General features: G+C 44.6%; 3 protein-coding genes, 1 long non-coding RNA gene and 1 pseudogene across 5 annotated transcripts; 3 read left to right on the top strand and 2 right to left on the bottom strand.

Annotated features, from left to right (window-relative positions):
* Nucleotides 1–15,148: 15,148 nt before the first annotated feature.
* Nucleotides 15,149–21,236, top strand: LOC136511657 (leucine-rich repeat receptor protein kinase HPCA1-like; annotated as a pseudogene).
* A 431-nt stretch (nucleotides 21,237–21,667) lies between these two features.
* LOC136510071 (uncharacterized) lies at nucleotides 21,668–22,456 on the top strand. Its single transcript, XR_010772608.1, has 2 exons — nucleotides 21,668–22,065; nucleotides 22,161–22,456. It is a non-coding gene; the product is annotated as an uncharacterized lncRNA (long non-coding RNA).
* Nucleotides 22,457–26,484: 4,028 nt separating this feature from the next.
* LOC136511059 (non-specific lipid-transfer protein 2-like) lies at nucleotides 26,485–27,114 on the bottom strand. Its single transcript, XM_066505287.1, has one exon. The coding sequence runs from the start codon at nucleotides 27,112–27,114 to the stop codon at nucleotides 26,485–26,487; it is 630 nt and encodes a 209-aa protein (XP_066361384.1).
* A 1,127-nt stretch (nucleotides 27,115–28,241) lies between these two features.
* Nucleotides 28,242–35,403, top strand: LOC136513138 (probable galacturonosyltransferase 7). Of its 2 annotated transcripts, XM_066507128.1 has the most exons (10): nucleotides 28,242–28,597; nucleotides 28,784–28,812; nucleotides 28,896–28,952; nucleotides 29,276–29,335; nucleotides 31,863–31,956; nucleotides 32,037–32,086; nucleotides 32,239–32,534; nucleotides 33,220–33,574; nucleotides 33,651–34,196; nucleotides 34,677–35,403. In XM_066507128.1, exons 1-10 carry the CDS (start codon nucleotides 28,441–28,443, stop codon nucleotides 34,956–34,958), a joined length of 1,926 nt encoding a protein of 641 aa, XP_066363225.1. In that variant the 5' UTR covers nucleotides 28,242–28,440; the 3' UTR covers nucleotides 34,959–35,403. The 2 variants fall into 2 exon arrangements, with proteins under 2 accessions (XP_066363225.1, XP_066363226.1); XM_066507129.1 differs by lacking the exon at nucleotides 29,276–29,335.
* A 1,802-nt stretch (nucleotides 35,404–37,205) lies between these two features.
* LOC136509864 (scarecrow-like protein 23) lies at nucleotides 37,206–39,019 on the bottom strand. Its single transcript, XM_066504445.1, has one exon. It carries the CDS (start codon nucleotides 38,909–38,911, stop codon nucleotides 37,403–37,405), a length of 1,509 nt encoding a protein of 502 aa, XP_066360542.1. The 5' UTR covers nucleotides 38,912–39,019; the 3' UTR covers nucleotides 37,206–37,402.
* Between the last annotated feature and the right edge of the window lie 16,013 nt (nucleotides 39,020–55,032).

The raw sequence follows: 55,032 nt of genomic DNA, 5'->3' as shown, positions 1-55,032 counted from the left end.
AGATTTTATGACAACGCCCCGGAGATTGAACCCCCTCCGGGGAGACGTCATAACGGAGAACACGTGTACAAAATGGTGAAAAACATACGCGTCATCTATGGAAAGAAGAATCCGGATGGGACGAACAGAGATAGAAGCACACCTCCTGTCGAAGGCGTACCTTTGAAGAAACAATCGATCTTCTTTCAGTATCTGCCTTATTGGCCAGACTTGGAGGTCCCCCATGCCATTGATGCTATGCACGTGCAGAAGAATGCATTTGAGAGTCTCATTGCTACCTTGATGGACACATGCAAGTCAAAGAATGGTCTGAAAGCACGAAAAGACATGGTGCAATTAAACGTGATGCCACAACTTCACCCGGTACCTGAGGCTAATGGAAAATATACTCTCCCCGCGGTGTGCTTTAACCTAACACCAGACGAGAAGAGAGCTATATGCACTTTCCTGAGGGGGATCAAAGTCCCGACTGGGTTTTCAGCAAATGTTAAGAAGCTAGTGTCGATGAAAGACTTGTCAATAACACACTGCAAGGCTCACGATTGCCATGTGATGCTGACAGTGTTACTACCTATTGCAATCAGGGTTATTAAGCCAGAGTTCTTGAAAATGGCCATCATCCGCATGTGCTACTTCTTTTCGAAGATCTCACAGAAGACGATTGGCAAGCAAGAGCTGAGTGACCTACATGAATTTGTGGTGGAGACACAAAACCAACTGAAGATGTGTTTATCTCCTGCTTTTTTTGATATAATGCCACATCTCATGATTCACATGGTTCATCAGATATAGGCGTTGGGCCCTTGCTACTTGCATGAAATATGATCCTACGAGCGGTTCATGTCAGTTCTAAGTCGATACGTGCATAATCGAGCATACCCAGAGGGCTCCATGATAGAGGGTTACAGTACTGAAGAAGTCGTTGAGTGCTGTCAAGAGTACCTAAAAGTATAGAAAGGGATTAGTAAACCCGATTCTCGTCACAAGGGTAGGCTGGCTGGGAAGAGCACCAGTGGTAGAAAAGTGTTCATCGACCATGATTACAAAGAGGTGAGTCAGCCGCATTACAGTGTCTTGCAGAGTACACAACTGATGCAACCGTACATTTTTGAACACCTGGCTATCATTATGGCAGAGAGAAATGACCGTTCGGATGATTGGGTCATGAAACAACATAAGCAACGACTAACTACATGGTTGAAGGGCCAAAACATACCGCCTGGAGAAACCACAAACTCTATTACCATCAGTAGGTTGGCAGAGGGGCCATCGAGACATGTGACATCTTGGAATGCTTATGACATCAATGGGTATACGTACTATACCCACGCAAAGGATAGTAAATATGTGAACCAAAACAACAGCGTTCGAATAGAGGCTCTCGATGGATTGGGGCGAAAGATCAAATACTTTGGCATCATTGAAGAGATATGAGAACTTGACTATAGAAGGGATATAACGGTGGCCCTGTTTCGATGCCGCTGGATCAAACAACACCAACTGAACGAGATCGGATTGATAGTCCTCGACCTTGAGAATCTAGGCTACCAAGATGACCCTTGGGTGCTCGCTTCACGTGTCGCACAAATTTTCTATATGTTTGACCCACAAAGTAACCTCCCCCCGAAGAAGAAGACAAAGCACGTGGTTGTCTCTGGGAAACAGCACATTATCGGAGTTGATGGCGTGGACGATGTTGAAGCTTACAATAACTATGATGAGATGCCGCTATTCACAGACTTTCCTAAGAAGATCAGTGTTGTGGAAAATAACCTCCCTAAAGACATATTGCCATGGGAACGAAAAGATTTGGATAAGGATTTTGACCCGAACGAGGAGGTAGGGAAAAAGCCTTAGCTTGTAAATTTTGCTAAATCTTTGGCTGTGTTACCTCTGCTAACACTTTGACCTGTCGTATATATAGGTCTCTCTTGAAACTCAGAAAAGACGATGTCGACGTCCGTGACATCTCGCTGGACAAGATGGAGTAGAGGAAAGGAGAGCAGAGGCAACAACCACAGAGACGGATCACGATGCCTCTGCTCCACAAACTCAAGACACAACCACGACTACCAAGCCTAAGAGGAAACGAGGGGATAGAAAAGGAAATCTATATCTAGATAAGGCATGCTATGTGATAACAGAGGTCGGGCCAGCAGGAGAGATCCTTGAGCCAAAGGAATTAAGAGGAAAATTCTGTAATGCGATCGGGGCCCTAGTAAGAGATAAATTGAACCCAGCAATCCCTAACTGGAAAGAGGTAGCAGAGAACACAAAGAATGCACTATGGGATAGGCAGCTGAAGGTCAATTTTAGATTTCCGGAGGGTAAGCATGAATTGGTAAAAAAATACTATCAGGATGATGGGAGAGTGGATGATGGGAGAGTCATTCCGACATTGGAGATTGGAGCTCAACATGAAGTATATCCAAAAGGGGTTAACTTCGTTCAACGAGTTCGATAAAATAACTCCTAGTCAATGGGAGGAGCTCGTGGCTCAGAAGACTTCACCGGAGGCATTGGAGCTCAGTGCCCGTAATACCGAGCTAGCGAAGAGGAACAAACACCACCATCATCTAGGCCCTGGTGGCTACTATGCCAAGGAAGAGCAGTTTAGGAAGATGGACAAAGAGGCCGTAGCTACTGGGAATATCGATGTAATGAATTTGAAGTTACGCTCAAGGAACTGGATATATGCGCGGAGTACAGAATCATCCGGCAGTAATCTTAAGTTTGATAAGCCAGAGACCTAAGAGGCGGTATCAAGGATACTGAAATGTGCTGAAGACAAGGAGAAGGGCTCATTCAATCCTTCTAGAGAGAGGGACGAGCTTAGCCTTGCCTTGGGAAACAAGGAGCACACAGGCCGCACCAGGGGGCTAGGAAAAAGGATGACCTGGAAGCAAGGATTCAAAGAGAACAGACATATGTACAAGAAACATGGCCGAGACCGGGAGACTAGTCTTGAGCTCGAAGTGAAGGCTCTAGTTGCGAAGGCGCTGGAGGAGCAAGGACTGTCTACGGAGCCACGGATATTAGTGACGCCGCCGGGAGAACTAGCATTAGTTGGCAGCCCTCCGAAAGTTCCTAGCAGCCAAGGTTCCACTACAGCCACAACCCCAGTCGATCGCATACGAGAACCAACTAGTTGCACCTTGGTGTTTCTCAACGGCCAGCAGAACACTGTGATGGAGGTGGCAACAGGTGTGGCACATCCTTCCGGTGGCTTACACCACAATAATAAGATACCGCCGTACTACACTAGGGTCGAGGTGCATACAGTGAAGCCCGAGTTCATGCAGTGGAGGATATACTACGCAACTCCCGAGGGGCTGGTGTTACTCGGAGACGTTATGGGGCAGTTCATCCTCTGACACAAACAGGACATTATATTGACTGCTTCTTCGCCGTCTCCCCCTCTCCCAAATTTGGAGCGAGTTGTTGAGGTCGGGGAGATATTTTCACCGTCTTGTGATCCCCACATTCTTGAGATGCCATATTCTTCCTCGCCTCCTAGCGAGCATGTGCCTGATGAGATGCCACAACCTTCTCTAGCTCGTACCAAGCAAGTGCATGATGAGATGCCACAGTCTTCTCAACACGCACAACCGATACATGAACAACGAGTGCCTCCTGAAGGTGATGCACAAGGAGACGAGGACGTGCCTGAATGGGAACTTCGAAAGAAGATTCCAATCAACATAAGGCCAATTTATGTTTCGATCAAAGACGTCTCGTCGGTGTCCAAGTGGTATTCCCATGACCAGTTCAAGCCTGAGAACCAAGTTAAAAAAAGTCCCATCACGGGGTTCTGAGGAGGCCGTAACTAGCAAACTCCACCAAATTGCAAAGTAGTATCCAAGTGTTGATGACATCAAATGGTCAAAGGATTGCCCGAAAACATATAAAAGAGGCAAGCCCTTCCTACCAAACCGAGACATCCAGCGCCTACCACTTGGAATGAGAAGGTTCCATGATTGATACTTGCGTGTTCTCCCAACGAGCATAGATATCATACAAGCATGCTTTCCCACCGGCACATTTGAAAGCCCAGCCAGGAAAATTGTATTTGACTTCAATGACATTCACACATGCTTTCACCTAGGAGAAATGGAGATGAATCTAATTCGCACGTGGGGCCTGTAAGTCCTTGTCCTCCTGATAGGATATGATCGTAATCTTTGAATTTTGTTGTAACTAACCCACGCCGTGATTTGTAGAATGCAAGTGCACATTGTCAAATAAATGCTAAGTGTGAAAGCCAAGTATGTAGACCCTCAAGCTATAGCCCAAACAAATTTTAATTACCCTAAACGGTGGACACTGGATGTCAAAGAGCTAGCTGCTGCAAAGACTCTTTGAGAGAAAGAGCGCATCCGTACGGTGAAACTAAGGGAAGAGTCCCTTAAGGTTGCGGCATACATTACCCTAGCTTTCAAAAATCTACAACAACACTACTATATGCCTACCATACAACTTCGAGTAAGTTCAACTCTATACTTAAAGCTTTGTTTGATATATTTTATTCGATGCAAAAGAGCTTATCTAGTTCTATGATTAAATCCATGCAGCAACCACTGGATTTGTATAGCCATCGATATCGGGAGGAGCATGGCATGGGTCTTTGATTCATTAGATAAGAACCCGACGACATACAAAGACTTCATATCGATTCTCAAGACGTATATATATCGACAATCCTCATTAGCTTATATGTTTGTATACATACTTGTAACGTTCACTTTTGGATACTAACAAGTTGTATTTGCTAAAATAATTCGAACAGGGCATTTAGGTTCTATGTTACTAATCATCATGGAAGGCATGATCCAGCAAGGAAGAAAAAGCTGGCTATAAAAACACTATGTGCGATAAGTGTAACTTACTTCTTTAGTACTCCGTTACATGGCTGTCAAAAGCATTACTTAATATTTTTATATGCAAAACACACAGTGCCCCAAGCAGAGGCCTAGGAGTGTACATTGTGGATACTATATATGTTCTATGATGAGTAGCACCGGTGCCTACAGGAGACACCCCTTAAGGGTAAGTTTGAACCTCTTCACCCGTAGTATAAAAACTTCGTACATGGTATGAAATACTAAACCGAAACTTATTCTCTTGTAGTGGAGAGAAGAGAAAGGAATGAAAAAAGACCCATACAAGGATGACCAACTCTTAGAGCTCGTCGACGACCTTTGCAACTTCATATTGGACCAGATTGTACACGTCAGAGGAGCCTACCATGACCGAGAGTCTGAGTTAGGTACAAATCCTCAGTACCAATACATTTGTGAGACTCAAAGGCTAGCTCTAGGATGTTAATAACAATATGTATGAAATTTGTATATTTAATGATGGATTGTATATATTCTTATGAATTGGACTTATAATTGTAGTTTAATAGTTTATAGAATACTCTTGTGCTTGTAGTCGCGGTCGCGGGGCATTCGGCAACGCGAACGCGGTTCGGAATGTTGGTCGCGGGGCGTTCGGCAACGCGAACGCGGTTCAGAACGTTGGTCGCGGGACGTTCGGCAACGCGAACGCGGTTCGGAACGTCGGTCGTGGGACGTTCGGCAACGCGATTTTGAATTGTAAATTTGAATTTTTTATGGCGGGAACCGCCCCTACAAATACTTGTTTGTAGGGGTGGCTGGTACTACAGCCACCCCTACAAATCGATTTGTATGGGCGGCTGGTGTTTCCAGCCGTCCCTACAAATCGATTTGTAGAGGCGGCTGGGATTTGTAGGGGCGGCCTGGGAACCGCCCCTACAAATACATGATTTGTAGAGACCCTTGCGTAAGGGCGGCTGGGCAAACCGCCCCTACAAAGAGTTACCGGCCACCCCTAGAAATGTTTTTTTATAGTGTCGGACTTATGACATTGGTGCCTGGCCTCTCCATTACTTAATCATGTCTAGATGAAAGAGATAACAGCATCAACAGATGTACTCTATAGAATACATGCAAGCAAGCGTCAGGAAGCAGGTTTTCCACAGCAAGGATGACATCGATGAGCCGATGTTTCTCGAAGAAGTGCGACCCATGAAGTTCAGAATTGTCTACATGAGGATAAACAAGGAGTCCAGACGCCACATGATTATCAAGTAATGATTATTTATTGGATCTAATTGTTATCGGCTAGGTGCATTAAATAATGTTCGGCATATCAGGTGATTCATAACCAAGCTGATACACAATTGCGTCATGTGAAAGTAGACGATAAGCAGAGGAGATATTTTTTCTAATTACCTCATCATCGGCTGAATAATTTTGATGGCGGTAAATATCACATTCCCTAGACTCATGGCGAAGGAATTGAGTCGATAAAAGATGATAGCTGATCACTTGCTGAAATGAAATCGGCTGCGAAGCTAGCAAATCTCTTCATGTAAGCTGAAAGGAAAGAGCTAGCACGTTACAGTACCATACATGCATAAATACATGTCGACATACAAAGGAAGAAGCTAGCAAGTATGTGTATGCTCATACATGGTATATGCCTCTCAAAGCTCGGAAGAGATCATGTACAGCAAAACAACTCGCTATTCTGCTCAAAGGCCAAGGACGTGGCTTACAGCCAGTTCAGCAACGTCGATGTGTACATGACAAAATCACGAGAAAAGTCAAGCCTACAAGATCTAACTACATGAGCTTGGCTGTTGAACCAGTCAGAGATAATGGAGAGCCAACGTACGTCCATCTGCTCCTCATACTAGTACATCCACACATCGGTTCTTCATGAAGAATAGGAGAGCCGATCACCGAACAGGAGAGCCGATCGTCCTATAGCATCATAACTAAGGCCTCGTTTAGATTGCAAGTTTTTTCACTCTCTCTTTATCACATCAAATCTCTGGACACATACATGGAGTATTAACTTTTGAGCCTAGTTAAACCATGATTGGATAATAATTGTCAAATACAAACAAAAATACTACAATGTCAAATACTGATTCATAATCCCAATCTAAACAAGGCCTAACAAAAAAAAAAAAAGTGACCCGCCTCGCTCGTCGTGTTCGGCTCCGACGACAACGCCTTCAATGATGTCTCCAACGAGGTGGAGATCTGCCCTGCTGATAGCTTGATGAAGTCATCATGACGTCATGGCTATGTCATATCTCATCATCATCACCACAGCCGAGAAGACGCGTGCAAAGAAGCTTGGTAACAAGTTCGATTGTATTACTACGGAGCAGTAGCGCTAATGGAGAAGAAGTAGCCGTGGTCGAGATCATGCAGCTGGAGCTCAGTCAGTTTGGCCTCATCATCTACAACACTAACGTAAAACAGTTGGAGGATATACCAGGACTCAGTGCTTCTCCCATCTAAATCAAAAAGACGCAGCAGGAGGTATACAGAGATCGGTTCACAAAGATACTCATCGGGCTCACAAGATAATCAAAATGTCAAGCCAATGATATAAGAAGCAAGAATTATCAGACTTATAATAATAGCTGATCGATCAAGGCCAAAGTTCTAGAATAATATTCAGTATGAAAAATATCGGGAATCCAAGAGGTCACAAGTCGGAACATCTGTGCGTAATCCGAAGGCGTCGCGGTGATAAATGGAGCAGCGCTGTACATCAAGAAGGGTACAGGATTCATGGGTGTGCAGATAGAAATCCTTATGGGCATGGCTCTTTGGTACCGCTCCCGCGGCTCCGGCTCCGCCTGACAGACACTGCACATGGACACTGTAGCAACGATGTACATTGGAGCCGATTTTCTCTTTCTACCTTTTTCTCTCACCGTAGCGCGCACACTGTTCCTAAAGCCGGCGAAGCTCAAATATCTTGCTCCCGTGGCTCCGGCTACAGTATAGTTACAGTGTCTAGAGAGCCGGAGCACGTGGAGCCGTACCAAAGAGGCCTTCATCGGCTCCTCCGGGGTGGACGTCAGATTGAATTGACTGGTTTGGTCTCACCGGTAACTACATCACATTGATGCTCGGCTGCTTTATTGCCGGCGCTGGCGTGGTTACGATCGGGGAGCCTGTTACTCCTCATGTGGTCTGTCAACATCCTGCAAATACTTGTCCAGGTTGAACGCAGAGGTGTGAATGCATGCAAGAATGACACAGCAGCTTCCGACTTCTCCAGTGACAACCAGGGATGTCACGAGCTGTTAGAATTCGCCGAGAAGGTCGTAGAGTACGCAGGGTAATCAGGCTCGGAACGGGAAGCGTACATGCAAATATGAGGTACATACTCGGATATTATTCTTTATTCCTCACTTTTACTATTACTTATGAACAATCTATTATAGAAAAAATATGCTATCTAAATAGTTGATGAATGATATATGGTGTGATGAAAGAAACATTGCTTCTTTTTATAAAGTACTTGGGGAATTTTCTTACAAAAATTCAAAATCAATAGCTTGTCTCCTCAATGATGTTGAAATTCCTACCAAGGCCATATGTTAGTTTCATTAAAAACCTTCCGCATAAGCTGCTTACTTTGTATTGAGTTTTGTCAAGTCTTGTTGACTCTTGTTGAGAGATTTATCATGCTCCCAAGATCAAGATCACGTACACACCACATATATGTGCTGCTTCTGGACTAGAAGTACGCAAAAACATACTTTTCGTCCACCCCAAAATATTCTGCTCCTACACTGGGAGGAGGCAAAAAAATATATTTGTTAGGATTTATCAAAATAAACGCTCCAAATTCTTGACGATATTTCTCTCAAAAGTTTATCACAAAAAGAGGCATGTGTTATGCGGAAGTAAACAAAAAGGTCCGAAGTAAAAAAAAAAGAGGAAAAGAAAAAGAAAAAAATAGATGAAAATAAAGATAGCCCATGTTCTCATAAAAATATTTCACAAGAGAGAAATATGTTTCAAAAGTGCATAGTAGAGTTAGGTTAGCCACCAAATATTTCATACACACGCACATCTTGATCTAAGAGTACGACACTTTCCTCCTTAGATCCGGGGTTTGACCTTACAATATATGCAAGATAAGTATGTTACATATTTTGTCCCTACCCGAACTTCATGTAAGCTTTTTAGAAGTAGGGTGAACAAAGGCGAAACAATGTCTTGGTGAGGAACTATATATATTGAGCGATCTGAGAGTATCATTTGAGGAGCAAAGCTATGTTTTAATTTAAAAATCTTTAAAAAAACCCAAGTTTTCTGAACAGGAGAAGTGAGGATGACTGAATTTTAATCCGTTTTATTTTTCAACCACCCAAGATGGTACGATAGACACTTAAAAGTTCACATGTGAAGGTAGGATTTAGGATAAGGTAATATTGCTGCCAACGAATTTCTCGGCTCTCTGAAAGAAGACCATCGGTTAAAGAGTTGTTGGATTATATTGATATATAACATTGATCGGTCAACAACTTTTCTAAAGACAAGAATTCCAATTATCTGATGGTCAATAGCAAGGAAGGGGCCGATGTTTTTTATTAATTTCCTCTAGATAGCCGATTATATAATTATGGATTCGGGGGCCGGCTCCTAATCGGCTAAAGCATAACGAACGATTGAAATCACAGGAAGATGGAATCCAAGCAAGTCATCAGAAGTATCGGCTCATAGAAACCGATTACAAAATGCACAAGAGGATTAATTTTGAAATTATCAAGACCAAGAAAGAGGTCGATGCAGCCCTCAGTATTGCAGTCAGATGTCATCGGCTCAGGAAAAGAAGACCATCGGGCCAAAATAGTTCGAAGCATGAAAATTCATGCTCTAAACTAGGGGGCCTGTGTTGACACCAAAATTTGGTAAGCTGCCTCTGGAACGGGAGGAATCGGCCAATGGTGTCAAAGTAAAAAAAATCTCCTAATTGAGATATATTTACAAGCCAGCCGAGGAGATGACCTTTGACGTGAAAAAAAGAGAAAAGTAAGGAAGGCCACAAGAGGAGATTTGTTTTGAAGCTTTCGTCATCTTGAATCTCGATTAAGGAATATTAAAATATTTGCTAGATGACAAGTTGGACACACATGCATGCAAGATGTTCGGGTTCCCTTGATTAACGCGACGCGAGGCAGGTTCAAGAAGAGCTCAACAACACAGGCGTGCATCACGTGAATATGAGAGAATATCAAGAGGTGCCAGCAAGATTAAAACCAAAGAGATATACATGCATACATGATCAGTAGACTTTCATGTTTGGCCATTATGGGTACTCATGCAAGTATGGCCAATTAATATATTTGGCCGCATCTGTTCGGTTTAGTTAATATATGAGAAGATTCACGTAAGAAAAAGGAAGACAACCAGGATTGGATAATTCGATTGGACTGCAGAAGAGTCTTGGCCGCTGGGATGTGCGCATGGAGAACTATGCAAGATATACATCATATACGTACAAGAAAAGGAAAGGAAAATACTATTTTTAAGGAGCAAGGATAGGTATCATGCATGTACGTACATATCCGTGGCATGCTAAGTTGTATATTCATATATGTGCTCGGCAAAGTAATGTATACTACATCTTTTGCCGGTTGAACCGAACAAGAAAGGGAACATATCGAGCAAATTCGACGAGGATTCTACAAAAGGGGAAGCTAGAGTCCGTATAATTTAATATTTCCTTTTGTTTAGATATTTTCTTTTGAGGCAAGTTTTGTACGTCCATAGCCCAAGGTATAAATATAAGCCCCCGACCAATGTATCAAGGGATCCAATCAATCAATACTAATTATTTTTTTTGGCTTTACGCCATCCCTTAGGAGTAGGAGTACTGTAGATCTCGGCGAGTTCTTCAACAAGCAGGGCTGCATCGGTCCGACCGACCTCCGGCTTATCTGTAAGTACCATCATGGCTTATACTTCTATTTGTAAGGCTGCATCGGTTCAGCCGACCTCTTGCGAGCTCTAGTATAAGCTAGTTATTGATTATTATTTAGTTCAAGTACGGATGCATCGGTTAAGTTCGACCTCCACTGCTCGAATTAGATCAAGGTCAAGTTATCGGCTCTACCTAAGGGTGGCATCCTTCGGCTAGATTAATTAAGTTATCGATCTTGCTGATGTTCTTATTGTCATTAGTTTCAGCAATATCAACCTACCCGATCGAGATCGATCTAGATCGGCCTCACATCCTTTTAGTCCCTCGTTTATTGTGTTACATCGCGATGGCCCTTACTTCAAACGACGGATTATGCTTCATTGATTGTTTTACTTCGATCTTGTTCATGCATAGTATGCGGTCAAGGCATGTCTAATCTTGAGAATGTTTACTAGCTAGCTGAATGTGGTCTATAGCTCGCTATTATGGATGTAACGATTCGGTCGATCTCCACTGTTAGTACTTTAGATCGGAGGATGCTAGCTAGTAGATTTGCTTTCGACCAGGCGTGACTTTGACTGTTTGCTATGCCTGCATCGGCTAAATAGCCGATCGCCTGTATTTTAACGCTTACAGTGTGTCTTCATGATTCTGTTAAATGTGAATAGATCTGATTATTTTATAGATTTGATTTGTTGTCTTTATCATGGCTGCCATCGATCCGGTCGAACCCCACTGTTAAAGATAACATGTTAGGTCTGATGAGTTTATAGATCTGTTCATATTGAATAGTCGATTGTTCTCATGCTGTAATCTCTTTTCTACCTAAATCGGCTATTTCAGCCGATTTGCATGCGCGTTCACACATATAGCATGTCTTTCAGAAACCTGTCGATGTATAGGTGGTTTTATGGATTCTTTGGCTTTAGTTTGTTGTTATTATCATAGCTGCATCGATCTAGTCGAACCTCACTGTTGATGGTAACATATTAGATTCAGAGCGTTTGTGGATCAATTTGTACTAGACAGTCGATTTGTTCGCATGTTATATCCTTTCTCGTTAAACTTATTGGCTCAATGCTTTACACCGATTATATTTATCTAGCTGATGATGTTACTTATATCTAGGTGCATTGTATTCGTTACTGTAAAATCAATCACGGCCCACGAGCTTTACAGTCAATTTCTGCTCATATCGGCTATTTAGTCGATTTTCCCGTCTGGCTGGTCCTGAAGCGGCACACTTGGAACTATCTAGGCAAAACCGGCATGTTCCACCTTAAATTACTGATAAACTCTCTCTCCTTATCAATTACAGGTCAAATTGACTGGCACGCCCTCGGGAGGAATTCGCAGGGTCGACTGGTCCTGCGTTGAAGCCAAGCGGATCTCCAGCCTTGCTCCATCAAGCAGATCCTTCCGGCTTGCTGTGTGTTGACACATTTTCGTGCCGACAGTAATCATATCTTAAGGGCTATGTGATTCAGTTCATCAGCTCTTATGTCTTATAGAGCTGTACTCACCAAAAAGTTTGAGCAGCTTATATTTAAAGGGCGCTGTTCTAGCAGTGACCAAATACCAAGATGGGAATATGATTGGGATGCATTCTTAGAAATTAGGAGTTCATCGTTTGGTGTCTAGGACTATGATATATGTATAGGGTTTAAATGCAATCTGATTTTGCAGTTACGGTTGAGCTTCCTTAAGTTGTAGTGCAGCATAATCTCCCACAACTAAAAAGAACAAAGCGTGGATACGTTTTGGTGCGACATTCCAACGTGGGCCCATAGTCCTGCCTGCTGCGTTCCCGCAGCCTTGCCTCGTCGGTCTACCTCCTTGCGATCTAGTCTCCCTCCATCGCACGACAATCACGGGCAAGATCTCATGCAAAAGTACCGAAGTTCATTGCCTTGCATGCGTGTGAGCCAATCGTGTGCATGCAAGATCAAGAAGGAAACTACTATTTTGATTGATTGATTGATCCGGTCAATCCTGCCATCAACGCCCTTAGGAATCATGCAAGGATTACATCACGCGACGATCATCTCACACTGCCAGTTAAGCAACCGTCCTCCCTATGCACACCGCACGTCCTCACCCTCGTGTGCAGTGCCCTCGCACTTGCCCTTGCGCGCCGCCCTCACCTCCTCGCCACTCGTCCTCGACGTTGCTTGTCGCACACGCCGTCGCCTTGTCCGTGCCGACCCGCTTCCTCGTCCTCAAAGCCGCCGGGCTTGACTTCCTCCTCGCCGCTATAGTGGAGATGCAACATCAATGGATTGTGCACCGCCTATGTTTCAATCCAGGTGTCCCCACCCTTCCTACTGTTCATGATTCGGTGAAACAGTACTGTTCATCTTCATGGTCGGGTTCAAGGCAGAAGGCACATGGGTGGTTCAGAAGAAGTTTCGTTGTCGAATACAATAGATGGTCCTTGGGTCATTTGACCATCTTTGTTGCTGTTTTAGAAGAGCGTTAAAAATAGCTAATTTAAATTCTCTCCAACAGCAGTCACAATATATTACTGTACTTGAAATTTTGTTGTATTTGCCTTTATAGTGTATTGATCAGCGGCGCACAGGCGGATTGATCGTATGGAGGTCTTGAAGTGTAATGGTGGATTACCGAGGCAACAATGCAAAGGCCTCTGAAATCTCAAACTCTGAATGGTGCCGCATGCCAAGTGAAGGGGGGAGATGGTCCGTTCTTCCTCCCAGATGCCTCCAGGCCTGTTTGCCTCATGTACTGCTTGTGGAATTGTCTAGGTATTCTTTTTGTCCTATGCATCAGTTGCCACGTATCCCATTCTGACATTTTGATGGCACATCTTGTTATAGAATTAATTTGCTCAATATAAGTATACAATTTATAGATTGAAAAAAGCTATCCAGTGTCGGGGTGATATGTTGGCGTTGGGGGTGATAACCGTGATATTCTAATAGAAAATGGTTTATGACTATATGTTTACATAATATGACTTGCATCTACTACAACTTTTTTTGTTTGGAAAATAACATGAACGATAAAAATAAATTGAAGTCCTAACATATAATAGTTGCACGCTATGGAAATAATTTGTTTCCTCTGAACTTCGGAAAAATAAAGTAGACCGATGGTAGAAAAAAATATTGCCTGATAGATTCTATGTACTATCTGGTAGTTTAATATGGACTATATCAGGCACAAAACATGTATCATCTTGGCATTAGTTCTGAATGCCAAAATCAGGTTTTTCTTACTTTGGCGCTGTAATACCCTAGAATTTATAAAAAAAATAATATGCTGGCTGAGTAGAGTAAAGAGAAGAAAAAAATAACTTTTTGAACCATAAGTCGTATGGACGATCAGAGACCGTGGTTATGTAGATCTTGTCGAAACGAATCCGTTTGACTACCAACATGTTTTGTTTGGAGGTCAGATGAATTTGAACAAGCTGTTAAATTTGGGACATGCAAAATAGATTTGTCACATCTTAATTTTGGATTGGCTACTAGACGTTTGGTGGTATTATTTATCTCGTTGCAACACACGGCCACTCAACTGACTTAGAGTCATCGTCGCTTGTAATAATAATATCATCTATGATTTAACTATTTTTATTTATTGCTGATGCTGAATCTTGAGATAAACACTTAAGTGGATACCCTATTTTACAGTATATGTCTGCGTGAAATAGATAAAGCCACACATATTTATACGGTGAGTACAACATACTTTGTTTTAAGGTTTTGAGAGAGATTTTTCAAGACACGCAGTATTACCCATGCGGTGGACACTAATATTTACATATATACTCTACCCTGTGTACAGGATGGTATGGAGATGCGGCGGAACTTATTCGTGCATTTATTAGTGCATGAAAGAAATGGATAACGGAAATTTATTCCTGCCGATATAAAACATTATCTTAGCCGTATCATAGAAAGGTCTATACAATAAGATTTGTGAGCCTGCGATGCCGCGCTCTACGTGATTATATTAATTTCATAAATTTTATTTTTTGGATTAAATGTCACTTTAACATTGATATTTAATTTTACAATATTATTATCTTATCGTGTGATTCGTATGTTTTAACATAAAATATTAGCTATCCCACGGCGCTAACATACGGACACGAACCTAGTCGAAACTAAGCCCGGTTCGGCTGCGAAAGCTACCTGCCACCAACAGTCGTCGCCGAGCAAGGCTTAATAACATAAACAAAAGGAGAAACATGCTGGCATCAGCGTTAATTGGGCTTTCCCGACTGCGTCGAATTTCCTAACATCCCCCTTTGACCGGTGGCCAGCCGCGCAAGCGCAACATGGCCACATCCTTAATCATCATCCGGAGTTCTGAACGCATGGGCTCGCGTCGCGCGTCCGCCATTTGCTTGGCCCTTTCCCTCCGCACTCCGCACAAGCCGCGCGCGCTGGGGGGCCCCGCCGGCTCAAATTGATGAATCACAGCGCGGCTCGCTCGCTCGCGTGGACTTGCGGAGGGGAGGGAGCATTAGTACAAGTTGCGACCTGCGAAGCACAGCCTCTCTTCCTCCGTTTCGTAGCTAGTCTTGCCACGGCAGAGAGAGAAGAAGAAGAACAAGAGTCGTCTCCCCGGCCAGACAGAATTGAGGAGGGTGCTCCGGCGGACGTGCATCTCATCACCCGCCGTCGGTGGTTAGCAGGATGGAGGAGGCCACGCGGCGGCGGGCCACGCCGACGCTGCTGCTGGCGTTGGTGGTGCTGGCGGCGACCGTTCCTGCAGGCTTCTGCGCCATCAACGCTCAAGATGGTTAGTACGGCGGTCAACTCTGCTCCTTGCCTCCTTGTATCGGCCTGTTGGTTCATCCGTCCGTCCATTTCCGTTTTCATCGGGTTTTATTTACGAGGGAATTAAGATGATGCCAGCCAAGAAACTAGAAACCAGACAGGACGATTTTGATCCAAAATTGGTGTCTGCGCTTAGCCTCTTACCAACCTCTCCCTGCTGCTGTTTCTTCTGAAGTCTGAACTGAAAAGGCTTGTTTTCGCAGGTTCTGCTCTCAACGCGCTCAAGAGCCAATGGACGAACGCCCCGTCGAGCTGGTCCTCGGCGAGCGACCCCTGCGACGGGGGTTGGGACGGCGTCATGTGCAACAACGGCAGGGTCACATCGCTGTGAGTGCCAACTGCCAAGGCAGGCCAATAGGCAATATGCCATGGCCGTGCCGCCGCGCAGCTTTGCTTCGTTCCTTTGTTTGCCCATCGATTTGATCCACTGCGTGTTGCCAATTGCCATGCGAGTAAGCCACCTGACTGAATGGGTCTTAACTCATGGTCCGTGCGTGCTTTGTTTGCAGGCGGCTGTCAAGTGTCAACATCCAGGGCACGCTCAGCGACAGCATCGGACAGCTCACCGAGCTCGTCTACCTGTAAGTCACCTCTCACCTCTTCCAAATCACACCGGCTGCAAGGCACGATGGCTTTACCCGACGTGAGGTTGGACGATGCTGTTGCGTTTCTGTGTTTCAGACGATTCAGGGTAGAAAGATTTTGAATTGGTCAGAGCGCTGAATACTTTTGCATCTAGGCTTGTAGCTACCTTGCAAACTCTGCTTTGTTCAGGCTTCACCTGTCGAGCTGAGGGCTGAGGCTGACCAATTCAAGTTTGGCAGATTGTAGGTTGTGACTAATAATAATCTAGTAAAGTATCATTACCATGGATTAGCTAGTCTCTAGGTTCTTTTGTTCATAAGGATAGGTTACCAAACATGAAACAAGATATACACGAACGTACTATAAAGTCTGTAATAATGCGACAGAAATGATATGTTAATCCCATCTTAATGAAACACACGTCAACAGACGTATTCTAAAAAAAATGATATGCTAAGTTTCTCCGAGAGGAAAGGGTGGTCTATCTCACAACATAAGTACTTGCAGGGATGTTTCCTTCAACCTCGGTCTCAATGGTCCAATGCCTGCTACAATCGGGAACCTTGCACAGCTAACTACACTGTATGCGCTACATTACTCTTCATTGTCGATCCTACTTTTCCTTAACCGACACACAAAATCACCAAAGCTTAATTGAACTATACTTGTCAGGATCCTGGCAGGCTGTAGCTTCACAGGAAGCATTCCACAGGAACTCGGCAACCTGCAGCAGCTCACATTCCTGTAATTACTAGCCTGCTTATTCTGATGAATGATTCAGAGAAAAAAAATTCAGTCTGTCACTCCTTATGATCTGGCATGCAGAGTTAACTGGTTTTGTCGCACATTCTCTTTAGGGCGCTGAATTCAAACAAGTTTACAGGCATAATACCTGCCTCGCTTGGTTTACTCTCAAATCTCTTCTGGTTGGACCTGGCTGATAATCAGCTCACTGGACCTATCCCAATCTCAACAGCGACGACACCAGGGCTTGACCAACTTACCCACACGAAGCACTTGTAAGTGATGCCAATCTTATTTTGTGCTTTTGATCAATTAAGCGAGATCAAAATGTATCCATACCATTGTTTCGTTTGCTTTAAATACTTATAATTTCTGATATATGAACAGTCATTTCAACAAGAACCAGTTATCTGGAACACTTGCAGGTCTCTTCAACTCCAAGATGAGTCTGATTCACATGTAAGGGATCGCAAGACTTTCAGTTTATAGTTCATATGACATCAATAAAACATGCCCTGCTAACTTGTCTTGGTACCTTTGTTAGATTGTTCGATAGCAATCAATTAACTGGTCCAATACCAGCTGAGCTAGGGGGCGTTTCAACACTCCAAGTTCTGTAAGTATCTTAGAATCTATTGAAATTCAATATTTTCCACAAACATTGTTTTATTATAATTTTTCCTCTTATTAACTTGATTTGCATCTTTGACAGCCGACTAGATAGGAACAGTCTTCGGGGAGCGATTCCTCCTAACATCAGCAACTTGGTGAATCTTAATGAGCTGTAAGTGGCCCAAGATCTTAAACAATCAGCAACAATCCTGGCACCCAACCACCATTTTTAATTAAAAACTGTGAGCTTCTGCAGGAACTTGGCCAGCAACCAGCTCACTGGATCACTGCCAGATCTAAGCAGCATGACCCAATTAAATGTCGTGTAAGGAACTAACTGTAGTGATACCATGCTGCTATGTCGGATCATATCAATTTTCTGGATAATTACTGATGAATTGGTTGCTTCATAACCAGGGATTTAAGCAACAACTCCTTTGCCGTTTCAGTAGCCCCAAACTGGTTCACAACTTTAACATCTCTAACCTCTGTGTGAGTTATCTTAGACTATTTGCTCCTTAAATCACCATCGTTATGTCAATATTGAACTCACCTTGTTATCTTCTGATCTCACAGATCAATATCTTCTGGACAACTTTCTGGCGTGGTCCCCAAGGGTCTCTTCAGGTTGCCCCAGCTGCAGCAAGTGTAATGTTCTGGCAACTTATATGTACACACAAGGGGGGAAAAACTTTATCATGCTAACCTTTTTTCGTCACTGATCAAACAGTATACTGAGCAATAACGCGTTCAACGGAACCCTTGAGATCACGGGCAACATCAGCAACCAACTTCAGACTATTAATCTCATGAATAACGGTATCTTTGCTGCCAATGTCACCCCAAGCTACAAGAAGACTCTAGTGTAAGAAACACTCAGCCCAAGAGCCATAAAGTTGCTTCTTTTCTCCACCCAAACAATTCAGAAACACTTCATTTCTTGTTTGCCAAACCTGAATACAGGCTAGTTGGGAATCCAGGCTGCGCGGACCCAGATTTAAAATCCTTCTGCAGCCTCAAGCAGGAGAGCATGATAGCATACAACACCAGCCTGAGCAAATGTTCCTCTACAGCTTCATGTTCCAGTGACCAGAGTCTGAATCCTGCAAACTGCGGCTGCGCCTATCCCTACGCCGGGAAGATGGTCTTCAGAGCGCCGTTCTTCACGGACCTGACAAACAGCGCCACCTTTCAGCAGCTGGAGACAAGCCTCACGACGCAGTTATCTCTCCGTGATGACGCTGTGTTCCTCTCGGACATCCACTTCAACAGTGACAACTACCTCCAGATTCAGGTGGCGCTTTTCCCATCGACTGGGGTGTCCTTCAGCGTGCCGGATCTGATACGGATAGGCTTTGATCTGAGCAACCACACTTACGAACCACCAGCAAATTTTGGACCTTATTACTTCATTGCAGACCCGTACGCTCTTTTGGCAGGTACTTTAGTTTTACCATAAAAAAGTCCAATCTGTACTCAAGCAGTATGATGCTTTCTTGCGGAGCATCTAGTATGGTGGTATGAAATTCACTGTGTGACTTTCTTTGTCAGGTGCTTCTTCTCGTGGTAGTAAGAAATCACAGATCAGTACTGGCGCTATCGCTGGAATTGCGGTAGCCGGTGGACTTCTTGTGATTGCCCTCATTGGCATGGTATTATTTGCGTTGCGACAGAAAAGAAGGGTTAAGGAAGCGACGGGACGAACTGACCCTTTCGGTAAGGACTTAAAAACTTGTGTGCATTTCAGTTCCTGTTATGTTTACTGACAGTGTTGTGCGAGAGATTCAATGCAGAAGGTTTTAGAAAGTTACCATGATTTTCGTTGTTGTTTTGTTTAACCAAGGACATGTCACAGTTTGCAAACAGTAGTAACCCAAACCAACTGTGACAAGAATAATACTAACGTCAGATCTGAACTGAATTTTGTTCCAAAATAACAGCTTCATGGGGAGTTTCTCAGAAAGACAGTGGAGGGGCTCCACAGCTCAAAGGAGCAAGGTTGTTCTCTCTGAATGAACTGAAGAACTGCACCAACAATTTCTCAGACACCCATGAGATAGGCTCAGGAGGCTATGGAAAGGTATCCAACAAAAAACCTGTTTTTTTTTAAGCACAAAAAAAAAAAACTGTTTGGCTTTCTTAAAGAGGACCTGCACAATTCTTTTTTTTTTTGAAAGATAAGGACCTGCCCAAATAGTTAAACCATTGGATAAAAAAAATCAAAATTTAGGTAAATCTGCCTATTCTTCAAAATATATTCAGGCAACTCACAAATATCAAAACTGGTAAATTTAAAAGGTGTATAAGGGAACACTCGTTGATGGAACGCGGGTCGCCATAAAGAGAGCAGAGCGCGGATCAATGCAAGGTGTGGTGGAGTTCAAGAACGAGATCGAGCTGCTCTCCAGGGTTCATCACAGGAACCTGGTGAGCCTGATAGGCTTCTGCTAACGAACAAGGGGAGCAGATGCTGGTGTATGAGTACGTCTCCAACGGGACGCTGAGAGAGAACCTGCTAGGTACATTGACAAAACCACCCATATTATGAGTATTCGCAAATTTTACATATCTCAATTGTAATCGTAGCATCAATTGTTCATTCAATCAATCAATCTGTACGCGTGAACGGCCATGCAGTGAGAGGAACGTACCTGGACTGGAAGAAGAGGACTCAGGATCGCGCTCGGGTCAGCGAGGGGACTCGCCTACCTTCACGAGCTCGCCGACCCGCCTATAATCCACCGGGACGTCAAGTCCTACCAATATCCTCCTCGACGACCACCTCAAAGCCAAGGTCGCCGACTTCGGCCTCTCCAAGCTCGTCGCGGACACCCAGAAGGGCCACGTCTCCACTCAAGTGAAAGGAACGCTGGTGAGTCACAGTGAAAACATCATACTACTAGTTAGGAACCTCTAATAAACAGTTAAAACTATATCATAAAAACTTAAGTAAGCAATGTGGTGAATTTGGTGGACGATGGTGTAGGGTTACTTGGATCCGGAGTACTACATGACGCAGCAGCTATCGGAGAAGAGCGACGTGTACAGCTTCGGGGTGGTGATGCTGGAGCTGGTGAGCGGGCGGCAGCCGATCGAGAGCGGCAAGTACATCGTGCGCGAGGTGAGGCTGGCCATCGACCCCAACGACCGCGACCACTACGGGCTGCGGGGCCTCCTCGACCCGGCGGTCCGGGACAACGCGCGCACCGCGGGGTTCCGGCGGTTCGTGCAGCTGGCGATGCGGTGCGTGGACGAGTCGGCGGCGGCGCGGCCGGCCATGGGCGAGGTGGTGAAGGAGATCGAGGCCATGCTGCAGAACGAGGTCGCCAGCTCCGCCGGCTCGTCCGCCAACGAGTTCGACGGCGCGGGCGCCGGCGCGCGGGCGCACCCGTACAGCGACACCGAGATCACGAGAGGCTCCTACGGGGACAACGCGTCGGACTACATGCCGTACTTCGAGGTCAAGCCCAAGTAGTAGACTTCCAGTTTCAGACTTCCCTTTTTCAGTTGCATAAGTAGGTTGTGAGATGCATTGTAGATTTGTATAATTTTGTATGTCACGTGTATATTCGTTGGTTTCTCGAGCTTAATTTTACCATGCTACTTCCAATCTATCATGTTGATACGATCGACAACTGTACATGCCTAGAAATTTGACAACATAAGTTGTTCTGATTTTTTGGTTCTTTTATTACATTACAGAAGAAGTCACATTTTCCTTAACTGTCAGAAATTTCTCAGTGATTTTTTGCGGTCCAAATTGCTAAATTAGAGTTTGGCTTCATGAAAGATTGGCGAACGTACTCACTGTACTTCACAGCAGGTTAGTGTGGCAAAGGGACTCCCTTTACCGTTTTCCCCTGGATGATCCATGGAAGATTTGCTGGCGTCCAGCTCGTCTCGCTCTCCGGCAACGGCAATAACGAAACAGAAAAGAAAATGGGAGGGCCAGGACGCGGTGGCGAACGGGCGGATGCGCGACGAATCCGCCCGCGCCGCGCGCGCGACCTGCCACTTCGGGGCATGGCCAGCATGCGTCGTCGTAAACGAGCACCGCCCGTTGGCGCTTTTAAAGCCCCGCCCCGGCGTCCCTTCGTCAATCCGAAGCCTCCCCGGTTATCCACCGGCCTCCACCTGACCCCTACCACCACCCGGGACGTCTTCCATGGCCTCCTCGTAGAATAGCTCTATCTCACCGCAACAAACTCCTCGTACATCCTTCAAGAGAGCACCACCACACTAGTGATCGAGCTAGCGCCCCCTCCGATCCGGCCCGGCCGCCGCGCGCGAGAGCTAGTAGCTGCTGATCCATTGGTAGGCACGTACGTGCTCGGGTGGAGCTGGCGAGGAGAGACATGGCGACGACGACGCGCGTTGCCGCCGGCGTGCTGCTGGTGCTGTCGGCGCTGGCCTTGGTGGACGCGGGCCGAGGACCCGTACCTGTTCTTCGAGTGGAAGGTGACGTACGGGACCAAGTCCCTGCTGGGCGTGCCAACATCGTCGTCAACGTCTTCACCCAGCTCGACCAACTGCTCCTCTTCACGTGGTCCGTGCAACACAAAAAAAAAAACAAGTGCATGCATGCATGCATTTCATTTCGATACCAACTGAAACTGACATGGCATTACACGACGCGTGCAGGAACGGGATGCAGCACAGGAAGAACTCGTGGATGGACGGGATACCAGGCACGCAGTGCCCGATCTTGCCCAACACCAACTTCACGTACAAGTGGCAGCCAAGGACCAGATCGGCAGCTTCTTCTACTTCCCGTCCATCGGCATGCAGCGGGCGGCGGGCGGCTACGGGGCATCAGCATGTGCAGCCGTGTCGGTGTTTTCGGAGCACCGACGCGTAAATTTGTATTTACATGTCTGACTCGCATGGTGTGTTTGGAGGACACAAGGATTTATACTGGTTTGGGCGGAACGTCCCTACGTCCAGTTCGCTGCTGCTTGTGTTACCGATACTTGGTTTGCAGTAGGGGTTACAAACAGGCGAGAGAGGGAGAGGATCCCAAATCTCTGGTGGAAGGTGTGAACGGGTGCTGAGAGCTCGTTTGCCGCTCAGCCGTGTGCTCGTGTCGTGCTATTGTGTCAAGATCCCCGATCTCTTCTTTCATGGGGCGCCCTTGCTTCCCCTTTTATAGGCGAAGGGAAAGCGCGGGTTATAGAGTAGAAAAAGGAGAAGAACGAGAGAGAAGAAGGCTTTCAGGGTTGTCGGGTCCTTCTTCTCCTTTATGCGGGTCCCGCTTGATCCTGTAGATGTTAACAGGGACGGCTCCATGTCACGGCCCTGTTCGTCACTAGCGCCATGCGCAGGCGTCATCTGCCGGTCATGGCGTTCCACTCCGTCCCGGCGGACGTCGTGGTGAACTGACACGCCTGTCAGCATCTGTACGAGGATTAAGCAGAACAACACCGGCACGTCCGACACTGTTCTTGATGTGAATCCTCAGGTATGGCCCGTCATGGCCACAGGTTATATCGAGGCATGCCAACCTCTTCCCTGGCGTCAGAGTTTTGACCCAGGCCCATACGCTTGGACCTGGAGTGGTTGGCGGCGGTATGGGTCCCCATCGGACGAGACGGAACCCGCGTCCTTGAGGTCGGACGAGACGGAGCTCGCGACCTTGGGCGAGACGAAAACCACGTCCTTGGGGTCGGGCGAGATAGAGCCCGCACCCAAGGGGTCGGGCGAGACGGAGCCCGTGGCCTCGAGGTCGGGCAAGACGGAGCCTGTGGCCTCGAGATCGAGCGAGACGGAGCCTGCGGCCTTGGGCGAGATGGAACCCACGTCCTTAGGGTCGGGCGAGACGGAGCCCGCGACCTTGGGGTTGGGCGAGACCTTTTAATATGTCTTGAGCCATCCGAAAAAGCCAGCGTGGGCGCTAATTTCCTTGATTTGGGTATCCCTGATATCGATACCCGACAAGCCGCCTCCTCATCCTCATCCCGGTCCCCTTCGACCAGCCACCACCGGAGAACGACCACGTTGGACTCAGTCATTGTTTAGTTCCTCTAAAGTTTACTTTCTATTCATCGAATGTTTGGACACATACATGTAGTATTAAATATAGACTAAAAAATAACTAATTATACAATTTGTGACTAATTTGTGAGACGAATCTTTTAAGCCTAATTAGTTCATGATTTGACAATGTTGTGCTACAGTACACACATGCGCTAATGACAGATTAGTTAGGCTTAATAAATTTGTCTTACGGATTATTGATGGATTTTGTAATTTGTTTTTTTATTAGTATCCGAACACCCCATGCGACATCCTCATATGACACATGATGTGACACTCTAAAACTTTACTCCTAGATTTAAACAATGATTAAGTCTACTTTTGGCCCCTCAACTATCATGTTGGTCTAATTTTGACCCTCAACTATAAAACCGTCTAATAGCTAGTACCCCAACTATCAAAACCAGTTCACTTTTATCACATGGGCTCGGGTGAAGCTGTTTTGTCCAACGTGAAAGCGATTTTGTCCAATGTGGGGCCCACGCGTCATCGACTCAACCGAACTGCACCGGCATAGTAGCAGCCGAGGTTGATGTAGGCGACCAGCGCCTGCCAATCGTCCGTCGATGGCCACCCCGGAGATCACCGGCTACACGCTGTTGAGCACCATGGTCGTCGCCAAGCAGGTGCGCCACCTTTCTGCATGTCCCGGTCACCCGTGAAGAGCACCACGAAGCTGTTGCGGTACGCCAGCACCAGCGCCATCCCTTTCTAAAATTGCATCGTGCCCAATCTATCTCTCCTCAATTCATCTCGTACACCCCTTACCTCAGGTTCCTATCTAGACCCTAGAGAAGACCGTAGTGAGAATCAGTCGACCAGCGTGAGCGCACGAAGCTTGCTGCAGCCCGACATGGCCACCGTACTAGGCGCTCGCGTGGACAGCCCCAACCAAACCCTGCCGCCCGGAACTCGAAGGACTGCTGGCCTTGTGAAAGGTCCTAATATGGCTAGAGGGGGGGTGAATAGCCTATTTAAAAATCTACAAATCAACTAGAGCAATTTGATTAGTATGACAAATAGCGTAATGCAAATTTGCTCTAGCTCTACAAGGGTTGCAAGCCACCTATCCAACAATTCTAGTTGCAATGAATACTTAGGCACACAAACTAGCTATGTAATTACTCACTAAGAGCTCTCAACCTTGCTACTCTAAAGAGCTCAACTAGATGAATGTAAATAATAAAGCAAGCTTTCAATTCTAATTACACTAAAGAGCTTGTATCAACTAGTTTGCAAGAATGTAAATGAGTGAGTAGAGTGATTATACCGACGTGTAGGGGATGAATCAATCACAAGATGAATATATAGCCAATCACCGGGAGAATGACAAAGAAGAGAGACAATCGATTTTCTCCCGAGGTTCACGTGCTTGCCAACACGCTACGTCCCCGTTGTGTCGACCAACACTTGGTGGTTCGGCGGCTAAGAGGTGTTTCACAAACCTCGTCCACACGATTGGACACCGCAAGAACCGACCCACAAGTGAGGTAACTCAATGACACGAGCAATTTACTAGAGTTACCTTTCGGCGCTCCGCCGGGGAAGGTACAACTCCCCTCACAATCACCGAAGGCGGCCACGAACAATCACCAACTCGTGCCGATCCTTCACCGCTGCTCCAACCGTCTAGGTGGTGGCAACCACCAAGAGAAACAAGCGAAATCCGCAGCGCAACACGAATACCAAGTGCCTCTAGATGCAATCACTCAAGCAATGCACTTGGATTCTCTCCCAATCTCACAATGATGATGGATCAATGATGGAGATGAGTGGGAGGGCTTTGGCTCAGCTCACAAGGTTGCTATGTCAATGAAAATGTGCAAGAGTTATCCCTTGAGCCGGCCATGGGGCTATAAATAGAGCCCCCATCAAAAAGAGCCGTTGTACCCCTTCACTGGGAAAAACACGCTCTGACCGGACGCTCCGGTCAGACTGACCGGACGCTGGCCCTCAGCGTCCGGTCGCTCGATGTCAGCCACGTGTCCAGATTCAACGGTCATCAGCCTTGACCGGACGCTGCTTCTTCGAACTGACCGGACGCTGAAGCCCCTGCGTCCGGTCGTTTACAGTAAGCTCCCGAGCATGACCGGACGCGTCCGATTAAACTGACCGGACGCTGAAGCCCCAGCGTCCGGTCGTTTCCAGTAAGCTCCCTGAGGCATGTTTTTTCGACCGGACGCGTCCGGTCCACCTTGACCGGACGCAGCCAGCGTCCGGTGCTCAACCCTAGCCACTGTGCCGTCTGACAGCTCGACCGGACGCAGCCTTTCAGCGTTCGGTCGCTGAGTGACCCAGCGTCCGGTCAGTAGACCGACGCCAGCATCATTTCGTCCAACTCCACTTCAACTCTAACTTCTTCACCCTTGCTCAAATGTGCCAACCACCAAGAATTTTGCATCCGGCGCAATAGAAAATAGACATTTCATTTTTCCAAAAGCGCCGAATCCCGCCTCGCAAGCTCGGCGGGAGGGAGAGAGGGACCCAAACCCATCTCAACCCTGCAAACACCTTGTGCACATGTGTTAGCATATTTTCACAAATATTTTCAAGGGTGTTAGCACTCCATTAGATCCTAAATGCATATGCAATGAGTTAGAGCATCTAGTGGCACTTTGATAACCGCATTCCGATACGAGTTTCACTCCTCTTAATAGTACGGCTATCTATCCTAAATGTGATCACACTCACTAAGTGTCTTGATCACTAAAACAAAATGGCTCCTACATTTTATACCTTTGCCTTGAGCCTTTTGTTTTTCTCTTTCTTCTTTTCCAAGTTCAAGCATTTGATCATCACCATGCTATCACCATTGTCATGATCTTCGTCATTGCTTCATCACTTGGAGTAGTGCTACCTATCTCATAATCATCTTGATAAACTAGGTTAGCACTTAGGGTTTCATCAATTAACCAAAACCAAACTAGAGCTTTCACCTTGCCAAGCTCCCTCCGTCCCCTGCGCACTTACGCCGTTGAGTTGGAACCGAGCCCGATGCCCTCGCCGCCGCGTGCATTTTCGTCACCGTCTCTGCACACCTCCGCCGCGCACGTGGCCGGCACCGCCCCGACCTTATCCAAGATAACCGCCGCCTACGTTCAAACCTTGGTGAGTCCCTATCCCTCGCTCGCCTGACTGCTCGCACCACTTCACCTTTTGTACGCCGGAACACAGCCGCGCCATCGCCCGCGCCCTGCTGTGCGTGCTCTACTCTAGAGTCGCCAGGGACTTGCAAAAACAAGTTGATGGAGGCGCTGATGGTGTAGGGGATGCTGGCGACGTTGCCGGCGTTGAGGCCGTTGACACGTCCGGCGACGCTCTTGAGGCAGTTGCAGGCGGCACGCTTGTTGGCGGTGTTGCGGGCGGCAGAGTTGAGGCTCCTCACGCCGCTGCAGCAGGCCACCGAGGGGCTGTTGCCCGAGCCGCGGGCGTAGGCGAGGCAGGGGCCAATGGCGGAGTTCACCTGCCCGCACGTGACGGCGGCCTCCGAGGTCGTCGCCGCTGCCAGTAGCACCGCGGCCACGACGGCGATCGTCATAGCAAGCTGCACGCTGCGAGCCATGTCGACGGCCTCGAGTCCTCTTGTGTGCCTAGGGTGACTGGGAGTGTGTGTGTGGGCGCGCGCTGTGCTGCTGCTTGCGTGGGCAGCCATGCTCTGCCCCCACCGCTACCCCAACTACGCACTAGTGGCCTTCCAGACCTAGCGCGTGGGCTGTGCGCTCCTCGCGCCTCCCTCCCTCGCCGTCGGTGAGCCTCCTCTAGGCCGGATTGGCCGCCGGCCGTCGCCCCCTGTGGCATGCTCTGCTCTGGAGCCGCCCAGGGACTGAGAAAGGTGAAGACGAGATTTTTATAGGTGCTAAATACAAATGTTATGACTCATGTGAATAGTAGTATGGAGTGAAGGTTAGTTTTATGAAAATCCAGGGTCTCTTATGCAAAATACGCAGCGCGCCCTGGGCCTACCCTCCTGGGCCGGCCTGCTCCCACGCGTGGTCAAAACCGCTTAACGTCGGTCAAAACAGTCTTGCTCCCGCGCCAGGTGCTAAAAGTGAACAGTTTTGACAGTTGGGGTACCAGTACTAGACGATTTTGTAGTTGAGGGTTAAAATTAGACCAACACAATAGTTGATGGACCAAAAGTGGACTTAATCCTTTAAACAAGGCCTGAGTGATGCTACGACAAGCGAGGTGATGCTGCCGGCGCAATGGCAAACATGAAATGACAAGCTGCTATCAACTTTGGATTGACAAGCTCAGTGGCGGACCAAAAAAATATTTCAGGAGGAGCTGAACAATACTGTTGTTCGATCTTAAGTCTCAGCCTCTCTACACTATAGAATTTTACCTAAAAATTTATGGAGGCTCCATATGGGCACTGCTACTTGGAGGTGGTTAAGGAGGCGAGTGAAGCCGGGTCACCGATTCCCTTAAGAATGTTTAGTTGTAGAGATTTTTTAAGCATTTTTTATGTTTTTTTTAATGGGAGCACGGGAGGACCAAAGGCTATGGGAGCACACGATCTTTCTCATCAAACACGTCCTGAGCGGCTGAGCCCTAACAGCTACGGTCCTACCGAGTATTGCTAGCTGTCGCCTAGTGAGCAAGGCTCTCCGTACAAAGAAAAAAAAGAGAATAAATAAAAATTTATTTAAAAAGCAAAAAATTGCAACGGGCGATTCGCCGCACGAACACAGAGGCCAGACACCGCGCACGAGCAAATGTACCGACGGCCTCTCCGCCGCCGCCTTCTCCAGGACACCGCTGCGGTGGCCTTCTAGAAACCACAGCTACTGGCTGGTGGCGGCTTCCCGCTATTCCAGCCCGACTTCTATAGAGCTACCGCCGCCGGCCAGTCAACACCGCTGCTCCGGGTGACGCGGCGCGCCGGATGAAGAGCCTAGGACCGGCGGCCGCCACCGCCGCGCCAGCGGGCAAGCGTCGGTGGCGGTGCGTGGCGGCGACGGGGGCCGCGTTGGCGCTGGTCTTCTTCTCCGTCGTCGTGCCCTTCGCCGTGCTCCTCGGCCTCCACACGCGCTTCCCCTCAAGTCCGTACCTTACCCCTCCCCCCAAAACCTTACCTTTTTTTTACACCCTCACCGTGCCGCTCGCTTCCCGGATCCAGGCATTCCGTTCAGTTTGCGGGCGCGAGCACGATCTCGGGGCACCTCAAGTCCTCAACTGGTTACCCGTTGTTTTTACCCTAATTCTGTTGGTTTTTTTGGTCTCTGCAGTGTACTTGGTCGACGAAAGCGCGGTGTCGGTGAGTGTCGAATGAATCTGAATTGCTTATGTTTACTCTAATTCGGTGGTTATTAAGCGTTGCGCTACATTGCTGCTGTATAGATTTATGACGGCAGCGAGGGTGGTACTACTTGGCATTGGCAGCAGGTTCCATCGGAGGTAGGACTCCTCAACTCCAAATCACTAGCATTTCCGGGTTATCTTTTGTTCCATTTCTACAAGGGTCCCAATCACGTGGGGTGTGGACGGGTGTTGTTAGGCGTGTGCGCGCGTATCTTGTTAGATTCGGTCAATGATGATCTCAGTTGGAATAGAATAAAATATTTAGGCCCCGTTCGGCTTGTTGAATCTTGGCTGAAACTGGTTGAAAAACACTGTTCTGGCTGAATTGTTGTGAGAGAAAAACACTGTTCCGGCTGAAAAAACAAGCCGAATATGGGGTAAGCCGAATATTTAGTCACACTGATGGCTGCTTTCTCCAGGAAAATGACAGCTCGCAAGTCAACAATACCGTGAAGGAGTTTGTACCGCCTACTTCGAAGGTCTGCAATTGCATTATCATTTGTTTGTTGGTTTATTAGTGCGTGAACTTTCCCAGCATGCTTCTTGTCAGTTCCTGTCATATGTGTTTCTCCGGTCTTCAGCTGAAGCCTCATGGCTGTGTTGAAGTGGAAGTACTTTCAGTGTTTGATTTTTCAGTGTAGATGATTTAGTGATCTTTACTTCTTTTTACTGACATTTTTGCAAGTCATCAGTGTGCAACTAAAGTATTACTTCTTTCTCCTTGGTACTCCAGATCTCAAAGGATTATTGACTGTTAGCAATTCTGTGGCTAGAATTTTACTTTCATTTATCAAATGCATGCATTTCATGTATGGTTCATGAATGTTGTAAGTTACTGTTAAGATTAAGTTAATTTTCTTGGTAACAATCTATGCATGATTGTTGGGGGCAGGGTCGTGCCGTGAAATTTGGAGGCCCTGTACAAGTATATGTGAGGCCTAAACTAAAGTAGCAGATAGGCTATACGACTATAGCAATCTAGAAAAATATATTCAAAATAATATATGTACTGTAGACAATTCTAGACTGTCATATAACTATGAAGGATTTAATTAGTACAATTAGAGTTGAAAAAAGTAAAAAAAAAACAAAAACGAATTACCTGCATGGCTGCACCTGCAGGCAGCAGGCTTGAGGCCTCTGCCTCTCTCTCAGGCTTCAGTCCCTCACCATACCGGAAGGACTGGACGGATGCGAATGGATTTTGCAGAATCCAAAAATCGTTGTTGTTTCTGATTGAGTAAATTGCACCCTGGGTACTTAAACTATTGGGGCATTACCATCTAGGTACTCGAACTGAAAAAGCTAACACCTGGGTACTTAAACTATGGGGGCATTACCATCTGGGTACTCGAACTAAAAAACCTCCCACTTGGGTACTTAAACTATTGGGCCATATCATCTGGGTACCGTCGCCGCCGCTGCAGAGTGAACAGGAGCGCGGGAAAATGAATTTTGATTTTTTTTCTTTTTCTGAAAATGGATGAATAGTGCTGGAATTTGTTATTTTTGTAAAAAAAATAATTAGAGCTCCAAACATTCTAAAAATTTTTGTGTAGCCTCTATATGATGTACTCTACCTAGGAAAAATATGAAACTTGGAAAATGAATAGTTTTTGTATGTTTAAAAATTACCTCTTTTAATTAATAAATGAACTTCCATAAATTTTATAATTAAAATAAATAAATGTCAAAAAGAGGCGGCCTAACTGTGTGTCATTTTCCCGCGCTCCTGTTCACTCTGCAGCGGCGGCGACGGTACCCAGATGATATGGCCCAATAGTTTAAGTACCCAAGTGGGAGGTTTTTTAGTTCGATTACCCAGATGGTAATGCCCCCATAGTTTAAGTACCCAGGTGTTAGCTTTTTCAGTTCGAGTACCTAGATGGTAATGCCCCAATAGTTTAAGTACCCAGGGTGCAATTTACTCTTTCTGATTGCTTGAGCCTTTGCTCGCTAGATGAATGGAGGGAGCGTGCGACAAGATACCAGCCTCCCGCCGCTGGCACCCGGTGAAGATGAACTGGCGATTGACAAAGATGAACGGGAGAATACGAATCGCAGCTGGGGCTCGAGCGAGAATACGAAGTGCCAGCGAAGTCGCCAATAGGAATGGCCGTAGCAGACACGCGCCGAACTCCGCAGACTTGTTGCCCCACGCGTGAACTGGACCTGGTGGGCCTGCTCTCTGCTGGACTGATTGTTTTTGGGCCCTGGAAATTAGGGGGCCCTGTACGGTCGCACAGGCCGCACGCCCATGGGGCCTGCCCTGGTTGGGAGAGCTTTTAAGCCCTTTGTCTTAGGTGCTAAAAATTATTTAGTGATGACCTAATACAGCCACTATAAAAAGACTGTCATAGTGCTCAGCAGAGAACTAGTCATGCTAGTGGCATTTGTTACGGATGCTAGTGGCATTTGCTAGGGTACTACCTGGAAAATGTCTGCCCTGGTATACTAACTGAATTGCAGCCTGTTTCCTGAATCGGTGCTTGTATTGCCATTTGTGGGTTTATTGTTTGAGCCAGATTAATTTTGGGCTACCAGTGTGAAGTATGAACTCGCTGAAAGAAAAGAAAAGCTGAAAGCTTCTGTGGGATTTAAGTGGGAACTTGGAATTGAATCCCCATTGGATTATTATTTGATATCAAAAACCATTTTGCTTTATTTTGGGGTTACTGTGAAATTTTCACTGGTTGGCTTACTTGAAATATAGCTTGTTCTGGCTTGGCCAATAGTGTTAGAATGTTAGATAATTAGCTTTGTCCTGCAACAGGGAAATAAATAATGATATAACTTCTGTGTTGGGTGACCAATTTATTGTAACTGTTGAAATAGTTATATTATACAATATTTTGGTGATTCTTCAATATTTATTACATAAAATGCTTATTTGGAATGAAGATTCTCCGAGTAACGTGATTCATGTCTCATAAATCTTGTTTATATACCAACACTTGTTTCATTGTTGTTATTATCTTGCTAATAAGTTTTTGATTTGTCTAACAGGAGTGGACAGACACAAATGGCAGTCCATCTGACAAGGTTATTGGCAGCCAACCAGAGCTTGGCAAATTTAATGAAGATATCTCAATTCATCCAGGTAGGTTTCTTTTCAGTCACTTTCGTAAATGAAATATTGAAAAATGACAATATTTTGTCTAATACTTATTTAATATGCAGCTCCTCCTATCCAACAAGCTACGACTTTGGAAAGTTCTATGCTGCCCAATGTAAGAGCCACCAGTAGAAAATATAGATGTGAAATCTTATTATAGTATTTATCAGAATCTGTTTGGGTGCCATTTACAAGCAAAGGTTTCACAGATTACCTGGTGTGATGATATTTTCATGTTGCCTGATCTTTCTAGCCCTACTTTTGCAGATTACTAACATTGATTTGAAGGACAACTTTGAACAAGGTTTACCTGGTGATGATAATGGAACATTCTGTCAGGTTCAATTTGGAAGCTATTGTCGTTGGTCTGTAGAACATAAGGAGGTCATGAAAGATTCTATAGTGAAGAGACTTAAAGATCAGCTCTTTGTTGCAAGAGCTTACTATCCAAGCATTTTGAAACTTGACGGCATGGAAAAGCTTTCACGTGAAATGAAACAAAATATCCAAGAACTTGAGCATATGCTTAGTGAAGCCATATCAGATGATGATCTTCCTAAACTGTAAGTTTGACATTAAGACATTACTTTCTTCAGTTTTCACTTTGAATTGTAACATAACTTATTTATTCAAACAATACAAGTATACAGCCGACTTCAAGGACCAGAAGTTTGCTCAAGTAGAAGTGTTTGGATTCATGCTTTTGACCATTGCTGCAAAACTCGATTGCAAGTTATTGAGTTAACTGTAGCAAGTTATAGTTTCATCATTCTGCCTTTGCACCTGTTGCTTCCTAGTATTATAGTAGTGTGATATGCTCATATAGTCATATGCAGACAATAGAAGCTGTGTCTTATTGACAGCATTACCTGAGTCAGAGGTGTCGGCTGGTATAACAATACACAAGGAGGCAAGCAGTCTTGTTACCACAATGGTCCAGTAGCCTTCCACCTCAGATTGTGTTGTTAGTTCATATTATTATTTTTATGTTTTATACATTTTGCATATTTTGAACCCTCATTACTGTCGATATGTAGTCTGGTTGAATATGTAATCTATATGCGATTTTGGGAATGCTAGTTTGTCATTAATGGTGGGTGGGGTCTGGGTTGAATGTATTAGTGGGCTCGTCAGTTGATATATCTGACAATCTCTCTTATGATCTTATTCAATCTGACTTTCAAAGAATAATTTTAGTGCATTTGTTGAATAGGCCATTATAATGAATCTTTGTTGCTATTTTTGAAGTCATGGAGTCAATATGGCCAAGATGGACCAGACAATTGCTGCAGCAAAATCATGTGCTGTAGAATGCACTAATGTTGAGAAAAAGCTAAAACAGTTGCTTGATATGACCGAAGATGAAGCTCTTTTTCATGCAAGACAGAGTGCTTATCTTTACAGGCTTGGAGTTCAGACATTACCCAAGAGCCTCCACTGCCTTTCAATGAGATTGACAGTTGACTACTTTAATTCCTCAGCTGACATAGAGCATTCAGGCGCAGAGAAGCTTGAAAATCCTGCATTGCGGCACTACATTATTTTCTCCACCAACCTTCTTGCATCATCCATGACCGTCAACTCAACTGTGATAAATTCTGAGGTATATTATTGTATATTGTGTTGTACCATTATTCTTTTGAAAATCTGCATAGTTTCACTCACTCATAATTTTGCAGGAATCGGCAAATATGGTTTTCCATCTTGTCACTGATGCACAGAACTTCTATGCATTTAAGAACTGGTTCATCAGAAATGCTTACAAGGGAGCTACTATCAATGTTCTTAATTTTGAGTATTTTCAACTGAAGAATTTGGTTAATGGGAAAGTTGAACAACTATCAACATCTGAGGAGTTCCGCATCACCTCCCATAGCAATGCTCCAACGCTAAACACCCTTCTGAGAACTGAATATATTTCAATGTTTGGGCACTCCCTGTTCGTGCTTCCTGAATTCGTTAGCAGTCTTAAAAGGGTCATTGTCCTGGAAGATGATACTATAGTCCAGAGAGACTTGTCGCTCCTGTGGAACCTTGACCTAAAAGGAAAAGTGATTGGTGCTGTCCAGTTTTGTCGAGTAAGATTCGGTCAACTCGGGGCATACTTGCATGATTTCCCCTATAATTCCAGTTCGTGCATATGGATGTCTGGAGTGACTGTTATTGATCTCGATAAATGGAAGGAACATGATGTCACTGGAATTCATCACCAGATACAAAAGAAGGTTAGTTTAATATTAACAATTAACTGTTGCCATGTTCATGTATATTTCAATTGTGGGATTTTCAATTATTTGTAAATTGTAATGGATGCATCAGTAACCGCTTTCCTTATGTTAGAGTAATTAGACTAGGCTCGGTTGAGCCTTTTGGGCCGAAAGGCTATAGGCTTGTACCTCTTGTATATTTATTAGATGATTAGAGACAAGGCAAGGATATCTGCGATTGGTCATGTTTCCATAAACCAATCCGAATCCTGGCCTATATATATGCGTGTACTCTGTACCCCTCAAATCAATTTAAAATTCTAGAGCCATAACCTCTCTTACACTTTAGTTTCCTACCTTCAAGTAGGTAGTAGCATATTGTGGTTGCTAGAAGTTACCCAGCCCGCTTCTTTAATGCTTATGTGTTTAGCTTGTTAAACCAGGAATTTGTAAAAAACTATTGATCTGACAAAGCTGTTTTCATATTACCTTAAACAGATGCAACATGAGTCAGAAGCTTCCTGGAGAGCTGCAACACTACCTGCAGGTCTACTTGTTTTTCAAGATCTGATCCATCCTATTGAAGGCCAGTGGGTGCAGTTTGGTCTGGGTCATGACTACGGACTCACTCATGGTGCTATAAAGAAAGCTGCCATATTGCACTACAATGGTAACATGAAACCCTGGTTAGAACTTGGGATACGCCGGTACAGGAAATACTGGAAGAGGTACCTGCCGAGGGATGATCCATTTATGATTGATTGCAATGTAAACCCATGATATGACAACGTTTGCAAGGGATGTCGGGCAATGTTCTGCAAAAATAGCAAGTTACTTTGTTGCGTAGGAAATTTGCTCCATTGACGTGCAAAGAAAGAAGACTTTATTCTATCTGAGGGGAGCTCCACCACAGAAATCCTGGTTCATCAAGATGTTACTGAGTTACGGAGGAAATTTGCTGTGAATTTATGCAGACAGGCTGCCATATTCGCTGATAGATGTACAGTTAGATCGGAAAAGGTTGCTGGGTTGCAGAGCAACATCACAATTTGGTGTTGAGGATGTGTGTGTTAGGCGAGTCTTTTGGGTGGTAGAATATAGATTCATTTTTTGGGGGGTTAACCAAAAAAATTTCCAGAATGTAGAGTGGGGTACATATTGTAATCTATTGCCACCCTGCCCTTTTGCCCGGGATGGGTGTTTGGTTTCCCCTGCTAAAGTTGAGTTCCTGTCATATCGTATGATTGGACACTAATTTAAAGTATTAAACATAGACTAATTATAAAACTAATTGCATAAATTGGGACTAATTTGCGAGATAAATCTATTAAGCCTAATTAGTTTATGATTTGACAATATGTTGCTACAGTAAATATATGCTAATGATGAATTAATTAGACCTAATAGACCCGTCTCGCGAATTAGTCACGGCATCTATAATTAGTTTTATGATTAGTATTGAAAACCCGATGTGACATTTTCTAAACTTTAGTCCGGGCACTGCTGCGCACATAAGAGAGCTCGCCTCCGCCTGTTTTCGCGCGCCCCAATGGACCCACGTTGCTTCCTGTCCCTACCATCGCGATCGCTCTATTTCGCCCGGGACCCACGTTGCTTCCTGTCCCTACCATCGCGATCGCTCTATTTCGCCCGATGACTGTTCCGCCCGCACACGGGAAACCCACGTGGGTCCAGTCACATGCCACGCCTGCGGATGTGTGTCGTGGAGGCCTGTCGGCCTCATTCCCCCACACAGTGACCCACGGCAGCGCCGCAGTAGTAGCGGTAGGTGTTTGCAACAGGTAGGTCCCATTGCAACATTTGCAACATTCCAATCTACTTTTGCAACATCCACATGAAAACACTTGCAACATACAGCTGAAACGCTTGCAACATACGTCTGAAACACTTGAAAGCCATTGCAAATCCAAATCTACTTTTGCAACATCTAGATGAAACACTTGCAACATACGTGTGAGACACCTGAAACACTTAAAATATATGCTTGCAACATGCATGCTATGTAACATCCAGATATACTTCTACAACATTCAGATAAAACACTTAAAACATACGTTTGAAACACCTAAAACATATGCTTGCAATATGAAACATACGCTTGCAACATGCGTATATAGCCATTGCAACATATACACATCCAGATGAAACACTTGAACAATATATCTGAAAACACCTGAAACACGGCACCGCTGGCGGCCACGACCTACCTTGTGGGGAACTGCGGTAGCCAGCAAGCGGCGCTTGAGTGCAGTGGAGAGCGAGGATGGCGGCTGGCGTGCGGCTCATTGTGGTCGTTGTGAACCATGTCGGAATCCACGTCGACGCAGGCTCGACGACAAGTGGTGGCGCCCCCGGTGAGCGGCCCCCGCTGTGGAGGCAGCAGCGGCGGTCAGGTGGGTGCGGCCTCCCGCGGCGAGGCGCCCCTCGCTACTGGAGAAGGTCGCGGCGGATTGGTGCTGTGCCCGCGGCGAGGTGCCCCCGCACGGGAGAACATCGTGTCGAGCGGCCTCGCGCTGGAGAAGGCGAGCAGCAGGCGACACGGTGGAATCTACCGAAGCGGTCGATGGCGTGGTGCTGCGGTGAAGAATGCCACGACGGGCGAGCGACGAGGATTAGGGAATCGGTGTCCAACAATTGTTTTTTAATAGAGAAGCACGAGCATGTTGAGCCGGTTCGTTGCACAGGTCTGGGAAACCGTCGTCCGGACGGCCTGGCCTCCTACAGAGAGCATTTCCGCACATACATTGATGCAATTGACATGAATTATTCAGTATCTTTGCTGGGCTTATATAGCTATCTTATCTTATTTACATTTGTGAAAATTGCCTGCCTCTACCTGTACAAATCTTCAACGCACGATGAAGAAACTGAGCCAGTTGCAGCCATGCAGGCATCAGTTCCTTATTTATTCGAACTGCAAAATTCAGATACGATCCTTTTGCATTTTCCTAATGCTAAATCCATTTTGATCGATCGGGATTGGAAACTATTTATACTGGAGCGAAACAAAACATGATACATGTAAAAGCAACCACTGACCAGAACTGGCCTCTGGCAAGTCGGCCCAGCAGCCACAGTGCTTCGGACATGTGACTATGCAGGCCCACTTGTAAGAGACCACTCTAGCGTGGCATTGGACCCGTTGGTGCGTAGCACCTTATCACACAGTGCACTGGTACTAATAAAGCGACTGGTTGATTTGGTTAACGCTGTGCCTGTGCGTGAGGCGAGGGGCACCATGCCCACGTGGAGACCGCGTATAGCGGGGTGCCCTTCCACCCCAGCCGCACCGTGCCGTCGTGGTCGTCCGCCACCGTGTAGCCTAGTCCAGCCGGGCACGCGCCGGCCACCAGCTGCGCGCGTCCCACACCGCCGGCTCGTAGGAACCCGTGCCGGGCGAGCTCCGCCTGCCAGCAGCCGAACTTCCCCCGCCCGCTCCGCGACGGGCCGCCGACCGCCAGCACGTTGCCGATCTCTCTGCCGAGCACGCCTTGCTCCACCAGGTGCCTGCTCGCGTCCTCGTCACTCGGCCGCGACGCGCCCAGCGAGTCGAACAGCGCCGAGTAATGGTGCAGCGCGGAGACGAATCGGTCCAGGAAGTGGCCGTGGTCACCGCCGCTGGCGCCGCCGCCGCCGCCACCGCCGTCCCCGGGCGCTCCTGCTCGCTCTTGCTCCACCAGCGTCAGCACCTTGGGCTCCAGCCACTGCACCAGCTGCATCGTGGCGCCGTCGTCCCCAGCCGCGTCGTACAGAGCGTGCCGCAGCCAGTGCACGGCGAGGGCCTCCCCTGGCCTCCTGCTGGGCATGTCCGCCGCCGCCGCGGCGCCGACGACGTCCCCGGGCCGCTTCGCGATGGCGTAGAACTCGAACGGCATGCTCAGCTTGCTCGCGAGCCCGGCGAGCTGGTTGCCGGTGTCGTGAAGCGCCGACCGCGACATGCCGAACCCGGTGACGCGGAGCACCGGCGGGCCGCCCGGCCGCGCCGCCAGCGCGGGCAGCAGCGAGAGCCACTGCAGCGCGCCGCCCGGCACCACGTCGAGGTCGACAATGTGGACCAAGCGCTTGCCGTGGAACGCCTCCAGGATGGCCTGGTTGCACGCCAGGTAGGCGAACCTCGCGAACGGCGAGACGTTGTAGAAGGCCCTGAACGCGGCGTGGACGGCCGCGCACGGCAGCGCCAGCGGAGCGCAGATACCGACCCACGAGCTCATCAGCCGCGCCGCCAGGGCCTTGGTGAAGTAGGCCACGAGCCGCTCCCCGCAAGATGACGCGTACGGGGACGCCATCTGCGCCAGCTCCAGGAGCATGCTGTTGGCGTCCGCGAGGTTGCCCACCGACACGGCCACCGCGCTCTCCATGAGCAGCGCAATCATCCTGACCCCGTGAGCCTCCTCCTCGCCCCTGGCCGTCGTGGCGTCGTTTCGCTCCTCCACCTCCACCACCACCGCGCCATCACCTCCTCCCTCAGAGACCTCCTTGCTTACTGCTAATTCCTGCTCGCCGCTTACCTCCGCCGTCGTCGCCGGGTCGACGAACGACTCTGCCACGTCCTTGCCAGTGCAATTATCGACAAAACCTTGGTGATGATGAGGCAAGAAAGGGTGTGACAGTGGCTGGTTGGCGCTCCCAGCGCTGCCGCTGTAGAGGTACGGATCATGAAACTGCATCAAGCTTAGAGAATCTTGCATGTCTGAGCCTCTTCCTGCACTCATGAGCTAGCTAGGTGAATGATGGTCAGTCAGCTAGGGTTTTGCCTTTGCATAGTTGGAGAGATCGAGAAGGGAGCAAATAGAGCAATGGCTATTTGTATATATGGACTGTCCTAGAGTAAGACCGTGTCAAACCAGAAGAAGTTACACGGCAGGAATCTGCGAAACATCAGCCTGATGATTCTTTAAGATGAATTCAGATTGGTTCCTAGGCTTGGCCGGCACTTTCAGCTGCTTGCTTGTGGTTAATCATTGTTTATATGGGGGTTTTGCTTAAGCTCCGGTATTTTGTTTACTAGTTCCCAATCTCACTGAAAACTTAAGCAGCTAACTGCCCTGTGTATGTGGAGTCTGGAATGCTCCAGAAATTCAAAGAGAAATTCATCTTCTTTTCTTAATTCTTTTTTACTTAAAGAAAAGGTCTCTGTATGAATGCATGTAAAGAACAATGTAGTTACCAGTTTATTAAAAAATATTGACAACGACACTTCACACCTGGATGTTATCAAAATCATGTCATTGTTGGGATATGCAAATTTTTAAATGAAAAATGGTAGGTTTCCCTTTCTTTGTTAAGTCCTAGAGATATATAAAACTACATTTCACGCGCTTGGGCACACAGAGAAAATCGAAACCGAGACTGTTCCCACAAGGAGACAGCCATTAAAAATCAATTCAAGTGATTGAATGCTTTTTCTAGAGTGCTAATATGTTCTAATGTCTTGCGTCTTGGAATCATAAAAAAACGTAATGCACATAGTTTTGCATGCCTCATATCATTTGTGTGCCGATTTCATGGTTAATGACAAAGCATAAATAAATGACGTGTGATGAAACCAAAGTAGTAACCGCTCTTGTTGACACGAAACACAATCATAGCTGTTATAATTATGGGCTCTTCCAGAACCACCTAGGACATATATAATATAATATTATTGGCACCAGGTCTTCACGTAATGAAGATGAAACACAAATGTAGTTGTTGTACCTAAGAATAATGATGAAAATCAGACCAGGTCTTTGGTGCTCCTCCCTCCCCTCTCCCGCGCCCCCATAGCCTAATCGATTGGAATGACGGTGGAGGTGGTTGAATGACGGGTGGATCCCATATGCCATTGTTTGTTGAAATAGATTTGAGGACTCCTGTTGGTAGATGCAAAGGAAACAGATCCATAAGAACAGGGGAGCCTCGAATCAAAGGTAGGGGTCCTGATATTTGAAGGCTCCTGGTGGAGATACTCTAATTGTGTGTGTGTGATATATATATATATATATATATATATATATATATATATATATATATATATATATATATATATATATATATATATATATATATATATATATATATATATAATAACATATTCTGTAGCTATTTTGAGTTACGATAATTACTATGTTAATTTACGAGATTATAATAACTCCTTACTAAGTGGTTTACTATAACGTTATGGTAAATATCCCCATGTGTTATAGTAACCCAACTATCGTAAATATGTATTGACATTATCGTAAATGGAGGTGGCTACAAAACAACTTATTTTGTAGCTGGCTAATGAATAGCCTCTCCATATATATATATATATATATATATATACACACACACACACACAACCAACCATTTATGCATGGTGATATAAAAAATAAAACGAAGAAGATTCTAAAATTTACATAACTTTAGTAAAGGGAGAAGCCTTCTTATAATTTCAATGCTGAAAGTTAACTTCTGTATAGAAACTAAAAATTCACTAAGCATCAACATGAGAGATGCCAATTAAATTGCGCCAATCGTAGGATCGATGATGACTAGTGCACCCATGTATGTAGTATATATGAATGACGTGTATATATAGTATATTCTCTGGTACTCCTAGTCCTAGGTGTAGCTAGCTTTTGAGGCCGGTTTACTTGGCCGCGATTGACGTGAAGCCGTATGTTATGTACGTCGCGCTCATTCGTGCCTCCAAATGTCAAACTCATCGTTTTCTAGGTGCTAAGCAGTAAGCGAGCAAGCTAGCTATGGATTTATTTGCTATATATACTTTGACCCGGTAAGAAGAACCTGCAGCTGTGTGACAAGGCTATGCGTTTATCATATTAGATAGATACATATACATATATATATTTATGTGACAACACCGGTGGATCAGCTTGGCACACCGCGCGCCGGTTCGATCGGTAGAATCATCCATGACAAAGCCGATCGATCCATCAAGCTGATGGCTACCGCTTGCCTTGTGCCCTTGTTCGCACACACAAGGTCATATATATGCAAGAGATATACATCATCTCATCAGTACGGAGTACTATACTATATCACGTGGACTGTGGACACAACCCGAGCAAGCAGCCGCTAAGTAGATCGAAATAAATCATATCCAGCGCTGGCTGGATATGAGCCTAGCTATAGATACACCCGGGCCGCGCCGGCCGCCGGTGACCAAACTGGCCAGCGGCATGCCAGATGAATTGCCACCACCCTACTCCGCGTAACGCCTGAAATCTATCGACTGCCTGCATACAGGAGAGATATTACTGGAGTATATTACGTACGTACGTACAGAGCTACGCAAAACTAACAGCCGGTGGTGATGTGTGCGTATTAGAACCAAAATCCAAGCTCCAGCGCATTGGCCATATCTCTAGCTTTCCAGGTCTCTATGACTCCGCGGAGCTGTTCGGCTGATGGTTCTACGGCTGATAAACTGGCTGATGCTGATTTGTTGTGAGAGAAAAACACTATACCATAGCTGATAAGCCGCGCTGATAAGTTCAAGCGATGTACGTGTATTCGTGAATGATCTGTGAACTTTATGTAAATAACAAAACAAAATAATAGACGCGTGATTGTGATAACAAAACTATCTAGGTGGTGGTGGTAATTAATCAAGTCAATAAACATCGCAATCGGAATTACATATGCGCATGCATGACCGATGACTCCCTTCCAGGTAGACACATGTAGCGCCGACGACAGGGCAAGCTTTGGACGGGCTAACCGCTAAGCGAGCTGAGCTTGACTAAGCGACAAGCAGCGTAATGGTAGGATTTGGGCTGCCTCTTGCCCGGCGGACGACGACGCCGTCGCCGCGTCAAAGATGGCCTGTATATGGTGCTGATTTTTGCACGTATATAATATACTACAATACATGCATACATCGGACAGTGAGTGCTTCCATCCGCTGCACATCACCTGTTACGCACGCATTATTGCTCATGCATGCTCCCGGTCATCGACCAAGAAGCGTTGTTTAGCATATGCTATGTAATACGCTTCTCCTTATTGACAGGAACATGATTGGTTTGTCTGCTTCATTAGATTGGCAAGTAGCCTGTGTATTTAGATATACATTATGTTAGATGTATATAGTAAAAATTATGTATCTAAAAAAATAAAATAACTTATAATTTGAAACTATGGGAGTAGTTATCAAGTAGTAGTACTGTTGTAGTAGTTAGAGATTTGTTAATTAGATTTTCTAGCTAAAGTTGGTTAACTTGCGCTACTAGAGAACAGACTTTAGAACGATGTCCCAATTTGACATTAGCCTCGGTATTTTTTGCCCCCGGGACTAAAGGACCCTTTAGTCCCGGTTGGTAACGGTCGTCCGCGGGACAGAGATCTTTAGTCCCGGTTTGGGTGATGCCTCGATTTGGCCCCCTAACCGGGACTAATTATTCCGGCCTATAATCCAGCTCATTTCTTCCTCCTCGAGCCCGAGCCATTCCATTCAAACTCACTGTCTCTGTTCTTCAGCTTGCTGTTGTTCTTGCTCTCTTCCCCTCCATTGGTGTTGCTCTTCGATTTTGGAGGTAACAAACTTAATCCTCTTATGTTTTATCAGTAGCTTATCTCATTTTACGATGTAGATGTATGTGTAACTTTATATGTTGGACTTGATTATGATTTTATATGTCATTTTTAGCTCAAAATCACATGATGATTTGCATATATGTTTGGATAAACAAAAGTTAAATTAGTTCATCAAAATCACGCCTCGCTCGTCCTCGCTGGAGCACGCACCATCCTCGTCCCCGGTGGCTTACGTGATCTTAGAATTAATTTTTCCATGAAATGAAAAACTTAGAAAATTGTAGAAAATCCGTACTAGTTGAACTTGCGGACCGTGTTCAGCTCGGCAAGCATGTTCTCTGCCGAGCGGTAACGGACATCAAGGAGGAGCTTTGATTCTACGAGGGAGAGCGGCAACGGTCGTGGAAGACCGTGTTCTCTTTCTCGTAGAATCGGAGCTCTTCCTTAGCCAAGTACGGTGCCGTCCGGTGGAGAAATGCTCGTCGAGATGATCACGTAAGCAAGGTCAACTAGTACGGATGGTTATTTATTGAAACATGTTTTTGAGCTATAATTTGATGGATATTTGATAACTTCAGACCTACAAATGTCATCTACAAATGTTACTATCCTCGGCAACCTAAACGCCCGCGAGCTCGCCGATATCGAGCAGGTCACTTAGAATTATTTTTTCCATGAAATGAAATACTTAGAAATCATGCCTTTTATTTTTTAGAATTAAATTTTCCATGAAATGAAAAACTTAGAAAATAGTTAGAAAATTGTAGAAAATCCGTACTAGTTGAACTTGCGGACCGTGTTCAGGTCGGCGAGCATGTTCTCTGCCAAGCGGTAACGGACGTCAAGGAGGAGCTTTGATTCTACGAGGGAGAGCGACAACGGTCGTGGAAGACCGTGTTCCCTTTCTCGTAGAATCGGAGCTCTTCCTTGGCCAAGTACGGTGCCGTCCGGTGGAGAAATGCTCGCCGAGATGATCACGTAAGCAAGGTCAACTAGTACGGATGGTTATTTATTGAAACATGTTTTTGAGCTATAATTTGATGGATATTTGATAACTTCAGACCTACAAATGTTACTATCCTCGGCAACCTAAACGTCCGCGAGCTCGCCGATATCGAGCAGGTCACTTAGAATTATTTTTTCCATGAAATAAACTACTTAGAAATCATGCCTTTTATTTTTTAGAATTAAGTTTTCCATGAAATGAAAAACTTAATAAATAGTTAGAAAATTATAGAAAATCCGTACTAGTTGAACTTGCAGACCGTGTTCAGCTCGGTCAACATGTTCTCTGCCGAGCGGTAACGGACGTCAAGGAGGAACTTTGATTCTACGAGGGAGAGCGGCAACGGTCGTGGAAGACCGTGTTCCCTTTCTCGTAGAATCGGAGCTCTTCCTTGGCCAAGTACGGTGCCGTCCGATGGAGAAATGCTGGCCGAGATGATCACGTAAGCAAGGTCAACTAGTACGGATGGTTATTTATTAAAACATGTGAAATCCGTACTAGTTTTGTTTAAATATATCATTTTAGAAAATATGAAATTTACACTAGTTTGCAAAAATAAGTATAGAAAGTAGATGACAACTGGTACCGGATCCTCGGCCTCTCGTTCGGTTGCGAAACGACTGAGGCCAGAACTCTCTCTCATTATCTGCGGCAAGTGTAAGCAGAAGATTGTGATGGAGTACCGAGTCAAGAGACAGGGATCCAACAAGGGTCATGTTTTCTACGAGTGCCCGGATCGCGATGTGAGTTTCTTACGCATTTTATAATTATGGCTAATTGACCTGCTTTTCTTGAATATTTTTGACTAAATATTTTTTGGCTTTAATTTCAGTGGGAGGGCAATGGATACGATGGTTGGTACTGGGAGGAAGATTATGCTACATACGTGCAGAATTTGGGTGCGCTTGAGGTAGTGGCTGCTGATGATGAGGCAGTGAGCCAGCAGGAGAAGCTTATTGATATTCAACAGAAGAATGATTTGTCTGTTTTAGTTGCGTACGATCACGAAATAATTATGTTACTGAAGCGCATTGTAGTTTTAGTTTGTTTAGTGATAGTTGGGATTGCTTACGTTGTAGCCAGGCTTAGTTAATTAATCAACCGTGTGTGTCATCTATGTTGTGTAATAAAATACTTAATTATGTTCAAGGTTTTCATAATTTATCGTGTAATGCAGATTATGTCACGCCATTGGATGTATAATGCCGATCGCCGCTCCCAAGACTTTATTGAGGGCGTGCACTATTTCTTAGGTGTGGCCAAGGCAAATAAGCGGGATGGTTTCATGTGCTGTCCATGTGCCATATGTAAGAATTTAAAGGAATATTCAAGCTCAATGAGTCTTCATTCACATTTGCTTAAGTCAGGTTTCATGTCAAACTATATATGTTGGACTAAGCATGGAGAAAGCGGGGTCGTGATGGAAGAAGGTGAAGGAGAAGATTTAGACATTGATGACATTATTGCTCAGTATGCTGCCTTTGATGATACTACAATGGAGAGAGATGAAGAAGAGGTAGCGGCAGAAGATAATCTCGGTGATGCTCTTGGCGATGCCATTCATGATGCACAACAAGAATGCGAAAGTGAAAAAGAGAAAGTTAAGTTCGAGCGCATGCTTGAGGATCATAGGAAGTTGCTATACCCGACGGCCGAAGAGGGGCAAAAAAAACTGGGTACAACACTGGAATTGCTACAGTGGAAGGCAAAGAATGGTATATCCGACAAGGCATTTAGGAATTTATTGAACCTCATAAAGAAGATACTTCTGAAGCCAAATGAATTGCCCACCACTACGTACGAAGCAAAAAAGGTTGTCTGCCCTTTGGGATTAAAAATCCAGAAGATACATGCATGTCCTAATGACTGCATCCTCTACCATGGCAATGAATACGAGAATTTGGATGAATGCCCGGTATGTAAAGCAGCGCGGTATAAGATTAGGCACGATGATCCTAGTGATGTCGAGGGTGAACAACGTCCTAGAAAGAAAATCCCTGCCAAGGTTATGTGGTATGCTCCTATAATATCACGCTTAAAATGTTTGTTCAGAAATAAAGACCATGCAAAGTTGTTGCGGTGGCATAAAGAAGACCGTAAGGTAGACAATATGCTGAGACACCCAGCTGATGGGTCCCAGTAGAGAGCGATAGACAGGGAATTTCCAGAGTTTGCAAATGAGGCTAGAAACTTAAGGTTCGCCTTAAGTACAGATGGTATGAATCCTTTTGGGGAGCAGAGCACTAGTCATAGCACTTGGCCAGTTACTCTATGTATCTACAACCTTCCTCTATGGTTATGCATGAAGCGGAAGTTCATTATGATGCCGATCCTCATCCAAGGTCCGAGGCAACCTAGCAACGACATTGATGTCTATCTGAAGCCATTAGTTGAAGAACTTCTAGTTTTATGGAACAAACCAGGTGTACGTGTCTGGAATGAGTACAAACAAGAACACTTTGACCTACGAGCAATGTTGTTCGTAACAATCAATGATTGGCCTGCTTTAAGTAATCTTTTAGGTCAGACAAACAAAGGATATAATGCATGCACACATTGTTTTGATGACCTTGACAATATATATTTGAAAAGATGTCGAAAGGTCATGTACCTTGGCCATCGTCGATTCCTTCCTTTGAATCACCAAGTAAGAAAGAAAGGTAAGCATTTTAAAGGTAAGCCAGACCACCGGAAGAAGCCTCATAACCAAACCGGAGAAGATGTACTCGTAATGGTCAAGGATGTGAAAGTAGTATTTGGATAGGGACAAGGCAGCGAATCTATTCCCAAAGATGCTAAGGGACACACACCCATGTGGAAGAAGAAGTCTATCTTTTGGGAGCTACCCTATTGGCAAGTCCTAGAGGTCCGCAACTCAATCGACGTGATGCACCTGACAAAGAATCTTTGTGTGAACCTGTTAGGATTCATGGGTGTGTACGGGAAGCCAAAGGATTCACTTGAAGCACGCCAGGACTTGCAAGGCATGAAAGAACGAGACAACCTTCATCCAGAGAAGACAGATGATGGACATCATTACTTAAGTCCTGCTAGATACATGCTTAGCAAAGAAGAGAGGGACAGCATGTTTGAATGTCTAAGCAGCATCAAGGTCCCATCGGGATTCTCCTCCAATATAAAGGGTATAATAAATGTGCCAGAGAAGAAATTTCTAAACTTAAAGTCCCACGACTGCCACGTGCTTATGACACAATTGCTTCCAGTTGCTTTAAGAGGAATTCTACCTCCACATGTACGTCTAGCCACCGTGAAGCTTTGTGCATTCCTCAATGTAATTTCTCAGAAGGCAATCAATCTAGTGGAACTAGCTACTCTATAGAATGATGTGGTTCAATGTCTTGTCAACTTTGAGTTGGTGTTCCCTCCATCCTTCTTTAATATCATGACACACCTCCTAGTTCATTTGGTGAAGGAGATTAGTATTCTTAGACCTGTGTTCTTACATAACATGTTCCCCTTCGAGAGGTTTATGGGAGTCTTGAAGAAATATGTGAAAGTCCATTCTAAGCCTGAAGGAAGCATCGCCCAGGGCTATGGAACAGAGGAGGTCATTGAGTTCTGTGTTGACTTTATTCCTGACCTTGCCCCGATTGGCGTTCCCGAATCGCGACACGAGGGGAGACTCAGTGGTAAAGGAACTTTAGGGAAGAAAACATATATTGGCATGGAAGACGATTATTTCAATAAAGCACACTACATAGTTCTTCAGAACTCGTCATTGGTGCATCCGTACATCGAGATACATAAGGAGTTCTTACGATCCAAGTTTCTAGGGAAGACTGAAGCTTGGATTAGGCGTCAGCACATGGAAAGTTTCAGTGGTTGGTTGCGAAAAGAATGTCAAGGCGATGACAATATTGATGAGCAACTGTATTTGTTGGCTAGGCAACCATCATGGCATATCCTCATGTACCAAGGGTATGAGATAAATGGGAATATATTTTACACAGTTGCCCAAGATAAAAGGAGCACCAATCAAAATAGTGGTGTTCACATAGTTGGCATAGATCCAAATGGGAATATATAAACATATTATGGCCGCATAGAAGATATATGGGAACTAGACTACGCACCTAATTTTAAAGTCCCTTTGTTCCGGTGCTAATGGGTGAAGCTGACCGGAGGAGGGGTAACAGTCGACAAAGAGTATGGAATGACAACAGTGGACCTCAGTAATATTGGGTACAAAGACGAACCATTCGTCCTTGCTGCCGATGTGAGTCAGATGTTCTATGTGAAAGACATGTCTACAAAATCAAAGAGAGGAAAAAACGAAGACATCAACTCAATGATCAATAAGCCAAAGCGCCACATAGTTCTTTCTAGGAAAATAAATATAGTGAGAATTGAAGACAAGTCAGACATGTCAGAAGATTATGAAAGAAATGTCCGAATTCCACCCTTCATAGTGAAGAAAGATCCAAGCATCATGTTAAATGATGAAGACACTCCATGGTTACGACAAGATCATAACCAAGGGTCATACGTCAAGAAAAAATTCACTGTTGTGCCCGCATGATACAACGATGCAAATCCTAGATTGTCTCCAATTGAAAAGTTTTAAATACCAAGTTTGTTCATCTCATCAAGATATACAATCCTTATATAGGCAATTTTTTTATTTAAGAAAGTTTGAACAAAATATAGTTCAAATTTCACAAGTGTGTGACATCGTTTTAGAAAGTCTATGAGAATCAAGGATTTGTGACTAGTGTTTGATAAAACTTTCTCAAATGGAAAAATGAGCTATGTAACACTTGTAGATCTTGCTAAGATGATCAAACTTGGTATTCAGAGATTTTTCATCTGAGGTCATTTAGGGTCTCATTTGAGCAAGTTTGACCAAGTCAAATTTGGTCAAATGAAAAAACAACACTTTGACTCTAGTATTCTGAACTCTAAATGACTTCCAATTGAAAAGTTTTGAGTACCAAGTTTGTTAAAATCATCAAGATCTACAATTGTTGTTTTGGTCAACTTTCCATTTGAGATAGTTTGGACGGTTCAAATTTGTGATTTTTAAATTTCGACGCCTACAAACTAGTTTTCGAAACTCTAGATTGTCTCCAATTGAAAAGTTTTGAATACCAAGTTTGTTCATCTCATCAAGATATACAATCCTTATATAGGCCATTTTTTCATTTGAGAAAGTTTGAATAAAATGTAGTTCAAATTTCACAAGTGTGTGACATCGTTTTAGAAAATCTATATGAGAATCAAGGATTTGTGACTAGTGTTTGATAAAACTTTCTTAAATGAAAAAAAGAGCTATGTAACAATTGTAGATCTTGCTAAGATGATCAAACTTGGTATTCAGAGATTTTTCATCTGAGGTCATTTAGTGTCTCATTTGAGCAAGTTTGACCAAGTCAAATTTGGTCAAATGAAAAAAACAACACTTTGACTCTAGTATTCTGAACTCTAAATGACTTCAAATTGAAAAGTTTTGAGTACCAAGTTTGTTAAAATCATTAAGATCTACAATTGTTGTTTTGGTCAACTTTCCATTTGAGATAGTTTGGACGGTTCAAATTTGTGATTTTTAAATTTTGACGCCTACAAACTAGTTTTCGGAACCATAGATTGTCTCCAATTGAAAAGTTTTGAATACCAAGTTTGTTCATCTCATCAAGATATACAATCCTTATATAGGCCATTTTTTCATTTGAGAAAGTTTGAACAAAATGTAGTTCAAATTTCACAAGTGTGTGACATCGTTTTAAAAAAGTCTATATGAGAATCAAGGATTTGTGACTAGTGTTTGATAAAACTTTCTGAAATGGAAAAAAGAGCTATGTAACAATTGTAGATCTTGCTAAGATGATCAAACTTGGTATTCAGAGATTTTTCATCTGAGGTCATTTAGTGTCTCATTTGAGCAAGTTTGACCAAGTCAAATTTGGTCAAATGAAAAAAACAACACTTTGACTCTAGTATTCTGAACTCTAAATGACTTCAAATTGAAAAGTTTTGAGTACCAAGTTTGTTAAAATCATTAAGATCTACAATTGTTGTTTTGGTCAACTTTCCATTTGAGATAGTTTGGACGGTTCAAATTTGTGATTTTTAAATTTTGACGCCTACAAACTAGTTTTCGGAACCATAGATTGTCTCCAATTGAAAAGTTTTGAATACCAAGTTTGTTCATCTCATCAAGATATACAATCCTTATATAGACCATTTTTTAATTTGAGAAAGTTTGAACAAAATGTAGTTCAAATTTCGCAAGTGTGTGACATCGTTTTAGAAAGTCTATGAGAATCAAGGATTTGTGACTAGTGTTTGATAAAACTTTCTCAAATGGAAAAAAGAGCTATATAACAATTGTAGATCTTGCTGAGATGATCAAACTTGGTATTCAGAGAGTTTTCATCTGAGGTCATTTAGTGTCTCATTTGAGCAAGTTTGACCAAGTCAAATTTGGTCAAATGAAAAAACAACACTTTGACTCTAGTATTCTGAACTCTAAATGACTTCAAATTGAAAAGTTTTGAGTACCAAGTTTGTTAAAATCATCAAGATCTACAATTGTTGTTTTGGTCAACTTTCCATTTGAGATAGTGTGGACAGTTCAAATTTGTGATTTTTAAATTTCGACGCCTACAAACTAGTTTTCGGAACTCTAGATTGTCTCCAATTGAAAAGTTTTGAATACCAAGTTTGTTCATCTCATCAATATATACAATCCTTATATAGGCCATTTTTTCATTTGAGAAAGTTTGAACAAAATGTAGTTCAAATTTCACAAGTGTATGACATAGTTTTAGAAAGTCTATATGAGAATCAAGGATTTGTGACTAGTGTTTGATAAAACTTTCTTAAATGGAAAAATGAGCTATGTAACAATTGTAGATCTTGCTGAGATGATCAAACTTGGTATTTAGAGATTTTTCATCTGAGGTCATTTAGTATCTCATTTGAGCAGCTCATCAAGATCTACAATCCTTAATGAAAAAACAACACTTTGGCGGGCTGCAAAAATTTCAGGCCTTCAGTCCCGGCCCAGGCCAGGAACCGGGACTAAAGGGTGGGCGGAATTGCCCGTTTAAAAATACCTTTAGTCCCGGCTGGTAACACCAACCGGGACTAAAGATCCTTTAGTCCCGGCTGGTAAGCCGAGCCGGGACTAAAGGGTTGGACCTTTAGTCCTGGTTCGGCTTACCAGCCGGGACTAAAGGATGTTTAGTCCCGGTTGGTGTTACCAGCCGGGACTAAAGGGTCCCGGCCTATATATATCGACCGGTTCATCTTCTACTTTTCGATCTAGAATCGATCTTGTCGTCTCTGCAGCACCCGAGCGCGCCGCCGTCGTCGTCTACCCCCGCCCGGCCTCGATCGTCGTCTCTGCCGCGCCCGCGCCGCCGTCGTTGTCGAGCCCCGCCCGGCGGCCGTCGATTCTCCACCGTACGTCATCCTCGCGCGGCTCTGCTCGGCCCTGTAGCCGGCTAGCACGCCCAGCCACCATGCATGCATGGCCATGCATGCATCCATAGCCTGTTTTATTTAGATAGTTTTTAGATAGTTTTTAGGTAGTGTTTGATATATATGTTAGATTTAAATGTATTAAAATTTAATTAGTAGTTTGTTCTTAGTTTTTAGATAGTTTTTGATATATGTTAATTAGATTTAAATGTATTAAAATTTAATTATTACTTTATTTAGATAGTTTTTTAGATAGTTTTTATTATAGTTTTTGATATATTTAGTAATTATTATTCTATCTCTCTCTTTATATGTGTTAGATTTAATTTTGATTTAGTAAAATTCTATCTATGTATATATGTTAGGTTTAATTAGATTTAGTTATTAATTCTATCTAGAGATTCTATATGTATACATATATATATGTACTTAATTATTTCTATGTGTATATATACATGTACTTAATTATTTCCATGTGTGTGTGAGAGAGAAAATTGTATCTAGAGAGACATTCTATGTGTTATCACATGCATATCTAGAGATATATACATATGCACTTATTCTATGTGTTGAGAGAGAGAGAAAATTGTATCATTCTATATGTATATATACATGTACTTATTTTCATGTTTTTTGGATCAAAAATGTTTTTTATTCGATTCCAAAGCCTATACCTTATTATTGTTTATCCTTATGAAATATTATGTGTTATTATATTTAATTGGATTTAGTAATTCTATATTTGTTATCACATGTACTTATGTTATGTGCCATAGTAATTCTATATATCTATGTGTTATCTTGAAGATACAAATGGCTGCTCCGGATGATAACTTGAATGATGACATAATGGCGAATATTATCAACGCCGGCACCAATGTGGATGACACGAGTCAGTACTTTGCTGATTATGATGATATCCTGAATATGCCGGTGGTTGAAGATCAACAAATTGTCGTGCAAGAAAATACTAGCGAGGTATATTCGATTATCTATCATCTCTTATAGATGCATGCATACGTATATTTGTTGTTAATCGTTGTGTTTCTACTCATGTAGCCGGTCTCTGGATCTACATCAACCACCGGCAAGAGTAGGAAAGTCCGAGGGCCAAAAAAGCCATTAGAGGGCCATTTCATAATATCAGAATTCGACACCGACACCGGTAAACCATTGGGACCACATGCTCAGACATATGTCAATCAATGTGGGTTCATTGTAAGGGATAGGATCCCAGTTAGTGCTCATGAATGGAAGCAGAAGATATCCGCTCCTAATGTTAGTTTTGTATCTGATCATGACAAGAACCTAGCTTGGAGAGATATCACTCAGCATTTCACATTACAAGCAGATGATGCTTTGAAGGAGCTAGTGAGGGATTGGACAATGAAGAAGATGGCAACATTGTTCCAGAGTTGGAAGAAGACATTGTATAAAAAGTTTATCTTGAAGAATGAAATGCCGAATTTCAATGCTAAGGCGTTTGTCAAGTTGGAGTCCCATTGGGATGACTTCGTACAATACAAGACATCTTAAGAGAGTGAGGAACGTGTGATGAGGAATCAGCAGAATTCCTGACAGAAGCAATACCATCATCGCATGGGATCAGGTGGTTATAGGAGTGCTATTCCCAAGTGGCAGAACCTAGAAGCAGAGATTACTGCCAAGGGAATCATACCTGAAACAATAGAGAAGAACTGGCCTCAATGCGCGAAGAATTGGTTCTACGCTCATAGAGGAAGCCTAGACCCAGACACTGGCAAGCTAATTTTCGGCCAAAAAATTGAGAGAGCAACACAGAGACTAGCTCGTGCTAGGGAAGAAGCTGATAGTGGTGTTTTCAAGCCCAACAGAGAAAATGATGAATTGACATATGCCCTAGAAAATCCCGAACATGGTGGTCGAACAAGAGGCTATGGGGCGGTTCCGTGGCTACAAGCATTCCCAGCAGACAGGGATACCTACAGAAGCCACCAGAGAAAGAAGGATGAGGAGGCAGACCGAATCCGTGTATTGGAGCAATTTGTTAATGAGTCACGACAAGCATTGCTTGAATCACGTGAACGAGAAAAATCTCTTGAGGCAAGAATGCAGGAGGAGATCAAGAGGCAAGTGCAGCTAGCAATGAGTCAAATGCAATCGACGCCGGGAGTCACCATTAGTCCCGTTGGTCAGATGAAAAGCAGTTGTGCTTCCACGGAGCTGCCAGTTATTCAAGGTGATGCTGGGTTGCGCTTCCCTGTTGATGACATTACCGAGCCTCTAACAACATGTGAGTTGCACATTCTAGATGGTAATAATGCATCAATCATGGTGGTTGTCGGGGTTGTATCTCCAATAGACCGAACAAAGACACCAAGAATCCATGGGTCAGTTATTCAACCTGGATATGCTAGCGTCTTGGTCGATAGAGTGCTCAAAGGTTACAGCAATGTTCCTCTTGACATTGAAGGCGGTGATGGGGAGAAGACACTAGGAGAAGCAGAGAAGACATTTATTCAATGGCGCAAACGCTTCATCATCATTCCTGGGGCGCCACCGCTTCCCCTACCTCACCCTAGGTATGAATGATAGTGAATGAAATATTATTTTTCCATTAATTTTATATTGGCTTCAAAAATAATTGATCACAACTTATTTTTGTAGCAGGGTCTCCCCCCAGCCTAGCCCAATCATTCATTCCCCATCTCATCACAGCATCGCGGGGGGCGAGACGACTTCATCCCCACGGTGATCTCCAACTCCTACACCGGCCCCATCGTCTCCACAACGATCTCCAACTCCTACACCGGCCCCACCGCCTCCACAACGATCTCCAACGCCTCCACACCGGACTCCAACACCGGCCTCATCGCCTCCACGCCGGTCTCCAACACCGCCCCCACCACCTCCACAGCGACACACTACAAAGACGTCTAAGGTCTCGGCGGCAAAGAAGACCCAAAAAAAAGAGTTATTTCTCAAGAAATACTTCCTGAAAAGACTGATGAGCAAATAGCAGCTGAAGAAGGCAAAAAAGTGAAAGATTTTTTTATAGATATCCAAAAGCAGAGACAAGCGAAGCTTAAGGAGAAGTTGTACTTTTACATACCACGAGATCAGCTGAGGCAGAAGGTCGAAGCTCACAAGAAAAAGATGCTTCAAGTTCGTAAGCCACCGCCACTATCAGACTATGACCGCTCCCTCGTGAAGTCACATGATGCACATAAGAAAAGGAAAAGAGCATCAGGGAAGGATGTCCCACAGCTCGGACAACAGAAGCAACCAATGTAAAATCTTGTTGTTGCTAATCAATATGGTTCCAACATAGAAGTCTATTGACTAGACAACTCTGGAGAAGTGTCGGTTCAAGACCTTAATGATTTTTTTGAACAAACTAGTTTAACCTTGGATCAAGTGATGGGCAAAGCTCCAATCCAGAACCTAGAAGTTGATACTTGGAAGACTTATAAATTTGGCAAAAGTCTGTACAACCCTACGGCTCTGAATGAATTAGGTACGCAAATGTACTTGCTCAACAAGTGGTACATGCAGGCGTGTGGTAGGGGTGAGCAGTGGATCTTTGTCAGATTTAGAGACCATCATTACTTCCGTGGAGATGATATCTTACATATTAGTTTCGAAGAATTGCATCAACTATTCCACTTGGATGCTCTGGACAAATCAATCATTAGCTCCTTTTGTTTGTAAGTGATTCTTACTTTTATTTAATAAACTCACTTCCATGCGTACGTGTATATAATTATCCTCACATGTAACTTATATTTATATACAGATTCTAGATGTCAGAGCTCCAAAGAATACAAGACACCAGTGTTGGCTTCATTGATCCTTATATCATATTCAAAACTGATATTATTG

The sequence above is a fragment of the Miscanthus floridulus genome, chromosome 16 (genome assembly GCF_019320115.1).
Source record: "Miscanthus floridulus cultivar M001 chromosome 16, ASM1932011v1, whole genome shotgun sequence".
Classification (NCBI taxonomy): Eukaryota; Viridiplantae; Streptophyta; class Magnoliopsida; order Poales; family Poaceae; genus Miscanthus; species Miscanthus floridulus.
The sequence above is the reverse complement of the archived record's forward strand: the minus strand, read 5'-3'. Positions and strand labels throughout refer to the sequence as shown.

Bases quoted from the DNA above. Each gene is read 5' to 3' on its own strand.
- LOC136513138 (XM_066507128.1), top strand. From the start codon at position 28,441: ATGAAGAGCCTAGGACCGGCGGCCGCCACCGCCGCGCCAGCGGGCAAG. The intron at 29,336-31,862 runs GTCTGCAATTGC...TTTGTCTAACAG, and splicing joins TTGTACCGCCTACTTCGAAG to GAGTGGACAGACACAAATGG. The intron at 34,197-34,676 runs GTTAGTTTAATA...TACCTTAAACAG, and splicing joins ATCACCAGATACAAAAGAAG to ATGCAACATGAGTCAGAAGC.
- LOC136511059 (XM_066505287.1), bottom strand. From the start codon at position 27,114: ATGGCTCGCAGCGTGCAGCTTGCTATGACGATCGCCGTCGTGGCCGCG.
- LOC136509864 (XM_066504445.1), bottom strand. From the start codon at position 38,911: ATGAGTGCAGGAAGAGGCTCAGACATGCAAGATTCTCTAAGCTTGATG.